Raw genomic sequence first — 71562 nt, 5'->3', positions numbered from 1 at the left:
AAATAAAATGTTTTATTTTAAAATGTTTTATTTAAAGAACAATTGGTAGGGAGCCACATCACTCATTACTAGAGGTGGGTGAAAACAGTTTTATTTGATTTTTTTGCAGATTTCAGTTTTTTCCAAAGTTAGAGAAGTGCAGAAAGCAGTGCAATGCATTTTTATTCAAATGTACATTATAATTATAAGCACTTTAAAAGTGTACTAGATAGGTGATACAGTGTCAGCAGATGTAGCCACAGTCATTACTCATGCAACCCTCCCACAAATAACAAATAAAAACCAAATTAAAGAGGGGTTTTTTTGCAGTTTAGTTTTTTGTTTTAAACAAAAATAAGAAGTGCAGAAAGCACTGTTATGTGTTTTTATTTCATTATCGCTGTTTTTGCCCACCTCTACTCATTACTAGTTACATCGCAGGCACCATCCGATGAGACCCCTGACGCTGGTGTGATTCGATTCCATACCACATCCAGAAATTCTTGCCATGGATGTGCTCACTAGGAAAATACATTGTGATAGCCCAAAAATATTGTGGTTTGAGTGCTAGGAAAATGTGATATATTTGTTGCAACTGGAATGATACTTGAGGAAAGACGCCTGAATTCCCTGCTACAAATGAGGACTCTATAGGAACTCAGCAATGATGTGTGTATTTGGGGGGGGGGATCTTATGGTTAGGACCCAAAAAAGGTGAGACACCCTCATCTTGAATATTCAGAGCACTGGCCTGGGTCACAGAATGAAAGCACTGCTTGCTTTAGGCAACTCTCAGCACAGTCTCGGTGTGTGTACTCAGAAGTAAGCCCCATCAAGTTCAATGAGACAGACAACACAATCCTATCCTCCCCCCCCCCCACCACCACCACTGGTGCAGCCTGTGCCAAAAGCAGGAGTGTTGTATCCAGCAGGGAGGGAAATCAGGAGGCTTTGCAGCAGGGCCTAGGAGAGGGGGGTAAAAGGGATAATTTGTACCTGGGCCCAGAGTCCAAAGGGGGGCCCAGGAGCCAGGAGGGGGCCCAGAAATTTCCTGGGATCTTATGTTTTCCTATCTACTCAGACTTGTTGCCTGCATGGGATGCTGGGAACACTACTGATGCCACATGGGTTGGTAGACCTGGGCTCCAAAGACTTTTCCAGCTGCCTTTACCCTCCCCCTCCCCTGTTTCACCCCTCCCTGCCCCTGTTCTGCTTGCCTGTCACCACCCTCCTCAGCTCTGTTTCACCCCTTCTTCTTTGCAAAGGGGCCCAAATGAAATTTTATACCCCCTGATAAAAGTCCTCTCAGAGGCCCTGCTTTGGAGGGCTGGAAAGGGGATTTAAACCCTCTTACCCCTCCATAAGCCTCCTGCTCTACAATGGGTCTTCTCGGATTTACACTAATGATTTTACTAACAGAAGTCCAAGGAGAAAAAGGAGGCAGGGAAGCTGCTGCCAGAGGGAATAGGATCCAATGAGCACCATTGTTGCTGGATCTATGCCCTCCCACAGCCTCCCTGTTCCATTCCTGCCGTGCTCTGTCCCCTCCTTGACCCCATTTTGCTCTCTATCTGCCCTACCCTGCCTCCCCTGCCATCTCACCTTCTTGGCGGGCAGCTGGAGCTCCTGGGAAGGTTCTGGCCTTCCCACAGTTGCTCCGGCAGCATGCTGTTCCCACTCCCTGGGACCTATCAAAGTTAACATAGCAGATCTCACTGTCAGGCTGGAAGATGAGATCTCCATTGTCAAGAAGGGGAGAGCAGGAGGTTTTCCTCTTCAAAGGCAGCTAATTAAACTGCATGATGGATTGAAACACTGGCCCTGCAGTCCATTCAGGCAGCCACTAGGAGGCACATGTGGTCCACAAAGTAACTGCATAAGGTCTATTGTCAGAAGAAGCTCAGAAGAAGTAAAGGCTTGGGTAGGCAGCTCAAGGAACCACCCCCCTCCCTCAGTAAATGAGGTGAGACTGAAGAGCTGGTATAGAAGCAGGAGGGAAATGAGCACTGTACTTAAATTAATGTAAATATCTGACAGATGTTATGAATGGCATGTATGTCAGATTTTCCTCCACAGAAGTGATATCTGTGCTCGGAAATCATAATTCTTGAAGTGGCCCTGACAATTGCAGCGTGCAAGAAAATTTTTGATTATTTTTGCTCATTTGGAATAACTTGATTCTGAAATGGTGAACAGAAGAATATAAGAAGAGCCCTGCAGGATCAGGCCATAGGCCCATCTAGTCCAGCTTCCTGTGTCTCGCAGTGGCCCACCAAATGCCCCAGGGAGCACACAAGACAACAAGAGACCTGCATCCTGGTGCCCTCCCTTGCATCTGGCATAGCCCATTTCTAAAATCAGGAGGTTGCATAAGCACATCATGGCTTGTAACCTGTAATGGTGACATTTAACCATGTGAATGTTCAATATGAAGGTGGTAATTTTGTGAACAGAGAACATGGCTTGTCATCACAAGTTTATAGACTGATAGGGTCTGAATGAATTTAAACACAGAACCAAACAAATCAATTCTTAAGAAAAGACGAAACACTGAAATGTTAACAGAGTCATCTGAATGTTGGTTCATTTGTTAACCATTTCATTTGATTGGATGCTGTATTTATTTGCATCTTAACAAAGATGCAAACCAATCAGCCGTACAAAACCCACAGCTAATCAGATTTGGTGAAATCTAGTTCAACGATCCAGCATGTTGCTGGAAATAAATCTTTGAATTTGATTAGTGAATCAGAAAAAGCCCATCTGGTATTTGCCCTTGTGTATCAATTTAAGGCCCTTAATACAGATTAGTTACTCTTCAGCCACTCTAGTGGGAATGATAAAGGGGTGGATTTTTTCCAACTTTTTATTAGATGCTCATTGTTGAAATAGCATTAATAATGTGTGTTAATGACTATAGGTAGCATCCAGAGTGTTCTTGTGTAACCTGCCTTCCCCACCCCTTCCCATTTTACTGGAGTTCACAAGCCCCCACATAGGTCACTGCTGAGGGCTCGCTGGTAGCTCCCTTCATAGCTTCCGGGAATTTTGCCTCCACATTCCATGACACTGCTAAAGGTCCTCCAACTCTCAGTAGTGATTTTGGGGGGGGGGGGTTGTTCTGGAAGAGGGATGGGAAAAGTGACTTATGGGGAAGGTGCAAGTGCAATGCTCTGGATGCTATACATGAATAGAATGTGGGAGAGGGGAAATTAGATATTTCTCATGAAATCATACACTCTGATCTGGCTCTAATAATCTGATAATAATTCCCCCTCAGGTATCACCCCTTCCCCAGTTGTTGGAAGACTCTATTGCTCCCTTGACATATTCAGTGGCTAGTTTCCTGGCCTATACATTACAAAAAACGCCGGACTTTAGTTCTATAAAATCTTCTTTAAAATTTTTGTAGTCACCTTTTTCCATCTAACACCTGTTTTACTGAAAGGATAAGGTTGTCCCTTCTGGCTCCTTTTCTTTCTAGATCCTATTTCTTTTTTCTCTATTTAGTTTTCCTGAACTAGTCTAGTGGATAACGGTTGTATTGTTCCACTTTGTTGTCAGTTGTTTGCTGTAATATTTATAATGCCAATAAAGGTTAACTAACTAACTAACTAACTAACTAATCTGATAATAATCTGATCTGGCTCTAATCATTTCTCACAAAGGTATTTATATGTGATTGGTTGGGCTAGAAAATGTGGATGGGGGTGTGCATAAGAATGGAATGTGGATAGCCTGGCACTTGGATAGCCCCTGTGCCCATCGTTCTGGATTCAACAGGGATGGAAATGTTGCTTAGTTGTAGAGTGCATGTTTTACATGCAGAAGGTCCCAGGCATTTCTAGGTAGGGCATGGAAAGGTGTTGATCTGAAACCCAGATAGCCTATACTGAGTGAGCTGGACCAAAGGTTTGACTCAAGGCAGCTTCCTATGTTAAGAAGCCTGTTTAGAATGATGGAGTCCTGTTTAGAATAATGGTTTATGATTGTGTGGATGGTGACTATGAAGTCCTTTGCCAAATCTGAAACAGTGGCTATCCCCTTGCTTCTATTTCACAGTCATCAATCTGCATTAAAGTCCCCTTTCAATGTGCATTGGGACAGTGGGGGTTTTATAATGCATCCTGATCACTTTTAGCTTCTCTGATACTATGTAAAACAGCAACACTAATTGTTCTTTGGACTGCTTCCCACATGGCATTTTGTGTTCACTGAAGTGTGTTTGTCAAGTAGGAAGCTTGTATGATATTCTCATCTCCTGTATGAAATGCATCACAAGAATGTACTTTGGCTGCCTGATCCATGTGCTCATGGCAGAATAATAAACTCTCATACTTCTATGTGACAGTGAACACACCTTGGCCATCAGGGTGATGATCTCTGGAGGAAAGATGCTACTTACCAACCATCAGGCACACTGGACAAAAATGTGCTTACAAAGTGACTTTCACTCTGTTGTTGGTGGGTTTTTGGAAAATGTCCGCCTAGCAAGTTATCCTTGCTGGCCGCTCCTAGTTGTTTCTACATTTTTTCTTCCTTAGATAGGACCTCTGGTTTATTTCTTGTCTGGGAGGTCTCATAAATTGACCCTGAACCAAATGGCATTGGCAGCTCTTGTTTTGTTTGCAACTATGCCTGGATTACAGTGGATAGTTATTTCAAAACTTGAAACACGGAGGCCATGGGGAAAAAGGAGGCAGAGAAACCAGAGCATGGGAACTCCCCCAGCAAGTCCTCAAAACAGAGATGCCTGGATGAACTCTCCTGGATGCAACATGTGAGTGAGCCTAATTTTATTTCTTCTAATAGGTTTGCTGTCCTCGATGTCCAAGACACTGCCGTGGAATCAGAGGGGGGAGACCAGCAGCCCCCCTCTTCCCAGCTGGGAGATATCCATGATTCACAGTTGCCACATTTCCCCTCTCTACAGGACAAGCTCTTGATACAGGAAGAGTGTGGTACTAGCAATCAGTTTTTAACTTTTTTAGGAGATTACTCCATAATAATGGGGAATACAATTGTATACATCTGCTGGCAGTTCAACTCTATTTTATCAAAGCTGGACTTGATTCATAAGGATATCCAGAGCCCTCCTCTCTCACCCTCCCATCCTGCACAGTATTTGGACACTCACTTCAGACATCCAAGAAATCCACTCCTGTCTGAAGAGGGGGTGAGTTCAGAAGCCCATGTGAATTCGACCCGTCGCTTGTTGAGAAACCGGCTGATGTTAGTGATCTGGCACACACCCCTTAACTGGGGGAAATGGACAAATAAACCACAAGCACTCGACTCATTATCTAGGCTACTTTCTCTTGATATACATAACATTGATTTAATTGAAATGATCTGGCTCCCTCGGTGGCAACAAATGCCACAATGTTCCGGCATTTTGCTGAAATTCAAGACTCACAGGATTCCTCGCTTGCTTCATGAAAGGAAGCACGTTCTTGAAAAATTCAATATATTCCAAAACCGGATATTTGGTGAAATGCATATTAATCCACTATTCCAGAGAAACCATCTGAAGCCTCCATTATCAGTTTTTTCTGCAGCTCCAAGGCTGGCCAATTTTGGCCAGCCGCCCAGCCCTCAGTCAGGTGATAAGTGTAATCAACTTGCTGAAAACACAGCTGATCCTTGGTCCTCAATACACTTGGAAGTTATGTCAACAGTCTCTGATCTGAAAGCGGCCACTGACAGCTTTGCTAGTCTACTGCTGAAGTTAAAAGGCTCGCTTCCAGTGCAACAAGGCAAAGCACCCAAGGATGCATGCAACTTACCTAATGTCCAACGCCCAGAAGCTGGGAGAGGAAAACCAAAAAGGAAGAGCACAGCATCTAGCAGCAGCTCCCAGGCTCAATCACTGGTTCCCAAGCCTCCACTGAAGGTACCAGTAAATTTGCAGCTTCGGAAGAAGACCTTCAGACCCCAAGATGACCTGCACAGTTCCCTGAACAGTTGGATTTCAACTGGAACTGCTAAATCCTTGGAGCCAATTCCATCAGTAGACCAAAATGGCCTTCTTTGCCAAGCATGCAAACCTTTGGACATCAGCAGTGCACACACAGAAACAGATGGCCCAATGGAGATCATGCCTGCCACTCCTAGGCGTCCTGTGAGGATTACAAACTCAATCACAGAGGTACAGGATGAGTTGCCTGCCTTAGACAGTGTGTGCCAGGAATCATCTTCTGAGGAATTCTGTGTTCAGCTCAGAGGAGAACTTAGGCACTGGTGATATCACTCAGTGTTTGCCTAATGTTTCTTCACAAGCTCCAACGCCTCCTCAGAATACTGGTTCTCCCAGCGGTGATACAAACTCCCAGTCCATAGACCTACTGCTCCAACTGGATATCGACGAGGACACGTTAACCAGGGAGGCTCTGGAGGCGTACAGAGTTCTCCCTCGACAAAAGCAATTACAGCTGGTCAAAAAATTGAGATGGTCTGGCAGGAATTAATGGACATTATATTGACCCAATGTTCTTCTGCATCTTTAAAGAGCTCATCTCTACAAAACCCTCAGACATCATCCCTAGAAGCAGACCCCCTTCGGAAGTTGCCCATTCAGGCTGAGATCCACCAGGAGCCTCCAGGTGGAGGAAGCTTGCCTCCCTCCCCTTCTCATGGATGCCTCCCCTCTCCAGGGTCACTCTCTATAAATGTGGTGCAGATCTCTGACCCTATGGAATTGTCCTTTAATCCTCTGGTCTCTCCATATAGGGAGTCCACTCTTAATGGTCTTTACCAACCAAACAGAGAACTGGAGGATACTGGGGTGATGACATTTAAATCTCTTCCACCAATTAATCCTCAGACAGCAAATGCTAACGTAGAGGAAGTTCCAGTGCAATTACCTTAGTTCTCAGTGCAATTACCTTAGTTCTCACCAGAGGATGTGCATAAAATGCATTCTGGAACTGTAAAAGGACACAAGGGGGAGAGTCACGAATCTGCAGCTGAAACCCAGAACCATCATTCCAGCAATGGGTCTGTGCAGATAGTTGTGCCAGATGGAGGGGCACAGACCCTCTCAGTAGATTGACTTTCAACTGCTCCACCAAAGTCCTTCTCTTCAGAGCTCCTAAAGATCCTTTCATGGCATATAGCAGGCTGGTGGAGCAAAGCTAATGATCGGGCCCTTTTGAATTATTTGGGTGGCTTTGATGTGGTTGTATTACAGGAGACATGGTGTTTGACCCCTTTGCAGGTTAAGGATTTCAAAACCTATACCTTACCTGCTTATAAAAACAATGCCAAGGGTTGAGCTCAAGCTGGATTAGCCATTCTTGTGTTCTCTAAAATAAATTCAGAAATTGTCGCCACTAAGAAAACCAGTAATGATTTTCAAGTGGTTAAACTGTTACTCAGTGAAACCCCAATAATAATAGTTAATGTATCTGCTCCTCCCAGCCAGAATAATTCTGATCTTTTTCAGTTCTGGAGCTCTTTGGCCATACTGGCCGAGGAACTGGAGGAAGATTTTCCATCAACTGAGTGCTTATTTGCCAGAGATATGAATGCCAGGGTTGGCAACACGGATCTAGTTTTCTATAAAGCCCTAGACATTGAAATAGAAGCCTCCTTCTTGGATACCTTAATTTTGGATAGAAGCTCTAAGGACAAACTTTACAACACAGCAGGTATTCAGATGGCCAATTTCTGTGTTAAATTCAGTAAAATTTGGCTGAATTTAATAATTCAGGTGAATTCACATTTGCCTCAGCCAAGGGTTCCAGTGTGATCGACTGTTTCTTGATTCCTTCCACCTTAAGGCCTAATGTAATGGAGTTCACAGTCGATGATTTTATAATGAGTGACCATTTCCCATTACTCCTAAAGATAAGCATGAGTGGTGGCCAGTCTCAGTCTTCTGACACCGGCGGGGCCAGCTACGAATTCTGTCAAAAAGTCTTTTGGAATAATATTACTAGCCAAAAGGCGAGGAAGTTATTACAATCTGAGATCTGCCTAAATTATAGAACACGTATGATGAGCGAATCAGACCCCCTGGAAGTGATCAAAATCTATGAGCTACTAATTACCTATCTCTCACTTTCCTTAATCCCTAATCCTGAAAGTGAGACCGATAGAAAGAATCCAAAGCCATCTTCTTGGTTTGATAGAGGTTGTGTGAAGCTTAAAAACCAAGTACGGAAGGTTTATCATCAGTACCAACTTTCTGGGGAAGTTACGATCCCTGATATATATTTTGCCATTAAAAATCAACTAAGACAGCTGATTCAAGAAAATAAACAGAGATATGCTCTTGTGCAATGGGAAAAGTTAATAGCAGCAGTTCACCATAAAAACTCCAAACAGTTCTGGTCCATAGTGACAGGGTTGCTCCGGAAACCCAGTCCCATTCCAATGGTCATTTTCCCTCAGACCTGGTGTTTTTATTACACTTCTTTATTTCAGCACGTAGGGATTGGTAATGTCACTTCTCCCGACTCAACCTTACAAGAAATGCTATTTTGGCTGCTGGTCACTTCTGAGGAAGTGAAGGATCTTATTCTCCATTCAAGGTCCGGAAAGTCACCAGGCCTAGATCTGATACTTCCTGAAGCTCTGAAAATTGAACCTGATTGGTGGGCCCCCATGCTGGCATCCTTCTTCACAATGATAGATCAAACCAGCATGATGCCAGAAGCTTGGACAAATGTGATGGTGGTTCCCATTTATAAAAGAGGAGATCACCAAGATCCATCCAATTATCAGGCCATCAGTTTGCTCTCAGACCTGAGGAAGATTTATGCAAGACATCTGCTGGCAAAATTATCAGCTTGGGTATCTGCCCAAGGGTTACTGGGCCCTGAACAGGTCAGTTTTTGCAAGGGATTCTCAACCCTTTATCATTGTGTAGTTTTAGCCCACCTTATTGAAAAGTATACTAAGAGCAATCAGCAAAAACTGTATACGGCATTTTTAGATCTAAAAGGAGCATTTGACTCTGTAGACCGTGTCCTGCTATGAAACTAGCTAGTCTTAAGCTAGATCCCAGGCTCCAAGCCCTTATTAAAAAACTCCACATGGGGACGATTTGTCAGGTTAAATGTACATCATCTGGGAAGTTGACACCCAAAATCTTGGTGGAAAAGGGTGTGAAGCAGGGGTGCATTCTGGCACCTTTCCTCTTTCCTCTTTTTTAAAGTGATATGGCCTCCTTCCTTCTTCAAGCTGACGGGTACTGTCCCAAGCTAGGTTCAACCTATAGCTTGGTTCAACCTATATTCCCATTTTATTATATGCAGACGATGCTGTGTTGATTTCTCAAACACAAATTGGCCTCAAAAGACTATTAAAAAGAAGCATACCTTTCAAAAAATAAATTGTAGTTAAATACCCAGAAGACTAAGATATTAGTGTTCTCTAAATCCTGGAACCCGCTTACCTGGAATATAAATGGTGAGAAAATCGAACAGGTCAATAGTTTTAAATATCTAGGGATACACTTGCAATATAATTTATCTTGGTGCACTCATCGTAAACTGGCAGTTAACTTAGCCCATGCTACCTCCCAAGCTATCCTTAGGTTTTTCCATAGAAAAGGTAATTGTTTCATTCCTTCAGCAGTTAAGATCTTTAATGCCAAGTCAGTTGCGCAATTACTATATGGTATTCCAATCTGGATTATGGCAGCAAACCATGAGTTGGAACGAGTCCAGGCAAAATTTCTTAGGGCAATCCTGGGGTTACTTAGGTGTGCCCCATATGCTGCCACATGCTTGGAAACAGAGCAAAAGCTCTTGTTAACCAGAGCCTGGCTTTTGTCCATCCGATATTGGTTGCACATTCATTACAATTCGCCACCAGGTAGTCTGCTATATTTGATGCTCGGCGAGCTAGACCTTTCTTCATGGTCAACCTATATAAGGAAGAAAATTGAGACAACAGGGGTCTCACTAGACCATCTGAACATGTGTTCATATGCTGAGGCCTGTCGGAGCATCACAGTCAGACTGTTAGATACTGAATTTCAAAATCTTAATGATCAGGCAACAAAGGTTTGCTCCCCCTTATATTATTCCATCCCATACCAGTTAGGACCCCTGGGGGCTGGGGGCTAAGAATAGGCCCAAATAGAATAGTTCCAAACAACACAGTCCTGGAACGTGCTGGAATCCCTAGCATGTATTCACTGCTGAAACAGAGACGCCTGCGTTGGCTTGGTCATGTCGTGAGAATGGATGATGGCCGGATCCCAAAGGATCTCCTCTATGGAGAACTCGTGCAAGGAAAGCGCCCTACAGGTAGACCACAGCTGCGATACAAGGACATCTGCAAGAGGGATCTGAAGGCCTTAGGGATGGACCTCAACAAGTGGGAAACCCTGGCCTCTGAGCGGCCCGCTTGGAGGCAGGCTGTGCAGCATGGCCTTTCCCAGTTTGAAGAGACACTTTGCCAACAGTCTGAGGCTAAGAGGCAAAGAAGGAAGGCCCATAGCCAGGGAGACAGACCAGGGACAGACTGCACTTGCTCCCGGTGTGGAAGGGATTGTCACTCCCGGATTGGCCTTTTCAGCCACACTAGACGCTGTGCCAGAACCACCTTTCAGAGCGCGATACCATAGTCTTTCGAGACTGAAGGTTGCCAATACTAATACCAGTTAGGGAAAATGGCAATCTATCTCTCCTCACTGACAGACCCCACAGAACATTGTGCCATAACCCTGACAAGGTTCAATGTTATTCCTTCAAGGGTGACAGTTGGGAGGTATCAGAAGACTCCCTATCAAGATTGTCTCTGCCCTTGTAACATGGGGTCGGTTGAATCTCTTCTGCATATACTTTTTTTATTGTCCTCAGTGTAATAGCGCCTGCTCTACTTATCTAATGCCCATCCTGGTTAATAAGGTGGGTCTTCCAGATATGAAAAAAATTATTAAATGATTGCTCACCCTCAGAATTGAAAAAGATTTCAGAATTCATGATGGCGCTGATAAGCCATAACAGCTGAATGATGTGTTCAGTCCTATCACCGAGAGGGTGGCAGTCTATCTGCAGCTGTTGGTGGCAAGTAGACCCAAGAGATCCAGTATATTTTATATATTAGGCCGCTATGTTTTATATGGGACAAATATACCTGACTTGTGTATTATATATCATAGGCTTGTACTCACTACTGTTGTTCTCTTTGTTGTGTTGTTGCTTTTGTGTTTGTTATGTATGCCAATAAAGGTCTTATCTTAGCTATCACTCTGTTGTTGAGAAATTACAATCTCTCTGTGGATTTATGTAGCCATTGGCCCCATACTCTATTCCCACTGGTATGTGAATCTACCACTGTGCCATTCGTCAGAGCAGTCAGTGCCTCCACACCACAAAGCTGGCTTTTCCTCCTTACCTTTCATATTACATTTGTGCATTTCAGAGCATATTCTTCCTGTGCATCTCTTTGCTTGGCAACAGCCCTGAACCAACAAAGCTGGTGAAGTTAATGGTAAGTAAACATGCTTGAGGTCTCCTGGAGTTACTTTGGAGTGGCTGTCCTCGAAAGCTCCAACACTTCCCTTGGAGGTAGCAGGGTTTAGTGGTTTGCAGTAACAATGATATCAGTGCGTGTTTCAAAACTGCTGCTGGTTGCTGTGGGCTCAGGAAGCCAGGAGCATGTTTATGGGTTTTGAGTTTTGTTAATTCAGGGTCATGACTTCTTCCTGGGTGAAGGGAAGCGTAGAAGTTAAAAGGGGACTTTGATGCAGGGTACAGCAGAGCCTTCCACTAACAGGGATAGTTGCAGTGCTTCATCTCTAACAAGTTCTAGGATAGAGGTGGCCAAACTTTGGCTTGCAGCTCTTTGACATACTGTCTAATGTGTGACATTCAGAAATACATTGGCTGAGCTCCTTTTTGCATCACAATTAATATATAAGGTAAATAAGAAATTTTCCAGCTTTACAATTATTTACCAGGTGTAAACTGAGAATCCACTGGATTTAAAAGTAAGTTTAATGTTCAACGTGAGTAAATATATTTAAGAATTTAACGGTGCAATCCTAACCAACTTTCCAGCATTGGCATAGCTGTGCCAGTGGGGCATGTGCTGCATCCAGCAGTTGGGGGCCAGTCACAGAGGCCTCCTCAAGGTAATGTTTGTTCCCTTACCTCGAAGTTGCATTGCCCTTACCTTGATGCTGGAAAGTTGGTTAGGATTGCTCCCTATATGCTTCTTAAAAATTGCAGCTCTCAAACATCCCTATTGCAGCTCTCAAACATCTGAAGTTTATCGTATGTGGTACTTATGTTGAGCAAGTTTGGCCACCCTTGTTCTAGGAGATGTATATCTACCTCTCAAAGGTGTGCTTGCTGACCTGAAGCCCAATTACTGATGTGTAGAAACTACCAGAGAGCAATTAATCAGTAATGAAGGAAATGCTCTCTGCATATGCTCAATGGCACTCTTTTCTTGGTCTTGACAAATACGTGCCTGCAGTTCAGAACCCATAAAGGTACTGAAGGCTTCAAAAATGTAGGAATCATTTTCTCAATCACCATTGTGGCACAGTACTGAAGGGGTACCCTTAAGATACATATTTGCCTCTGCCATCTGGGCAGGATTGAAGAGGAATCGGCTGCCATAATAACTGTGTCAGTAAATAAACATCTGGAAGCTCCGTTTCTAAATCCTCAAAGGATGTGCAGAAATAACAGCCCCCATGGGGGATTTAAATCTACGTGTGGGAATTTTCTGCACCATTTATAGCTCAGCTGAATTTGTCGTAGAAGACAAAATGCTTTGACGCCTCCACATCATCCCTTCTGTTCCAGAAGCCACTGCTATATCTTTCAGATGGTCAGCATCAAGGGCAGGGAGGAAGTGCTGTACCAATGACTTTCTATTTTGGCACAGTGGTGTCATGACAAGCCAGGGGCAGAACTGTCTTTCCTATGAGCTTCCACAGTGGTGATGTTCACAGAGGCTGGCCATGCCTCGAGGAGGGGGGGGGGGAACCTTGCCTGTTCAGTGCCAGCACCAAGTTGCTGGAGACCTGGAGCAATAGTCTATGCTGTCCCCCATGGCACCCCCTCTTCTACCCCTTGATGGTATAATGGGTACTATTGCTGCCACTGGTACTGAAGATTCAGGGTTCTGACTTGGTGGGCCCTCAGTCAGTGCCCTATCTGGCAGATATCTTTTGACCATCCCTGGACTTGCTCACAGATAAGACAGCACCATCCCTCAATATTCATTGAAAAGGCACCGTAAACCCCCTAAATCTTTTATTTGTGAAAACTGGACAGGTACGCAGGTGGCATTTTGCCCAGTTGTTCAGGAAGAAGTAAACCCGTTACCTGCTTTCCACTGTTTTGGTCAACATATCCAAGTACTTTGGGATACCTGACAAGCACCAGGGACTTATTTTCAAACTTTATTAAAAGGTATTCCTATTTAATAAATCACATAACTTTAATTAGGATACCTATATATAGGATCTGTGACTTCTGCATGTATTCTCCCACAGCACCCCGGTATATCCATAACCCCACCCCCCCACCACCAAATGTCTGATTATGGGCTTGGATGTTCACAATTCAGCTCATCTAGATGGCAGCTTGGGAGTGAGAGGGTATGGATACCTGCTGTGGAGGCTATAAAGGCAACAACTGCAGCTGAGGAAGGCCTAATAGGAGTCAATTAGGCAACAGTCTGAATTAAGTGATGGTGCTTCCCCCCTCCCCCCATTTGTGGAGGTAAGCCGCCAGCACCTCCTCTGTAACTAGGGCAAAGCCTGAGGGCAGTCATGCACCTCCCCTTGGCGTAGCGCCTGGGGCAGGTGCCCGTTCCAGCTCCGCCCTAATTACGCCTCTGTTAGGGATGCTCAAGGCCTTGGAACCAGCATGGGTGTTTGGATCTAAATGCCAATCCTTGTGTGGCTTTCCTGGCTAGGCAGAAAGGATGTGGAAATAATATGGTTGTTCTTGGGTAAGGCAAGAGATTCATAGTGAAGGATTTCCCTGAGACAACAGAGCTATAGTAGCATGTTGCCTGAATACACTGTGTGGGGATTGCCAGAAATAATAATTCATAAGGGCCTGGGTGGTGTGGCTGTGCTGAGTCTTGACTACATAGGAGTGATGGGAAGGTTTTGTTCTGTTTGGGGCACTGGAGAGTTGTGACTTCACTGGGTAGGCCAGAAACAAACGATGGCCATATTCTTTCTTTTTCCTCTGGCAAGCTGCTCCTGATGAGGATGCCATTAGCATGTCCGCTCGCCAGTAGGAGTCACATTGAGGCCTCTGCTCCATACGTGCCTGCACTCCCACCCACTGCTGTCCGTGCCCCAGGGCCATGCTCCAGCAGACTCTATGACCTTCATTCATGCAGCACCCAGTTGGGGCCACAGCTGGGAAAATGTTAGCTTGTTCCCATTTATTGAGTGGCTGTCTGATGGGATCTATGCTGGCATCTGCATTTGTATTAAGCAGGCAAGTGAAGTGTAAACTTTCCCCTCCTCCTTTGGTGCAAGCATTTCATGGCTGGCTTTGCTGCTTGATTGCTCCTCCTTCCCCCTAGTTTACACGATGGCCTTTCCCTCAGGGTCCATCAGCCACATCATTTTCACAAACAACAGCAAGTCAAACTCTTAGCTGGCCAAGTAATGTTTCTGACACACACATTCATAGCTATGAGCATATTCCATTCTCCAGACCGTAGTTCACAGCTGTGTGATTCAATGTGCCCAGTTTGCACCAGCTTTCATGTCCCCATCCTGATCGTTCTCACCCAGTCATAACTTGATGGAGAACAAATAAACTCAGGTGCAGATCCTACATTTTCAAGAATGCCCATTGTCATTCTATTCTCAGACAATGGAGATTTCTCATTATTCAAAACTGGAGATGGATGGTAAAAATCACGTAATTTTTGAACACTGCAGCAGATTTAAGCAACATAGTCCAGGAGATTGTGGGTAGAATGTTGGCATAGAAGGTCTGGATGGAAGTCCCACCAGGCAGACTCACTGGATGACCCTACATATTATCTCTTTGCCTTCAAGCCCATTCAAATGGTTCTCTTAGTAATAAAAGATTTAGGCACTCTGAAATATCATTTGTCAAGGTGGAGCAGCCATCTGATTCTTTTGGGGAAAATTGACATAATTAAGACTTCTGGTGATAGCAGTAGCAGTAGCAGCAGCAGCAGTTAATAATAATAATAATTACATACTGCTTTTCAACCAAGAAGTTTACAAAACAGTTTACAGAGAAAATCAAGTAACTAAATGGCTCCCTGTCCCTAAAGGGCTCACAGTTTAAAAAGATGCAGAAGAATACTAGCAACAGCTACTAAAAAGACACTGTGTCGGGGTGAAGAGAGACAGTTTCTCTTCCCCTGCTAAATATCAGAGGCACCACTTAAAAAGTGCCTCTTGGCCCAGTTAGCAGGGTATTAGCTGTGGTGATGACTACTACTCTTTCTAGGACACTGTTTCCATAATGAAGTTATCCTTTATGAGTTCCCTTTGGAGTCCCTCTTAAAGTATGAATATTTGTTTATTGAAATGTATTATTATTATTACTCATTTTTGGAAAGAAAGCTATCTGTACTACAAATTGCAGTTTAACATTGTTTACTAATGATGGGAATGTGGCATATATCCCAGCAAGTGCGGCTTCACACAGTGATTTTCCTACACAGTTATGGTTTTCTACATAATGTGGACACAAGGGTAGCCATATCATGTACACAACTGCTGCAAACGTGACTGTTTCACTGCACGTATACTCAGTAAGGAGACATGGCCGATAATGTGAATGAGTAGCAAAGTCCATGTTTCTCTACGTATTTTTTTTTTCTTACAGAAATGATTTCCATGCAGGAAAAATATGAGGTGAAATGAGGTAAAGATGAGGTAAAAGAGCTTCAAAACCTGCTTCAAAGAGAGACAAGTTCAAGACTCACCAGGATGGTGGAAAACTGAAATTGTAAATACGGGTTGATGGCAATTCAGCAGTCTGCGTTTCTCACTCCTTCGTCACTTTCCATCATGTGACCACATGAGCGGGACAGTCACTGGTGTCATTCCCATGCAGTTGGCTCCCTGTTGGGAGGTGATGATTGGTTGGGAAGTTTCCCTATAATGAAGTCAACCCAGGTGATCATATTGTTCTTACACTCCTGCCCCTGCCCGGTGGAATCACACCATGTAGAAGCAGCTTCCTTGATACTGGCCCAGTGTTTGATGGGAGCCTTAGAAGCCCCCATCACATTTGACTCATTCTGAAAGGCAAACTAAAGGGCTAACTAACTTTCTATCCGGGAAGAAAAGACACCTTCAAAGGTTTCTTTCACGCCACGTTTGCATAAGTTTCAGGGAATGAATCTATTTATGCATCCTGTATTGTGATCACCTTTCATGAGCCCTGAATTTTGAAGTCTGAATAAATGGTGTGTTGGAAATTCAATCTGTGATTAAAACTGCAGTTGTAGAACCACACTGATGGTGCAACTGTCAAAAGAATGGCTACCTGAGGACCAGGTGAACCTGGACTCCCTGCTATTGAGGCTGGTGGGCATCATTGGTTTGGAGTGGTGCAGGTCACTCAGTGCAGTACCTGCACAGCACGGCCTAGGCTTTCCTTGGTTGCTCTTTGGCCATAGCAGTTTGTAAGCTGGCCCTCTCTTCCTCAGCACTTGCTCAACAGTGTCAGCAAAGAGTTGGAGCTGATATCACTGTATAGTCCATGCCATAATTCAAATATCCTTGGGGTGCTGTGCTGTGTTACCTGAAGGAAATATGTTTCTGACTAGTGGTCATGCCATAATGTACAAAACTGTATCTTCACTATCGGAGACTATTATTATTATTATTATTATTATTATTATTATTATTATTATTATACCGCTTTTCAACTAAAAGTTCACTATAGTTTTACAAGCTTCAGCAAGCAGGTTTGAATGGTACATCTTCTGCCTCTCGCCCTTTCGTTGTATTGGAAATCTAATGTCAGTCATAAATAACAACAGGAGAGAGGGCATATCATCATCTTACGCTGGTATAAACCGAAAGTACTTTTAGTGGGAAATGAAAAATCACTTGTTTTCTAATTGGATATTTTGATGTTCAAAAACAACCAGAGTGAACGTCAGAAGATAGATGCTCTTTGTTTGACTGTTCCAATCCCTGCATGCTGAGAGTCCAAGGTAGTCCTGCTGTCCCAGGGAGGTTCAGCCAGTGGCCCAACAAGTCCCACAATGCCCAACAGGAATCAATTCACAATCTTAAGTGGTTTCCTTGGTAACAGCTGTTACTAGTTTTCCACCAATCAATGGCAAGCGGGGCTGGGAGAGTCAGTGTCCTACATAAAGAGTCAGACACATTAGCACACTCAGTTGAGGGCTTATTCCCTTCGCAGGCACGCTCAAGGAAGGAGCCATGGCGAAAGTGATAGGGGTTCGGCATGCCGCACCCAGGCGATGGGCCTCCTCCTTTGCTTCTCTGTCACTGCTGTGCCTAGCTGTTCAAGCAGGTAAGGAGAAGAGCTGCTGGGAAGGAGGGTTGCAGGGGTGTCTGGGGTGTCTAAGAACTTGGTTTGTGCAGCCACAGGAATGGCTAGAAAGTGGGACTTGTGTTGCAAAACTTTAGTACCACTGGAGAATTCTTATGGCTGCAGTCCTGGGAGTAAATCTAATTAAATTCAGTAGGACCTACATCTGAACAGAATATATGGAATTGCATTGTATGAGTACAAGTGCATTGATTGAACTGACAAGAATAATGAAGCACGTCCCATGTATTTAACAAATCAAATTGTGTATTGTGGTCCATGGCTTTAACATCTTTTCTAGGGCAACAGAAAGTTGGACTGTGCACTGTTCCAGGACAAATCATTCCATATCTCTTGCTCCCAAATAAGTGAATGATTTTCCCAAAGTTAGCCAAGGAGCTTTGAGGGAACTGAAGCCAGCTCACAAACTAATTCCCCAATCACCAGACCACGCTGCTGGAGTAATGAACTGCTAGGGCATGTAATTTGTGCATCCGCTGCACAGACTTGCCCAACCAATGCGAATTGTAACCTTGACCTTGAAGATCTGGTCCATCCAGCTCTTTGCTCCACAATGTCTGATGGCATGGAACTCTGAATGACCAAAAAAATAGAATTGCACCCCAAAGAGTATCCAAATGCTTCCCATTTCCCACACCTTCTCTGTGCGGAATTTCCAGATAGCCATGACACGAAAGGCTGTGTCTCTCATTTCCAATCCCCTACTCAGCTTGTGTTAACTGTGCAGCTTGTGTTTCTAGAGGAAGCTAATCCTCTGGATAAGACATGGATTTAAAAGATATAATATGTGGATCAGATTCACTGTGGGCATACGTAGCAGCAGGATGGGTGCAGTCCAAAGAAAAGTTGGGGTTGCATCCCCTGCAACTGTCCTCATTGAATAGGCGTTTGTATGAAGTACTAATTCATCCCTGGAGCATGTCTGCTAACTGTACATACCTGATGTGCACAGAGTGTCCCGCTTCCCCCCTTTTTCATTTGAGAATTAAATATCACAGTTTTACTTGCATGAATTTTGACATTCTTATTACAGTGATTGGACAGCAAGCTGCTTTATGACAAATCAGACTGATTGCATCTAATGGCATTTTCCAGGAGTGGTTACATGTAAACCACTATTTTAAAGTCAGTTACCACAATATGACTTAGGCAGAATGCACCCTCCCAAGAGAGTGGCTTTCTCATTAACATGCTCCTTGCTTGCTTAAAGTCAAATTAGCTCTCCGGTTTTCCTCTTTCAAGTGTTGCGAGTTATGCAAATGGCAAACCGAACTGGAATAAGGGTTTGCAGAGACCACACACAGAGACTAATGGGAAGATTGACAATCTGAAGTTTCCTGGGGTAGGGGTGGGGGGTATATTTTGCAGCTGTGGGCCTGCTTCCCGTCTGTGCTCTGGAGCAAAGAGTCACAAATGCTCTTCTTTTTTTGAGAGGCTTCAACAAAAGTGATGTTTTCATGAAAAAAGCTATATTGGGTGCTTTCCCCTTTAAATAGCTCTTTTCCCACCCCACTGTGCTTCTTTGTCCTTGGAGGGAGTGGGATTCTTTTGCTTTTGCATTTTAACCTTTTCTCCCTGCTCAAGTTGGACTGGGCAGGAGAAGCAAGCCAAGATACAGAGAGTAGGAACAGGCGAAGCTTTCTTCCTCCAGGGAGGCAGAGAAGTGTAACTTGGCTCAGAGAGAGAATTTAATTCATTCTGGTGGCAGTGATTTCATTGAGTTAATGATGGCTGTGAAACTGCTGGCTCTGAGCCAGCTCCCAAGAGTTGTAAGGGGATGCTCTGCTACTCACAAGACCTCCCTGGGATTAGGCAGAGCTGTGAGAAGAAGGGTGACTTTAATTACCACCTTCAGCATTTGGAAGAGTCAGAGGCAGCCAAAGCCAACTGACTTCAATGATTTCCTTGCAAACCAGGTGCATGTTTGGAAACTGGTGACGTACTAAAACCTGGAAAATGCTGGCCTTCATCATCACCTTTTAGAGTAATTAGCTTTTAGTAGGCTAGTCATAGGTTTGGAAAGATTATTGCAGCCTGTCAAAGACCAAGAAAGTGGCAAATATAAACAAGCAAACACCATTTTCCCCCACATTCATGGTTTGCTAAATATTTCATCGGAAGCATCTTAAGTCAATCTTGTCAACACAGACTGACAGCAGCTTTCCAGGGTTTCAGAGGAATTTTTTTTGTCTGCCCTCTCTGGAGATGTCAGGGATTGAAACAGGTCTTTTGCATCCAAAGTATGTAGTCTACCACTGAGCCACAGCCCTTCCCTGAACTGAGGGTCTGGAATCTTGCCTGCCTGCCTTGGTGTGCTCATGCTCACAAAAAAAATCTGGAATCATCTGGCACACTTTTATTTGGAGGTCCACAACTGCAGGCTTAGCATACTTGCTAACTATACATTATTTGTGGTCATCACCAACCGTCCTCAAGTCCTGAAGCCTTTGGTGATCTGGCTAGTAATTTGTGGGTGCTTGCATTTGAGCATTGATTATGCTGGAGTTTTGCTTTTCTCTCCTTATGTGTGTGATGAATATATCAGCAGACCGATGCTGCGTTATGAATACACGTGTTGGAGATGTGCCTTTTAAACATGACACAAATATTGTGGGAGGCACTGTTCTGTGAGTTCCTCTTTCCATTGGAAAACCTTGTGCAATTGGTGCCACCCATGTGGATGCAGACTTCTAAAGTTACACTAGCGCCATGGGATGAACCCATGGAAAATGGCTTTGGTAGCCCTAGCATAGTGTTGAAATGGCGTATTTGTGCCTGATGAAAACTGGACCCAGACAATATCTGATGAAAAGATGATGAACCAAAAGGGGGGAGCAGGGCAGCCTTCCATAGTCTAGGCTTCACACTCCTTCACTGTAGATTCTGTGCTTGTGCCATTCCCATGTCATTAGACTCAGCTGGGGTGACCTCCTTGGTTGTGTGGAAATAAAGGAAACTTTGAAAATAAACAATAGTACATTATTCTTAAGTGATATTTAAAGTAAGGACTTGGAGAAAGTGCAGCACTTTCAAAGACATAGGAAGAGCCCTGCTGGATGAGACCAAAGGTCCATCTAACCCAGCTTCCTGCTTCCCACAGTGGCCAACCAGCTGCTGTGCGGAAGAGTACAAGCAGGGCAGGGAGGCAACAGCTCCATCTCATCGCAATTCCCCAGCAAACAATATTAAGTCCCATTTCCTTTTTTGGTGGGGAGGGAGTTATGGCCAAATCCTGTCCAATTTTCCAGCACTGGTGCAGCTGTGCCAACAGAGCATGTGCTGCATCCTGCAGTAGGGGGTCAGTCATGGAGGCCATCTCCAGGTAAGGGAATATTTGTTCCCTTTCCTCTGGGCTGCATTGCAGCTGCAGCAGCACTGGAAAGTTGGATAGGATTGGGCCCTAAGCATATGCATTGGCTGGGGCATGCCTTGAGTGTCCTTAAGCATGTTGTATAATTTTCTATCAAATGTTCATACCACCCTTCAAACTATGCTGTCAGCCCCTCCCTCAAAAAGGGGTCTGCATCGTCAGATTTTGCACGTGTTTCTTGGAGCATCTTATGGCCTCATCCAAAGAATTTCAGGTGTTGGGACAGGGCCTGGGCAAAGCCTGTTGTGTTATTCCTTGAACAATTTAGCAGGTATTGATATTTGATAAATGATGTATCACAACATACTACAGATCTGGGCTCCAGAATCCCAGGACCAAAATAAAACCAAAACTGGTGCTAACATGCTGGCACTGTGTCTAGATTAGAAGAACCCACCATGGATAGAGCATCAGTTGCTGAAAGCAGCTAAGATGGATTCTTAATGGCCCACCACTATCTATTCCACTGGACTTTTCTGGGTTTGGGATCATCTAGCAATGAAGGATATTTTTCCTATCCAGTTTCCTAGATTGAAAAAGAGATAGAACAAGATGTCTGAGCAGTTGAGCATGACAGGACCATTGTGCCCTAGAAAACTGTCCTGGTCAAATGCATCCCGGTATTGGCCATTAGCATCTGTCATTTTTGCTTCTTGGACATTTGTGTCCCAATATATGTATATTTATATTAAATGTACTTTTTTATTTTTAAAATGTGAAGGTAGGGTTAAGGCTGAGATAAGGGGTTAGGATATATAACATGGGAATTGTTGCACAGTTGTAGTAGATGCAATTGAGAGCCCAATCCTTTGCATGTCTACTCAGAAGTAAGTTCCATTGCAGTCAATGGGGCTTACTCCCAGGAAAGTGTGGATAGGATTGGGTCACCACTGGGTTGCAAAAAAACCCAAAAACCATCAGACGCAAATGTCGCCAACGACCAGGACACAATCGCCCAGGACACTAGTGTGGAGTCATTTTAAAGGTTGGAAAAAGCTTGGAGTGATGGAACACCTCCTCGGTACTATTATCTGCCACTCGTACTTTTCTTTATACTATTTGTGTGGGGAATGGCAAGTAAGCAAAGATCCATTTTAGGTTTTTTTTTGTGGTGCCATCATAGTCTCTAGCAGTCATTAAATACAGTTAAAGGAAAATTTGGAAGAACAGGGTAAGAATAACAAAGATAAAAATGAGGCAGTTAAAAAAAAATCAGGAATGTCCTTCACAATGAGATTCCTAACCCACCTTTTCGAGCAGTTGGCTAAAGGCAAAACTAATGTGCGATGAGCACCATGTGAAATAGCTCTGTGCTTTCCCACTTCACCACCACTCTCGTGCAAATAAATGAAACCAATGAAGGCTGTTATCTTAAAATAGAATATTTCACCTTCCTTTATCCTCCTGCCCTGTAATCTCACCCCTGCTGCTTCTGTTCTGTGTCACCCTCTCTGCAGTCCAGAAGGCGGACCTCAGTGGGGAGCCCACAGTGGCTACCATCAACCACTCACTGTCACTGCTGCAGCGCCTACAAGAGCTCTTGCACAATGGGAATGCCAGCGATACCACTCTGCGGGTGCGCACTGCGGGCTCCGACGAAATCAAAGTCTTTCACACCCATCAGTTGATGCTCAGCTTGCAAAGTGAGATCTTTGAGAGCCTTCTGCACAACCAGACCACTCTCACCCTGCACGAGCCACCTGACAGTGCGGCCCTTTTTGAAAAGTTCATCAGGTAAGAGACTGTGGTTTTTGCTCTCTGCAGACATAAGCAGGGAGAGCACATTGACTTAGGGCCCAATCCTATCCAACTTTCCAGCACCAGTGCAGTTGCAATGCAGCCCTGAGGTCAGGAAACAAAAGTTCCCATACTTTGAGGAAACCTCTGGGACTGTCTCCCCACCACAGGATGCAGTGCATGCCCCATTGGCATGGCTGCATAGGCACTGGAAAATTTGATAGGATTGAGCCCTTAGGCTGCAATCCTAGATACACTTACCTGGGAGTAAGTTCTATGGAACTCAGTGGGGCTTATTTCTGAGTAGACACATAGGATTGCACCATTATCAGAATGGACCTGAAGGAGGTGGTGAGTGAGTAACCTGCCTGGCCTGGTGGCTCCTTGACTAGTTTTGAGGGCAAAAGCAGAAAGTCTGGGCCTAAAAAGTCTATTTTCTGCCTTTCTTTCATCTCTGCAAATAGCCTGCCACCTGTCGAATCATGTTGTGGCATCCTTAGATGTGGTTCTGCTGCCTGTAATCAACAGGGTTGGGAGGACAGAAGTACCTCTTGCTGAGTGATATAGGCTGCAATCCTAACCACTCTTTCCTGAGAGTAAGCCCCATTGAACAAAAGAGGACTGGGTAGACCTGGTTAGAATTGTGCCCTTAGTCTGCTGGGTGATGTAGTCTGAGAGAGGACAGGAAATGGAAAGGAACAAAAGAGAACTGCTGGGACTACCAGATTGATGCACAGGACTGTGCAGTTGTTTTACAAGTGCTGGTTATAAAAATAACCCCGTTGAAATATAACCTTTTCCTCCATGTGACACCACACCTGCCCACTCTGCTGGACCAGGATAAGGCAGAGTGGTCATCATGGCTAAGGGAGCAAGGCTGCACTGCCAAGCTGATTGGAGATCTGGAGGTCCATGTTCAGATCTCCTGTCTCTTAAGCCATTTCTGCCCAACATTGCATATATGCAACAGGGATAAAATATGTACACCTGTGGGCCAGGCAGAAATGGGTTAATGCCTCTTAAAAACTACTATGGGGGCAGGGGAAACGAGAAAGTGAACAAGGTGCTAGGAGAGGGAGTTAATTTCCCAGTGTGTTTTCCTGCTCTAAATGGCACTCATAGCTGTTGGCCCCATTAGGGGAAACTTGCATAGACCCATCCCAGGGATGCGTCAATCTACCGTGGCCAGAGTCAAGTCTAGCCCTGCCCCCCACCTCTTTGACTTAACTTGTGCTCGGGTCTTAATGGGTGACCATGAGGACTTGTCTAGAGCATTTTGGGACCTCATTTGACTCAAGTGTGAGTCTTTTCAGCAATGGAGTCAGGTGCGGCTCCATGTAAAAAACAAAGCTGCTGGCAGGGGTGTGTGTGTGTGTGTGTGTGTGTTGGAGTTCTCATTTAACACACCCCTGATGTCCTCATCCCATCTGTAAACAAAAGCTCTGCTGTTCTTTGAGTGAGGGCAGCAGTGTAGAAAACACTGATCTGATTGGTTCCTGACAAACCCCAGCCGTGAACCCCCTGTTCACATTACAACTCCTGATTTTACCCAGATGGACCTACAGGGAGGGAGGAGGAGGAATCCCAGCTTGCAAGGCTGGAGGGGATGGGCAGCACCAGGGAGGGGACAGAAGTGGTGGGCAGGCCCCCAAAACAAATCTTAAGTCTCCCTCCTTCCCCCACCTCCTGTTCTGAAGCCAACCTACTCGCCTCTCCCCAAGTCTCTTGCTCATACCGGTTTGAATGAAGTTTCTGGATCGCCCATGAGGTCCTTCAGAAGCTGCCCCCCCAAACTAAGCAAGCACACATTCACAGAGAGACACCAAGTGGAGTGGCATCTCCACTTGTTCCCGAGGAAAAACTCCAGAGCCCCAAGACACTTCTGATTTCAAAACAAGCATAACCCGAGTCTGCTCTAGTCACCAAAAATGCGTGTTTGGCAACTTGAGTCTGAGTCTTCCGAGTCGAATTGCTCATCCCTGTGTATATGCTTTCCCTATATATGCTGCATTTATGCTATATGCTTTCCCTTATGGCACAAATGGTACATGGAAGGAAACTTTTGGACTGAGAAAATCACTGGCTGGGAGGCAAAGGGATCCATGTTCCCCTATCCAGGTATGCCAAAGAACATCTAACCTAGTTTAGTCTTAAACCTGTGGGTGTGGATGACCCCTCAACATTCCAGCATGTACCTTTGTGGAGGGAAAAGGCAGATCTGGGTTACAGTCTCTCCTTTCCATAGACCTGACGGTAACTTAAGCAGTTGTTTCCACTCCAGGTACTGTGTAACTATAGACAGTTGAGTCACTGCTAAATTCTATTTCTGAATGTAGCTGCTTCTTTCCTGCATTCCTAACATCAGTCCTGCATGAACGCCAGTATTGCTTTAAACTGCCAATACCCTTTGGAAGGTGTCAGGTGGGTAGGCAAGCAGCATGAGATTGTATAATCTTAGCAGAATCCAGTCCACTCCAAAGATAATTTTTTGCTGTATTAGACTTAGGGCGCAATCCTATCCTGCACTGGAACAGGCAAGCCAAGAGGCTTGCGCAGGATAGGGGCCCAAAGCGGCTCAGTCAGAGGTAAGGGGAAACATTTTCCCTTATCCCTAGGTAAGGAACGCTGGCCCCTATGGGTCTCCTCAGACTTACGCCACCTCCTGGGGTGGCTCAAGTCCGAGGAGAGCAGAGTGGCTTGAAGCTGCTCTGAGGTCCCTGGGAACGGGGGTTGGGATCCAGCATAAGTGCTAGATCCCAGCCCCACCTCCCACTCCCCACCTGCCCACCCCAGGTGGGCCGATGCAAAGCTTGCCAAGGAAGCTGGCACAGATGCTTGTGTCAGCCTCCGCAAGCCGGCGCACCTCCATGTGCCAGCTCAGCTTACTCCCAAGGAGGCGCGAACATGCTTTACGGCAACTAGTTTTCTTGATTGAAAAGCCATAGATAGGATATATTTTTCAATAACCTTGTTCATTGATCATGCAAAATAGAGTGCTCCAGTTCTGTATTCCAATGAGCTCTAAGCATGTACATATCCTATTTATTTAAAGGCATCAAATATTTATACACAAATATAGCTGGTTTCTTCTTCATTTCATGCTGTATTAATCCAGTTTGTTCCTGTGGGTGAGAAAAATAAGCAGTCCTGAGCCAATTCAGGATATAAAATGATACATTAGAGTTCCAGTTTTTGGCATGCAGTCATTGTTATCATTATGAGATTTTCAGTGAGAACCTTTTGCTTGTGTTGGAATTAAAGATAAAAGATAAGCACAATTCTTGTCATGTTATTAAAAAAATGGGTACCACTTTTCTTTGTTTCCAAAGCTGTCTTCTGTCAAGGGGAAGGTTTAAAAATAGGTGGACAATTTAAACCACACGTACCACATATGCATGGCTGGCCTCATTCATGTGGCATTTCCAAGTTTTGAATAGAGTCACATTATCCTTTTCAAGTCTTTTTGGACACTTCATACCTGATGCATTATAATCATGTAGGACAATTCATTATGTATACCTGTCCAAAATGTTATACTGAATCGGATTCAGTGCCTATGAGAATGATCTGACCAAATCATGAACCACTTTAAATTGGAGACTTGTCTGAGCCCGAGGCAACAGATGTTGTTGCACAGATTTGGCAGATCTAGCTTTAGGGACAGTGAGTATTTTTTTTTTCTTGTTCACTTGCCAAAATCTGTTCTGTGTCTACTATTCCTCAAAAATCACACACTCAAAAACAGACTGAATACTGAGACTTGAAGGTCTCTTCACATTAACCTCAAGGTATAGCAGCCTTGATGGCATACCTGAAAGTGAAGCTAGCACCTGAGAAGGGCACTTGTTGCTGATCTTATTCACAGTAGTCATTCCCAGACTACTGGGGCAGTGCTGGCATGGGGAAGAAACAAAGTGTGGGCTCCTCTCCTCTGCCGCCTGGGTTTGTTGGAGAATAAAGGTGTTGCCATGAAGGAGTCCAAAAGACTCTCACTGTAGTCCTCTCATCATGCTTTAAGGGGACTTAAAAAAGGGGACCTAGGGCTTAAAAAAATTTCTCGAAGTACCACCGTTTGCAAGTAACACATTGCCACCAAAGATGACAGCTGTACACAAGAGGGGTGGCTTGCCCCATAGTTGGTCCCTTGGTTTGAGCCATTCTCCCTCACACTATGCCTCTTTAGAAGGGCCAGGCAGTTGCACTACCACTTCTTGCCCAGTGGTACATCAGCACCCCAGCCATCTCCATTTCCAGCACAGTTAGGCTAGGCAGGGCAGGCCACATGGTCACCATGGCAACGGGGCCAAGTACTATCTGCCAGACTGGGAAGTGCCACTAGTGAGGCCATTGGTAGAAAAGCACTGGCCTAGCTACATGATACACATGAATGCATTCGATGAAACCCTGAGAACCATTCCTTCCTTCCTTCCCTCTTTCCTTCCTTCCTTTAATGCCATACTGTGGCTTTTGAGCTTCCCTTGCTCTATTCTGATGGCTGGTCAGTTTGCACTCTGAAACAAGGGGATGAGGAAGAGGAGCCATGACCTGGCGCAGTGGGCCTCATTGCAAGGGGTACAGTAACTGCTGTGAGGCCCCATCCTGCCCCCCCCCCCGGCAACTTACAGCTGTAGCCAAAGTTTTAATTAAGTCAGGCTAGCCACTCAGTCCTGAAGGCTCTGGTCAGCCTAGATAACAAAGTTGTCTCTTCTGAGAACATGCCCCATGAGCAGTTATTTTCATGGCACTGGGAAACACAGGGTCTCCCCCCCCCCCCATTATGTCCCTTGCTTCAAGATGGTGTTTCACACTCAAAATGGAGATTGCAATATTCTTCACAGCAACCCCTGCTTGGGTTGGCACGCACTAGCCAACTGGACATCCAGGCCCACCTGAGCAGGTCAGAAGGCAAGTAGAGAAGCACTGATGGTCATAAACTATTCAATCAGGTGTACCAGTGACATTATCAAACCTAGATCTCTTAAAGTTAAGCCCAAAGGGGCTTGGGTGGCTTCCTCAGAGATTACATCTGTGGCCAAACTCTCACCTGCATCACGGGGATCAGAGAAGTGTGATGGACTCTTCAAGCTGACCTTGAAGTAAGTACAATTAGAGAGCTATGAGATTTAGAGATATTAGGAGATTCATTTTGCTCTTAAGTTTGCCTATAATTACCTGCACATATTTTTTGCAACTTTGCAACAATACAAAGTAGGGACTCAGGTGCAGTTCCAAGGGCTTCACAGAACAGGTTTTCAGACAGGATTTGAAGGCAGTGAGGAAGTATCCCTCAGGTGTTCTAGGAAGCATCGGTTCCAAGCATAGGGGAGAAGGGGCAGAGTCATCTGAAGACACAGAGACCTTTGAACAGCTGAGAATAGTAGAGCTGGAAAAGTGAAAGCTACATTAGGAGAGGGCAGTGGCTGAGAAGGCACTGTGGTGTACAGAAGATGGCACATCATCTATTGCTTTTTCTTCCACTCGCCATAGGTTCCATGCATGTGCAAGGGTAAACATGCATTTGGATGCATTTGGAAGGGTAAACATGCAGGGTGGAGGAGAAAATGGAGGAAGGGTTGAGCACCCCCTTCACCCTACTGTTGCAAATCTCCCCCTCCTGGGACTGCTTTGCAGCTAAAACATGAATCATTGGGTTCATTACACATGGACATTTGTAATGTAAACTTTAGACCTTAAGATCAATTTTTCTTAAAAATTGAGAATGAGTCTGATGTTAAATCTTGTATAAAAGCTGTATTCTAGAATTATGGGAAATAATCTTGAATTTGTGTGCTGTGCAAGAGAAGATTATGAACACCGTTACAGAACAGGGAATAAAGAAAAAGAGTAACAATGAACTCAGATTGTCTTCTTTCTCCAGATATCTGTACTGTGGTGAGATCTCCATCCTCCTCCATCAAGCCATTCCTCTTCACCGACTAGCCAGCAAATATCGTGTCTCCAGCTTGCAGCGTGGAGTAGCTGAATATATGAAGAACCACCTGGCCAGTGAGTCAAACCAGGGTCACGTGGTGGGTTGGTACCATTATGCGGTGAGGATTGGTGACGAGGCACTGCAAGAGAGCTGCCTCCAGTTCCTGGCCTGGAACCTCTCTGCTGTAATGAGCACTTCTGAATGGGCCTCTGTGAGTGTGGACCTGCTGCTCCTGTTACTTGAACGCTCTGATCTTGTCCTGCAAAGTGAGCTGGAGTTGTACACAGCTGTGGAGGAGTGGGTTGCCACGCACCAGCCAGAGGACCCTGTCGTGGAGAAGATGCTGAGATCTTTACGCTACCCAATGATCTCCCCCAGCCATCTCTTCCACCTGCAGAAGCAGTCTCCAGTGATGGTGAAGCATTACAGTGCTGTGAAAGACCTGCTCTTCCAAGCCTTCCAATTCCATTCTGCTTCCCCAATCCACTTTGCCAAATACTTTGATGTCAACTGCAGCATGTTCTTGCCTCGCAACTACCTCTCCACATCTTGGGGTTCTCAGTGGGTCATTAACAACCCAGCCCGGGATGACCGTAGCACTAGTTTCCAGACCCAGCTGGGCCCCAGCAACCATGACTCTGCCAAACGGGTGACTTGGAATGTCCTCTTCTCCCCACGCTGGCTCCCCGTCAGCCTGCGCCCTGTCTACTCTGACTCTGTCTCTGGGGCAATCCAGTCTATCAGGATCGAGGATGGGCGCCCCCGCCTGGTGATCACTCCAGCCACAACTAGCTCTGACTTCGCTGGGGTCAGTTTTCAGAAGACCATATTGGTGGGAGTGAAGCAACAAGGCAAAGTCTTTGTCAAACATGCCTACAGCTTCCACCAGAGCACGGATGAGGTGTCTGACTTCCTGGTGCATGCTGACTTGCAGAAGCGCACCTCTGAATACCTCATTGACAACTCTCTGCACCTGCATATCATCATCAAGCCAGTTTACCATTCATTGATCAAGATCAAGAAGTAGAAGGAAGTGGAGTGGGGAGGTACTGCTAGTTTGCATTGAAGAACAGCAACCTATCAATATCCAATACAAGCTGGCTGATGTAGGCTTTGCATATGTATGCCTGAGAAGCCCGGAGTGCTCCTTGCACACAAATAACTTCTGCACCCGCAAATCTGGGAGCTTTTCTTTTTTTCTCTTCATTTTAGATAGATGGGAATTAAAGCACTTAAGGTTGTGGGAGGGTGGGAAATTCCTTTTTCTGTTTCTCCCACTAGCTCCTTTCCATCTTCTTTCAAGAAGCTCAGAACTGGAGAATTTCATGGTGCTTTAAATTAGATTGTTCTCAAAGATACACCCTTAGCAAAAACTGTCTCCCTTACCTATTTAGAACCTTATTTATGGAATCCAGGTCTTGCCCATGTGTCTGTGTTCCCATGGAATAGTTGGAAGCTGGCAGACGTAAGGAAAAAAAGAAGCACTGTGGTAGCTCCTTGGAATAATGTAGAAATAGGAGGTATTTTTCCCCCTTGTCATTCTCAGTTATTTACAAATGCAGATTTACCAGCCTCTCTCAAAGTCGGCTGGCCAGATCTTCAAGGGAAACAACTTACTGTGTGTGAAGCTGAAGCATCAAACCCTTCGAATCAGCTCTTGACCATTGGAAGCTGGTCCTCCTAAACAAATTTCCAATTCAAATTTCCTAAACAGACAATGGTCCTTAAGCACTGAGAAATGGGCACTGCTGCTTCTGGTATGCAGAAGCTTACCATTCTGGTGTTCTTTTCTCCTGCCTCACTTTCACATCTGGTCATGCAGGTTTTGCAAGCTTTTGAAACACTACAAAAGCACAAACATCTTCTTTACCAGATGAGAACAGTGGGATGACTAGATTCACCAGAAGCAACAATGCCTTGATCATACCATCTTCAGTGCTAAGAAAAAATAATTATCCAGACCCAAAAGTTGTCTCCCATCACTGGTCTTTCCCATGGAAGTTGCTCTTCCTGACACAGGTTCAGATTTTTAATGTTGAAAGGAAAACGATATTTGGGAGATTAAAGAGAATGACTTGATTTGTCATAATGTGAGTTCTGATGTCATTGTCATAATAATTACTAGCTCAATCAAGGAAGAGTGGATTTACTGAGCGCTGTGATGCATTACACAGACGTTCAGACTCCATGTGCATCATGCTTCTTTCTGGTCCTGACATCCATAAAAGCAGTGGATGAAACCTGGTCTGGAATTGGGACATGGAATGGAATGGAACAGTTCAGAAGGAGCACGTGGGTTTTCAGACTATGAGTTAGGGAGGGATATGGTGCTTGTGATGCCCCTGCAGGTAACATCTACAACCTTTTTGATGGACTATCAGTCACACCGACTTCTAAATAAAAAAATGGAAATGTGTTATTGATATGACTGTGGTGTTATTTTGTGAGATAGGAGTGGTTTTTTCAAGCTAGCTTGCATCACAAGGCTACCTTGCATTATAGCACCTGTCCTAGTCCAACAAGCATTACCTATATCCCTAATCCAATCTCTGTCTTTTTCTCAAACCACTTCCTTCCCCAGTATTCTGTTGCACCTCTTTCTTTAGCTTGTCTAAGTGGCTTCCACTCCTCATCTTCCAGGTGATTGTTGTTGCTTTTCTCTAGAACAGGGGTCTCTAAACTTTTTGGCCAAAGGGCCACATCAAATATCTGGCATGGTGTTGAGGGCTGGAAAAAGAAATTAAATATAAAATTTAAACAAATACATTAGTGATGGAACTTAGATGAATGACTGAAATGAATGAATGAATGGGCTAAATGTCCAGGATTTCTCCAAGCACCAACACAGCCCAAGAAATAAAGCACACACTTAAATGGACCCCTATTCCCCCACCCCACAAGCATAACTAGTTGTGTTGGTCAGCTGGGCCAGAGGCTCTCAGGGGGTCAGAGGCTGGCAGCGGGCCAGGTAGAGCACTCTGTGGGCCGCATCTGCCCCCTGGGTTGGGATGTGGAGACCGTGGAACTCCTTGCCACAGGATGTGGTGATGGCATCTGGCTTGGATGCCTTTAAAAGGGGATTGGACAAGTTTCTGGAGGAAAAATCCATTACAGGCTACGAGCCCTGATGTGTATGTGCAACCTCCTGATTTTAGAAATGGGCTATGGCAGAATGCCAGATGCAAGGAAGGGCACCAGGATGAGGTCTCTTGTTATCTGGTGTACTCCCTGGGGCATTTGGTGGGCCGCTGTGAGATACAGGAAGCTGGACTAGATGGGCCTATGGCCTGATCCAGTGGGGCTGTTCTTATGTTCTTAAGTATGGTGGATCCATCTGTGGTGCAGAAATTACAAGAATTTTAAGCCTTTCTCTCCCCCCCCTTGACACCCCCTCAGTCTATGGTTGCAGCAGACATTCTCAATTTTTTTTTGTTATTGTTGCATTAAGAAGTAAAAAGGGAGGCGGCTAGGAATAAGGCTATCCATGTATGGATTGTGTATATCAATTATCATGAATTGTTCAGAAAAGGAAAAAAAAAAGTACTGTTTGTTGTTTCTGATAGCATGTTGGGGACACAGAGAGAAATAATCTTCCATATGTTTTAAGTGGCACCAAAAGGAAGGTTTGTCAGTGGAAACTGGCTGGTAGCATCACTCATACAAGATGGTCGTGGCGATTGGAAGGAGGATTAGAAGAACAATTCAAGAGTCACACATGTGGATAACCAAACAGGAATACCTGCAAGTATCATTAGTACAATAGGGAGGGCATGGAATCTCGTGTGTCTCATGTGTCACCATGGGCTGGGAGTGTATCTAGATGAAGCCCTTCTCAGGCATTAGGCTACATGGAGAGTGGCCAGGTGATGGAATGGGCAGTGAGAGACCCTGCTAAAGCCCAGGTCCCCACACATTTAGTTTCCTATAAACTTTGGAAACTTTGGAGGGTGCAACTTTGGGAGCATGCTGGTGTGGGCTGGGGCTTGCCAGTGCACTCTTGCTCCCTCCTGTTTCATGGACGCTCTCCACACACTGCAAAGGGCTTGAGAGAGAAGAAATTGAAATACTGCCAAGAAAAATCTTCAGAGCTAGGAATTATTCAACACCTATTGAAATGGAACCAAATGGGGAATAATTCTGGAATAGTTTTCTTATTTGGCCAGGGGGTTACTCCACGCTTGAACCAATGAAGCTAGTGATTTTAGAGGGATGTCCTAAAATCTCATTGTTCCCCCCCAGCCACAGGACACAAATGGATCTCTCTCTTTCATTTCATCTACCTTCTTTAGGTACAGCCACTACACTCCAACTTCTTTTGGTACCTCCTTGCAGAGGAAGAGCCACAACTTAAGGAAATTGAGTCAGACTTTTTAAGCTTTGGGTTATGTGAAGGGAAAGTGACATGGGGAGTTGGACCTTGACTAGGAAACTGTGGGCATCCGAGTTGTGTAGGAAGAAGTTGGGCAGTGCCCCTGTGCAGATTCTAATGTGGTATGCCAAAGAGTCTCCAGTTCAATCTCCAGGTCGGTCTGTGGAACTCCTTGCCACAGGATGTGGTGCTGGTGTCTAGCCTAGACACCTTTAAAAGGGGATTGGACAAGTTTCTGGAAGAAAAATCCATTATGGGGTACAAGCCATGATGTGTATGCGCAACCTCCTGATTTTAGAAATGGGTTATGTCAGAAGGCCGGATGCAAGGGAGGGCACCAGGATGAGGTCTCTTGTTATCTGGTGTGCTCCCTGGGGCATTTGGTGGGCCGCTGTGAGATACAGGAAGCTGGACTAGATGGGCCTATGGCCTGATCCAGTGGGGCTGTTCTTATGTTCTTATATCAATGGCAAGGGGAATATCCAAGAATCTCTACACACTCAAAGAGCTTTGTGGAAAACCCACCTCTCTGTGGAAGTGTTAGCCTCAACGACTGCAGATGTCAGTTGGATATGAAGCACCTGTTTGGCAGAAACTCTCCACCACTCAGAGTTGGCAGGAATGAGTACAAGAGGCTGAAGAGGACTCTGAAAAAGCTTTAGGTTTGGTATTGAAGAATGCATGAAGTTGCTTTAATTTTTTTTCACTCTATCCCAGTCCATCCTGTTTCAGCTCATTAGATGTGCAAAAGTCTCAATTTGTAACTCCATTTTTCAAAATCATGTCAGCTCTCATGAGGATGACTGTTTTTGAAAGAGGCTTTCCTGGCATTCTATCCAACTGCAGGGCCATCAGAAATTCTGTGTAATCTCAAAGACCTGCACTATCTTGTCATGTATCCAGAAATGATTCCTGGATTAATGGCCAAGGAGCCTTTTTGCCTCTTCCTGAGAGAGGGCCAATCAACCCAAGGGGACACAGTTGCTGTTTGCTTCCCTTTGAAATTGTCATGATACCTGAAGCTACACACAGGCATGGCCCCTTCCTAATTACAGAGCCTTTCCCTCTGAGACATGTTCTGGGAGGGTTCTAATTTAAAAGATGCAAATTTATTGACATATTGTCTACTTAAAGTGATGCAAAAATATAGCATACACACTGCACATGTGGTGACCCATTTCCCTGTAGGTCACACAGAAGTTGTAGTTCTCTGTTCTCCTCTAATACAAAAGCACAACATAGCTGCAAGTGTTCCAACTTCAGCTGAGCATAGATTTGGGCTGATGGAGTAAGGGGTTCTTAAGTTCCATCTCTGTTAGGCAAGCAACAGATGTCCCAGAGTGTACATGGATTTGTAACCAACCAAAGAGTTAACTTATTCAGGCTGGGAGATCCTATTCTGGACCTGAAGACTTTTGTGGCGAGATGAAGCCTTGACAGGGATACCTGCAAACCCCCCCCCCCCAGTCAATCCCTTAGATCTTCCTTTGGAGTGCCACAGCCATTTCTGCAGTAATCTACATTTCCACAGTGGCTTTGGCCACTTTGCCTTCTGACTGGGCACCAAATGCAATTTCCTTGAGCTGTTTTGTATTCCCTCGGCTCTTAGCATCGCCGGTTCCTGCTTTCCTTGCGATGAGGGTTGGTGCCGTTCACAGTGACGTAGTTCAGGCGCTGGCGCTGGCCGGCCTGGACAGCTTTCTTGGAGAGACTAGCTTGGTTGGAGGTGACAGAAAGAGAGGAGGCCTCAGCAGGGCCTGTAGGGAAGAAAACAGGAAAGGGGGAAGACAATCATGAGCATCCATCTGTAACTGCATTTCAACTATACAACAAGGCAACACCTCAGCTTCTCAAACTTCTCCACGATAAGAGTTACACTGATTTTGCATGAGCCCAACAGCTTTCATTTTAGTGGAGCTGTGCCCCTGCACATTCAAAACACAGCCTTCTAGTGGGAAGGGGTATTTCTTCTAGATACATGACTTGCCTCTTTACTCTGAATTCAATGTATATTTTTATCCCACACTTCCTCCAGGAAACTAAAGGCTCTCTTCACTCCACCCCTCCCCCATTTTATTTTCACAACAGCCATGTGAAAAAGATGAGATGGACAATAACTAGTCCAAACCAAGTGGGCGATTGGAACCCAGGCCTCCTCAGTCTAACTATTCTAATCACTATACCACACTTGATAAGCAGCATCACCCAAAAAGTTGCTATTACCCATGGGCATTTTTCTGCGGTAGGGAACAACAGTACCAGGAAGTTAAGCCCCAATTGCTGAGGCTCACCCACCTGATGATGGTTGGGCCTGCAGAAGCCTCACTCTGGACAACTGTACTGCAGCTTTTCCAATGCCACGGGTGTTAGGCGTCCCTCCAACCGCCATCATCTTGTGCTCAGAACTGCTTTCTAGGGGATGACGGCGGGCAGCATTGTTCTTCGGACATGGGAGCTGCAGGGGACAACAGATGGTCATACAGATGCGGGGGGGGGGAGGGCTTAGTGGGTAAGGAATCTCCTTTTCCTCACTGCTGTTTCCTATTAAGGTACAGTTGCAGGGAGGATTTGAAAGGAAGAAGTCAAAGGCAGTATGCACCACTGGAGGGAGGGCTGCCACTACCACAATTCTTTTCTGACTCACTCAATTAGTGAGCTGGAAGAGGATCGTAGAGCTGACAAGAGCAGCCGGCTGGAGGAAATGGCAGATCAAAGGACTTGGAGCTTGTCAATTTGCTCCCCTTCTAGCGTTTTTGCCCCAAGTGATGATTTCATGTCACTTCACAGCCTTGCTACCCACTCAATGTTGGAAGGACTCTGCAAAGGCCAGCAGAAGCTCAAAGTTTGTCACTTGGAAGTAAAATTACAATGACTGAAATCCCACCCAGCCCTGATCACAGTACAGATAGCACTGTGGAAATCAGTCCCACCCCAGAACTCTGATTAATAAGGGATGAGCAACCAGATGGTTGCCTCCTTCCACTGATGGACCACAGAGGTAGCCCTGATTCTACCTAGTTAAATTCTGAGATATTGAAGATATACCCGGTGTCCAGTGACTTCAAAAGATCGTGATCTTCGCTTTCTCCTTTTGGTCTCTAGCAATTCCTCCCTCTTCTCCAGTTTCTTGCTGCTTTTTTTACTAGTTTGCAGCCAGGGTCCAGGTGAGTGCCTGGGGACATTCCTTCCTGGGGCGGTCTCACCGGTACTGCTGGACAGGTTATCCTCACTGACGGCGTGCTGCAGGCTGGGGCTGGGTGGCTGGCAGGCAGCAGGAGTCTCCCGGGACAAGGGGTCCTCATTCTCACTCAGAGAGTGCAAAGACAGTCTACTGCACTCCTTGGTTGCCTCCAGAAGATTCAGCCGGTCAGACTCCAGCACTCGGGAGCGCCGTCGGGCAGCCTTCACAGCAATGCTTTTGGTGCCACTCATAATTGCCTTGTATTCTGCCAGGGAAGGATGCAATAAGAATGTTGGCATGCTTCTAATCGGCATGATGTATTTTAAAGCAGAATTCATGCTGTCTTGGCACAGCATCCATGGCCCAAAGTACTAATGGTCCTGGTTACAGAGGTGATTTGATTAGAATCACCGGAAAGCAAAAGAAAAACTTGCTGTTTTCATTGCGCAAAGTGGGAAAGGCCCCTACTCACAATGCCTGGTCACAGTGATGGGGAGGGACTTTGCCAGTGCATTAGCAGAAGGAGGGCTCACCAGGGCATTCTCTCTCCAATCACATGAGTGCTGTCCATGTGATTTTCAGGTCTGAATGAGGCTAGAGCAGCGTTTCTCAAATTGTGGACCATGAGCCAATTTCAGGTGGGTTGTGTAGCACCTAGCTCAGCTAGCTCGGTGGTGTACACAGCTGCTCCCCTCCTTTTGTCCTCACAACAATCCTGTGAGGTAGGCGAGGCTGAGAGAAAGGAAGCTTCAGGGCTGAGGGGGGATTTGAACCCAGATCTTCCAGGTCTAAGACCACCTCCCAAACCACTATACCGCCCTTGCAGAAGGAAGACTTTTTCCTGTTTTTGCTACATACCTTGGTAGAAGATGGTAACAATGTCTGTTTGAATCTTGGCAAAACACAGATGTTTACCTCAGCCAAATCTTGTTTATCCCAGCCAAGTTCGTTTAACCAGGAAAAATCCAAGACCTCACTAATCACCCTTTGCTTCTCTGGGTTATTTGTTTCAGAGAGGATAAAACACCTGCCCAACACAGGGCCATTTAAAATTTCCCTCAGTTAGGCCAACTTGAGGCATGATTGAGAGCAGACAGAGGACGGCATAGGAAAACCTTTAACTCTTAATTGTCTGGGTTAGTTACCTCCACGTCTTAGGATGCCCTCAGAGCAGTGATCGCTGCTATCAGGAGATGAATTTCGTTGGCTGCTCAGGCTAACCAGACTCTCCCGGGGTGCATGCTGTGGAGAGAGAGGGAAAAGCAGGTCAATAGAAGAACTTCCCTCAAACAATGGACTCCCCTCCCATTGTCTACACATACCCTCCCTTCTCCCCATGGCACCAAATCGCATAACCAGTGCATGTATGGGTAAATAATATTGGGATTCTCATCAACACTCTTGCTGCTTGCCCTGGCTGAAGCTCCTCCTCTTTCAGCTTAGCATGCTGATTCTTGTCCACTACATAACACTCCCTCACATATGGACAAAAGCCCATACAATCTCACAATGGAGGCCAGTCACAACCCTATCAAGCCTCTCCCTTCCCTATTGCTGCTCACACCTCTTGGCTGACCATGCCGTTGACATGGATGGGAGGTGGGGTCACTACTGCCGAATTCTTGATCTGCCTGGCCCGTGGACTGGCCTTGAACACTTGACTTGCTTCACTGCTGAAAAGAGAAAGCAAGATAACTTATTAACACTAGAGAAGAGCAGGATTTATAGGGGGAATATGTAGGGGAGGGATGCTCAGTCCTTTTGCTACCACTTCATTTCCCCTATTTGACCCTTTTCCCACCCTTGTCCTAACTGACCCTTCTGCAACCCACAACTCACACTTGTTTGAGGTAGATCTTACCTGTCTGTCTCTGGAACAAGGGGTGGGAGAATGTCCTTCCGAGAATCCCGCCTTTGTGGCTGCTGATACTCAGAGCCCAGAGTCCTTACACTGTCTTGGTCAGAGTCCACAATACTCTCCACTGGGAGTGGGGGGAGTTTTGGCACAGATGTCTCCTGCAACACAAACAGCACACATGCTCTGATAGTTGCATCGCTTTGCCTATCACTGCAGGGCCATGCCTTCTCCACTCAGAGAAGGTGGTTGTTCATGGCGGAGGTTGTTGAATCAAAAAGATACTTTACTGTAGGAAAGTGGCAATGGCACTGATGATTTAAAGCACCAGGAACCAAGAGCTCTATCTCCAAACTTTGCCTTCTGATTCAACAAACATTTTGGTTTCTCTGGGTCTTAACATTTACAGTCCTTTCTTTATGAGATTTCTACAGAAATGCAGCTTGTGCAGGCCTGTGTATAAAAGCTGAAGTGAGGATGGCTATCTACTGTAAGTGCAATGGTTTAAATTCCACTGATGATAAATAGGCTGGAAAAGTCAACTTGATGATCTCCATGTGGATGATCACCAGCTACAGCCAGAAGATGATCTCCTCATGGCTGTAGTTGTAGCTAGTGAGTTGCGCTGTGTATTAAGACCAAAAGGCTTCAAAGATAGTGCACTGTAGTATGGTACCTTGAGGGCCCGAGCAGCTGCACGGTCAATGGCTGCCACACGGTCAAGGCTGCCTTCCTCCAGCTCACGCAGGTAGACTTGATACAATTCTTCCAGGTGGGGTGGCACTGGCTGTTGAGACTCTGGCAGGGAGAGAGGGATCAGGAGAACATTATGAACTGCAGGATTAAATGTTCTGTACAGGTTTCAGTGTTTGTTTGGAACTGAGATCTCCTTACAACCCCAAAGCGTAGACGGGCATTAGGCAAGAACAGTTTGTGTGGAACATCCATACCATGACATCATCAGCCTGAGTTAAGGTATCATGTTACAAGAGAACAGAACTACATTATGCCACAGATTTTTGATGTAAAAGGATCTCATCGTAGCTATGCTCTTAGTGCAAGAATCTCAAGAAGAGATTCAAAAGAAAGCGATTCATGCACACAAACTGAGCTCTAATCAGTCCAAGGGACTGGAAATGCAGCTTCTGTCTTTTAAACTGTATCGACGAGGAGAACATGGGTATGACTGATAGGGAACGCAAATATAGCAGATCTTTATGTCTGCTCTGATCAGAAGCTGCGGCCATACCGTGAATGATTCGCCTTTGTTCATGGATGATGCGGTGGCAGAGGCTGTGGTGGCGCTCAAAGCGGCGCACAGTTCGCTCCTGGTGCCGGATAAGGTTGTCTTTGAGCAGAGCACCTGATTGTATGGCTGTGTTCTCCACTTCCAGCTCATGGACCTTGCACAGCAGGCTCAGAACCTCCCGCTGTTCTTCGGAGCTGATGCGCCATGGCAAGGCTTCCTCCAGCCTGTGCCCACGTTGCCGTACTTCCCAGAACCGTCTCTCCAGCTCTGCCTGACACAGGAAATAATTGCACACTGTCACAGGATTTGTGCTTTAAGACTCTGGCAGGCAGCAGACCACTCCATCCCCTCCGATACTGCAATTTTCTTATGCTCATAGTCTTGGCACCCTTCCTTCCCCCATGCCAACCAATAGCAGTCAGCCCCTGTGGCCTCAGATACCTTCTGCTTGTGAAGTTTATCCTGCTCTCCCAGGAGGGCAGCAATATGTTCTCGAGCCAATGTCACTTCCTGTGGCTCTGGCACATCTGACAGGTCGTCACCGGTGTCAGAGTCCTTCTCGCTTTCATCTTTGCTGTAGCTCTCTTTCCTCTGCTCCTCTTGCCACTTCTGGGCCCTACGTGCTTTCTCCTGCTCCCAGCTGGGGTTGTGGGAAAGAGGGGAAGAAAGGTAGAGGGAGGGCATCAGGACCAAGAACTGGCAATAGGGATACTTAGCTACACTGATATCCCACCCTTATTGTGGAACATACCATACGTGATAATAAACATGTCAGTATAGCCCTGTAGCCCAGTATTACCCCACAACGGAGGGGAAGGCGGTATTCAGATTGGTACTGTGGGTGGTGGTGGTGGGGAGTTAACCCTTTCATCCTGTCATGGTCCCAGTCCAGACCAGGGTCTCCCTCAGCCTGTTTTCTTCAAAAAACCAAAAGATGAAACTGAGTAGACACCATTTCATGTAATATGTAGTTTGGCGCATAGACCCTCAGTTCGGACTGACAGAGAATTTGGGCATCCCAAAGGACACAGGAATCTGCTCTGTTCCTGCTAAGTGCCATGCTTACTCAGCAATTGTGAGTAGGTGGCGGGAGCTCTCGATTTGGATCTCCATGTAATTGTTCTCCAACTCCATGAGGTGGCGTCGCACATCCATCTGCTCCCGGAAGGTGCTGATCAACTGTTCTCGGAGCTGGTCCATCTCCTGCCTCTCAAAGGGGTTCCCATGGAGCTGTACTTCAGCTGTGAGGCACAGGGGAGAGGGGCCGGGGGGGGGGAGAGAAGAAGTGCTTGAGTGATGCAGGAAGTCCAGTCAAAATGTTGACGTGACAGGAATGCAACAGGCCTCCTCAACTCATTCCACTATGCTCTGCACTGAGCCACCTAGACCCCGCCTGTCCAAAACCACCTACCCACCCCTCTAACCAATCTGCAGCAGAATCTCTTCTAGTCTGAACCATAAACTGTCTGATCTACAGTCTTCAAATAGCACCTGGAAATACCCATTTCTGCCCCACTCTACCCCCAAACACAGAGTTCATTTTTCCATAGGTGCCATATTGGAAGGCATGGAACCACCACAGGAAGACTGCGGAAAATGTATATACAGCAAGTCGTCACTTAAAGTTATTTCATTCAAAGTCATTTTGTTATAAAATTGATGAGGAAAAAAATCAATTCCTAGCCGGGGCCACTGTCTGTGTGGAGCTTGAACAGTCTCCCCAGGTCTCTGTAGGTTTTCTCCAGCCTGAGAAGCTCACATTTATTTCCATGTTTAATATTAGAAGTGTTTTGGGTCCTTATTTAGAAAATTGGTCATGTTTTTGTGACCAGAAATATGCTGTCAGAACATAACTCTTGTTTATGTATATAATTAGCAAAAGTCAACTTGATGATCTCCATGTGGATGATCTCCAGCTACAGACAGAAGATGATCTCCTTATGGCTGTAGTTGTAGCCTTACGGCTGTAGTTGTGCTGTGTATTAAGACCAAAAGGCTTCAGAGATAGTGCACTATAGTATGGTACCTTGAGGGCCCGAGCAGCTGCATGGTCAATGGCTGCCACACGTTTCCAAGAACCTATGAACAACTTTAAGTGAGGACATGCCTCACTCCGCACAGGGCATTTTTTTTAACCTTGAATACTGCGAATGTCAGGCCTCAGTGGGCGTGGTTCTTGTTGCTCAATCTTGCGCTGCAGCCGCTGAATCTCACTGCGTAGGTCCGCAATGATACTTGTGTACTGGGCGATATGATAGGAGACATTCAGAAGATTACGCTTTACCTGCCCAGAGAGAGAGGGAGACAAGTATTGGGAGAACATGCAGCATCCAATATGGAGTTCCTGAAATGGACAAATGTGATAGGAGAACTCGGGGACATCCCACCAGCTTTGCAAGCTGGGGAATGTCCATTAAATGGGAAGAGGCTGGAAATCAACCCCTGCTAATTGGGTAAGAGGCACTTTTTCAAGTGGGTGCTCCTTTTTTTTAGCAGGGGGAGAGTAACTGGCCCACCTCACCCCAGCACTGTCTGTTCTAGTGGTTGTCTGCTGGTATTCATTTGCATCTTTTTAGATTGTGAGCCCTTTTGGGACAGGGAGCCATTTAGTTATTTGATTTTTCTCTGTAAACCGCTTTGTGAACTTTAGTTGAAAAGCGGTATATAAATACTGTTAATAATTAATAATAATAATAAATACTGGAGAACCCAAGGGTGGTGTTAAAGTGCAGTTGGACTGTTAGTAGGGCCTGATGGAAGTTTGGAGAGGGTTTTGTAAAGGAGGAACAATTATGAGGCTGTTTGATTTTTAAAAATGTGGAATACTTGGGGAACTTATGTCATAATAAGCTCTACTGGATCAAATCAAAAATCCACTTGGCCCAGTACTCTGTTTCCAAGGTGGGCCAGCCAGATGCCCCTGGGAAACACATGGCTGCAGGGTTCTGAAATGAGACATCCAATATAGAGTAAATATGGTTTGAAATAAAACATACCCTAAAAACCTGTGCCAGTACAGTTTAAGCATTTCAGTTTCTAACATGAACGCTTGAATGCTCAGGACAGGAAGACTTAAAAATTGACTTGACACTGATACATAGCATAAGAGAGATCAGGATTACAGACAATCAGAACAATGGATGGAGAAAGGCCTGATAGATCTTACTGTGGTGCGGATACTCTTGGCACGCTCAGCATAGGTCAGGGTGCTCCGTGACTCCTCAAAGGCATTGCTGGCAGGGCTGATGTGAGCAATCATCACTGTCCGACTGTTCCCACCTAGTGAGTCCTGGGATAAGAGAGCAATGCTTAGTATATAGGCCATAGGGGGCACTGTAGCCCTGCAACCTTGCAATCCCATCCAGTCTACACTCAGGGCCACCTGCTTCCTATTACAAGTGTACTTGGGTTAGAACTTAGCTTACATTATATGGTGTATTTCTCTGCAAGCAGCAGGCAGCGAAGTGAAGTGGGGTATGTTATACTAGACATTTTCATCAGGTCTTTTGGAACAACCTTCTCCATGTAACAGAAATACAAGTGGGGCTTCTGTATCCACAGAATGTCTGTCTGCAGATTTGGCTCAACGCGGATCCCCCAGACCCGTGCTGAGCCAGCCTTGGCCCCATCTGAGCCCTCCAGAGGGCTTACTGAAGTCCGCAAAGCCAGCATGCATCTGCCCGCTGCCTCTGCTGGCTATAGCATAGCCATTTTGGCTGAAAAAACGCTACTTCCAGGAAATGGGAAGTGATGTTTTTATGCCATAAAAGTCATTCTGAAGTCTGGGGAAACCTTTTGGGGGGGGGGGGGCTCTCAGAGATAACAGGCAGACATGTGCTGCCTCTGCAGGCTTCAGAAAGCCCTCCGGGGGAGACAGGACTGGAGCACAGCTGAGTTTGACGAGTTTCTACCTGCCATTCTATAATGTCTAGTGTCACTTACCTCCAGTCCTGATACACTGTGTGCTTCCCTGCTGTCAGCAGCCAATAATGTTGAGCAGGAGTGAGGAGACGTACATCAGGAGAAGAGGAAATTGTACTAGATGCTAGGGATGGGGCAAGGGCTCCACACAGGACTACCAGTTTTGTTTATCCACACTTAGGAGGATTACATGTCACACACATTGGTACAGTACCCTTTGTCACTCTAGTGTGGTTTGTCTCTACAAGAACAGAATGTGTGGCCTGATGTTTAAGGGACCACCAGCTCTGCCTGCCACAGCATCTGACTGCCCCACTTCTTGCCCACTGGGGTGCCTACCTTTAGAAGACGAGTAAGCTTACTGTCCCGGTAATTAACGTATTTGACACCTGCCCGGTCGCTGAGAGCATTGATGCAGTTGCCCAGGGCCAGCAGGGAGCGGTTGATGTGCGCTCCCTCCTTCATTCTCTGCCCACGGTTCTGTGTCTGTGGGAGGAGGACAGCAGGATGGACATGAGAATGAAGCCATTGTTCTGGCAAAGATCACAGAGCTATTTTTCTGGGTTGTCATGTCGAGAGTGGGTTGGAAACTATTTCCCTCATCATCAGTCTGTTCTTGCCTGCAAAGCAACAGCCACAGGAAGGAAAGAACTGCCTGTGAGGCAGGCACAAAAGAAACTGGAGTTAAGTTAAACCAGAAACATGGGCGAGGAGATTATGATCAGGTTATGAGATTATGAAACACTCAAAGCTGGGGCAGGATTAGACCATGGCAGTCGAAAAGGGGGAGGACAGCAACTGTGCAAGAGGACTGAGGCAAAGGCTTTGCAATTTCCCTTCCAGATTTGGGTCCAGACAACGTGGCTTGCCCACGAACAAGGACAAAGAGCTGCTAGGGGTGGGGGGAGATGGATTATTCTGCACAAGTTACTTAGAAGGATTACCCACAAGGAAGGTCATGTTTACTGAAGGGCATTGGGAATGGTTATTTTTTAATCACCTTTGTATCCTGCCCTTCCTCCAAGGAACTCAGAGGGATGACCCCATTTAGACTTTACAACAATTTTGTCAGATAAGCTAGTCTGGGAAATAGTGCTTGGCTCCAGGGTACCGCAGGGAGCTCCACGGTCAAGCAGGCTGAGCTTGAACTCAGATCTTAGTCGCAGCCCAACACCATACTGGCAGTCCTTAAAGAGGAGTTGGCACTTCTGTATTCACTTTAATTCCTCTCTCAGTGACATTGAGACAAGAAATCGTGGGTATTTGTTGGTGGCAGGGTTAAACCGAGTCCCTATTGCGCCACAAGGGCTACCACAGTGGAGGCCCAGTGTTGACATGTAGCTTTCCCTGCTTTCAGCAATCACGTTCGCACTCTTCACTACTCCTTCTCACCCTCCCAAGAGTTTCACTGGTGTGTGTTGACCGTTCCAGGACTTCTCCTACCTGAGAGGCCCGCTCAGAGCCGGCTAAGTCGATCATGAAGAGCCGGCCCACTCGCACCTCCTGCATGATATTCTTGACGCGGTTCTTCTGGCGCACGGTGACCTGCAGCACCGCATGGGAGCGGGAGGAAGTCCGATTGGCTGCTGTTGGCTCCTGCATCCGCTGCTTATTGCCCTTCATCAGCAGCTGCATTATCTGCATGGAAGAGAAGCAGCTTCGGGAACAGAATACGCTTGTCAAAACTACCCAGTGTTCTTTGGTGCAGAAAAAGGAGAAGGTCTCCTTAAGCTCTGGCAACTCTGTTCTCATTCACAACAGACAGAAAAGAAGCCCTAGCAGGTTCACTCTAGTCTGCAAACCTCTTGATCCCTGTTCATATGAGGAAAGATATATTCTTAGATATATATAAGATATATATTCTGTTAGATATATTTGTACACAAGGATGCAGTGGCACAGTGGGTTAAACTGCTGAGCAGATGAGCCTGTTAACCGCAAGGTTGGCAGTTCAAATCTGTGTGATAGGGCGAGCTCATGTTGCTTGTCCCAGCTCCTGCCAACCTAGCAGTTGGAAAGCATGTACAAATGCGAATAGATCAATAAGTACTATCTCAGTGGGAAGGTGATGACGTTCTACGTGCTTAGGCGTGTAGTCATGCCGGCCACATGATCATGGAAACTGTCTATGGACAAACGCCGGCGCTTCAGCTTAGAAACGGAGATGACCACCACCCTAGAGTTGGACACGACTCGACTTAATGCCGGGGGGAACCTTTACCTACCTTTTCATATTTGTGCACCTTATTTGGGGAACTGTGTATGACTTCAGTCCTTTTATGCAAGGACTATATACTCTTTCTCTCCCTAGGGTGAACAGTGACACTTTAGGGAGGGGTAGAGCAGGTTCTGGCTTTGCTAATTTTCACTCAGATGTACCATTCAGTATAGGAACATGTCTTCTTTTGCAAAGATGAAGCTTTGCTCTTCCTTGCTTTAACAGTGCAGGAATTCAAACATGTGAGAGGTTTCTTAAAGTCAAGTCACTTTTGATGTTAACGCTGGCTCTTTCAATGTGGTATCCTGCCAAACTAGTGACTCTCTCTGCAAACCAGAACCACCTCCATCTCTTGGAATATAGGAGCTGGAATTCAGGTAGAGAAAGAGCACCAGAACGGTGATATGGCAGTGAGGCAAAAAGAGATATCCAGGGAGTAAGCTTCATGAGAAAGGATAGTGGGGTTAGGGGAACCAAGAGCAGAAGAAAAAGAGTAATGGCCTGGGAAGGTAAAGGAGTCAATGTGTGCAGTGGACAGTAATTTTTCTAATAAATGGATTCAAAACTCCTGTTTGTCATCATTCAACATTAGTGAGGGCAATATAATTCAGACACACCAGACCCTGAACTTCCTCATTCAGGGAGAAACCAGGTCAGAGAACCTATACCTGCAATTTAACAAATAGATTTTCCAAGTTCCTTGACCCAGTAGTATTGGTTGCCAAATAGTATTAGGCTGATTTTTCTCCTACCAACCAATACCCAGGACAGAAGACTGAATGCCTTGCACCATCTTTGCCCATGTTTTTCTCTTCTGCTTCAACTTCTAAATCCAAATGCAAATAAGAACCATCTTTATAAACTCAGCCTAATACCTGTCTCACCTTTCAATAAGCAACACAACAATCAGGTTGTCTGAAAGCACTCTAATCTCTAGCAACCAAAACACTAATATAAGGGTTAAAAAAGATGATCTGATTATCTGTGGGCCATTAGCCAGGATGCAAAGTGGGACTGCTAAGTTGACAGCGTCCCTGACAACAAAGGTAAATCATGTCACCCCACAGGAGCTGCTGGGCTAGATGGATCATTAGTTGACTCTAACCAATGCTGCCAATTTGTTAAATCCACTGGGCCGGAGCTGAATCTTCACCCAGAACAACCCCCACCTAGCTGCACTGAAAGATACAAGGCTATGGCAAGCTCTTGCAGAGCTAGGATCACTAGCTTGCATTTGACAGCAGTGACATTAAAGGATCTCTGGTCCTCTCCACTTTTATAATTGACTGATTACAGCTTACCTCTTTAGCATTGATGGTGGACACCTCAGTGATCCCAGCAACTTGGATTATGCCCTTGGAGTCCTCGCGAAGGTCCAGGTAGCCCAGGGTAGGGTTGAGCAAGTCCCGGATCATTTCATTGTAGATCTAGTTAAGAGAAAAAGAGCAGGTGCTGGAGATAGTTGAAGAACTGTATCAGCTGGTGTGGCTATCTTTTAGCAGGTTGCCTGTCTGAGGCTTAGTCAGACATTTTTAAGTGGCCACAAGTGAGCTTTATTTCAATGGGTATCTTTTAGTTAGGCTCCTCAGGACTGGCTGTTACTGCATCTGCTTATTTTCATAGATTGATAGTATTGCATTTAGTTCTGTTGTTAGAATTCTTTACCTGGATTCTTGGATCAGTGTTATAGAATATGATATATAGAATATGATCAGTGTTATAGAATAGGATCTGGCTCTAGGAAGCCAGATCTTGAGTCACAGCACCAAACAACTTCAGATCAACTCCACATCGTCTCCCCAAGAATATAAACTGGGCCCTCGCTAGAGTCACAGCCGTTGTTTCTTCTTAAGCATAAAGATATGACAAAAAATTAGAATGACACAGCTTGAACTTCCGGCACTAAATCGAAAGACACAATTGGCAGTGACTCTCTGTGGATGCTTCTCTCCTTGTCGGTAGTGAGGACCCTATATTGGTAGCAAAGAGTGACAACCGGTTCAGTTCAGTACCAAGAAAAATTCAGGATGATGCAATGGGAATGTATCATCTTGCAGTCCATCTTCCTCTTGGAAGTGCAGGGGCACAATGGGTGGAAGTGAGACTGAGACTCTCTTCATACTATACTTCAACCTGTGGCAGCAATAACGTTCTTCAGTCAGTTGGGACTGCCTTCAAGCTGCATTCACCTGCAGTGATATGATTGGGGAGATGACCCTGCCACACACTAAATTCAGCTCGGATCAGCTTTTGGCATGCCACTGCAAATGCTTAAAAAGCACTGGGCAGCAAACGCTGATCTGGGCCAAATTCAGTGCATGGCAGGGGCATGCAAGGGACAGCTGAAACATCCAAGATGCCAGAAAACCATGGCAACTATGCCCAGAGCCAGCTGAGAGTTGGGCAATGGGACATAGAGACACAGTTGGGCAAATGAAGGGGGGACCCCCCACCTCCATGGGGAAGAAAAGATTGGAGATTCCTTGATATTATTTTTGCCCCACCTCTTGCTCCTGACCTCTGTTTTGATGCTCTGAGTCACTCAAATGTGTCAATATTAAACTAGCCTTAATCCTGGTATGTTGCCAAGGTGATTATCAGTATGCAGTATGGTGTGTACACCAGTCATAAAGGCAGAAAGGAAGGAGGGGACATCTGATGGAAGGAAACTTAGGAAAGGTGTTAGGAACCAATGAACCACAGCAAGCTTTGGAGCAGGGATGAGTTTTTATTGTGAAGGCAGCTTCCCAGGGAGGTTTTTCTGACTCACATCTTTAAGATGAAAGTGGTAAGAAAGTAGCTGATGTGCAGATGTGAAACTGAGGTGCTCCTGGCAGGAAATCTGCCAAGGAAGTCTGCCTGTCTCTCTCTCTTTCTCTCTGTGTATGAGACTTGCACATCTCTTTGCACATTATGACAATATTTATGTATAAAGACAACCTTCATTCTCACTCTCAATGGCTTCCCTGCTTACATCTTAAGAATGCAAGAAAGAAGAAACCATTTTGGGCACAACTCTCAATCTGGGAACATCTCAAAAATGGTTGTGTGGATGAGTGCACAGTAGGTGGGAGAAACCAAACACTGCATCAGTGAGCAATGCTTCTTCATCCCTGGGACATGACAACTAATTACGCCTTCCCTGCTCCTTAAATGACCCCTGACCCACCTCCAAGTAGGACATGGACACTTTGTACTCCATGTCATTGCTGGTCTCCTCGATAGCACGGAAGAGGTCATTGAGTGTCCGCACATAAATGCCAGGTTCATTGTCTGTGCCAAGCATGGTGTAAGTCTTTCCACAGCCTAAGGTTGAAAGAAGAGTAGGTTGGGAAACAGATAACGTTTTTTTCCATTGGTGGTGGTGGAGGTGGTGTGGACCCACACACCCAAAACTGCAACTCTGCCTCACCACAGTTGCCTCTTTGACCAACTCGATGCTGCTGCCACTGCTCCCTATCTGACAGAAGTCAATTTTAGTGCAGTGAAAATCATCAGTGGACCCAGGTTAAGAGAGATTCCATACACAGTTCAAAGGATATTAAGTAAATGGCTCTCTGGATGTCTAACCGTCTTGCTTTTGTGTTCAGAATAGAAAAAATGATGAAGACAGGCTCTGGAGGTTAAAAATGCATTTTTTTTTTCAGATAGGCTGCTATCTGGGGAGGGGGGCTTTTTGTTTTTTTAATAGATGTGGGCGGGTTGAATTTGGTGGCTCTGCTGGAATCAGAATAGGGGGTAATATGAATATGAATTTGTTCAAGGGTGGAGGAAGAGCATTTATGAGCAGTAACGAAGTGTTGTGGCTAAGAGAGTGATAATGCAGTCCAAGGCATGTCTGTGCAAAAGTGTCCCACTGAGCTTAACAGGGTTTACTCCCAGGTGAGCGAGTATAGGATTGCAGACTGAAATCTCACCTTTGCCACAAATTCACTCACTATGCTAGGTGGCTTTATGTAAACTACTACCTGACCCAAAATATACTCACATAATTTATGTGAGCCACAATAATACTCATGTACCTTAAGAAGTTGCTGTAAGTATTGCCACAAGGTAATAAATGCAAAGTGCTTGGAATGCTCAGCATTGTTAAGTATTATTGTTCCAGTTTCTTGTTTCAGGTTTACTCTTGCTGCCAAGAGGCAGTTCAGTTCGTCAGCAATGGGGCAGAGCAAGGCGTTAAAAAGCAACATGCCACCATGACTACAAAGCGAGCAAGGTGTTGGGTCCAAGGATGTCTTCCTTTGATCCCCACCTGCCTCAGACTCAGAGAACACAGTCAGGCACCCATCACAAAGAAAGCAGTTTTGCGGCGCTTTCAATTGCTTCTGGAGCTAAAGCCTCAACACCTGTATCAACTACAGCCTGATTGACACAGAATCATGGTAAGATGAAAGAGTGCCCCATGGACTTCTCTCACCCAGAGCAGATCCTGTTCTCTTACCAGTAGGGCCATAAGCAAACACCGTTGCATTGTAGCCAGAGATGACACCTTCAATGAGACCTTTGGTGGTGGCACGGTAGACCATTTCCTGCAAGGAGAGATGAATACATGAAGAAATAACCTCAGAAACAACTGAGACAAATATTCTACATATGAGGAAGCAGAGGGCAACACTGCCTTCTCCTCTAACACCACTGTCTGCTTAACTACACTGTTGCTGCCAGCCCAACACAGCAGGTTAGAGATTCTCATTCCCTGCCACAGTGAGCCATCCTCAGTCAGAATTCCTCAGGATAACTTGGGTCCAGGTTCAGCTCGACTGCAGCAACCCAAGTGAATCAGGGAATCTATATCTTTATGGGGGCAAAGGAGCAATGTGCCCTAGGAGTCATTCCAATGTGACCGAGGGCATGCACCCTCAGATCACGCAGTGCAACATTTTGGGGCAGCAACATATCTTTGGCTGCCATTACTGGACTCTGATTTTAGGTTCATTGCATGAGAAGCAAGATCTGTAACAGGAATGCTTGCCACCTCTTAAGAATGGTGGAGCCAATTCTCGTTTATGTCTGAGGCATGAATCTCAAAGACCTCCGAAGTCAGACATGTGCTTTTACAGGAAACAGAAATATATTCAGGCATTCTTCAGTTACTTGCAACATGCATCTTCTCCCCTTATGTAGAATAGAAGAGTCCTAATTGGGAAAGAGGCAGCCCTGAGAACAAAGGCATCTGCTGGTAGCATTTACACTCATCCTAAGCTTGAGGGAGAGTAGTAGGCCAAAGGGACCTGGCTCCATAGTCATGACAGTCTCATGAAAAATAACGGACCAGTGAGGCAATGCCCCTGATGTCATTCCATGTGTGCAAATAACCATTCACATCCTGTTGATGTGGGAAGCAGGGAAGCCTGAAACTCCACCTCCAGGACCGGTCATGTGACATAAAGAGTTGGCCAAGGGACCTTTCTGTGTTTATGTGTGTTCTCCTCCCACAGTAACTGCCTGTATCTCATTGGAGCTCACCTGAGAAACACATTATTTTGATTGAGCTGCTAAAAGATCAAACAAAGCAGGGCTAAAGACTCAAAGCACCAGGAGAATCTAGTGTCTCACTCTTTTGCCTAGAGAGCAACCATCACTCTTCCAAAGCAGTGCTCCTCCAACCTGCATCTATTGCTTGGTCATCCACTTTCAGCCACTTCTGTTCCACTACCCTCCTCTTTCTCCCATCCCCCAGGCCACCCCTTCCAGGGCCAGCCCATCCATGAGGCCAACTGAAGTGGTGTCCTCATTCAGCAGTTTGGAGGGGGGTGCATATACTTGTTCTCCTGCTTAATTCCACTGCCCCTCCTTCCACTCTCTGGATTGAAAAAGGAAGAGGGGGACAGAGAAGAGAACATGTGGAGGGAGGGTAGTTCTGAGCGGAACATTAAACGCTGGGAGGAACAGAAGCTGACACATTATCAGGCAAGGAGGAGAAGTATTTGATGTGCTGTCTTAAGACTTTTCAGGCATTAAGAGGTCTTGGGCCAGCTCTGTTCTGCCCCTTCCTAATTCCCACTCCAGGAGCAGCAACTGGCAAAGGGGTGCCAGATCTCACTCAAGGAGCTCCAGTTTCACTCTAATGTGCAAATTAGTTCGAAACAGAGCTGATGAAACTGGAGCTTGTGATTTGGCCCAGCCATCCCACCTGCCACCTGGTACTACACCCAAGAGAGGCAGGGAGGGGAGGCTGGGATTACAGAATAGTCTGAGGATCAAACTAGATGTTATATGGCTAATATGTGTAAGCATCTCCTGGTGTTCTTTAAAGTAAAAAGCGCCAGGAGAGGCTACAGTCAGGAGCAGAAACATGGCAAAGGGGGATAGGCTGTTTAAAACTTTCCCCTCTTTTTTCACTCAGCACACACCCCCAGCTGCTTTTCCATCTTCAATGAAAAATATATAGCTGGATGAAAACTCTGGGGAGAGTGATTTTGATTGGGAAAATTCTCATCAGGGAAAGTTTTAGATACTTTCTTAACCAGGGATGGCCCATCCACGAGACCAATGGAAGGAGTCACCTCAGGTAGCAGATTGGTGGAGGGTACCCATCTCTGTCTGTCTACTGGCCTCCACTGTTCCCCCTTCCACTCTCTGAATTGGAAAATGAAGAGGGGGGACGGAGAGGAAGAGGAACCGTGGGCTGGGGGAGAGTGCTGAGTTAGAACACTGGAGAGTGAGAAGATCAGAGACTGGCACAGCATTGGCATCAGGCCCTATTCTTGAGCTGGCCCTGTTCTTAACCTTCACCTGACTTTCTTCTGATCAAATCTGTAGCTCCCCCAGCTGGTTTCCATGAAAAAAATGCACGAGCGCACACACACACACACACACACACACCCCATAAGTACGCTACATCTACTTGGACTCTTAGGGCCCTGGGAAAATGGGTGTGGATGTCTGGGCTCCTTACCTGGGTTGTAGCAAAATCAAATGCAATGTCAAACATATATGATTTCTCCCGTGAGCGGTTGGCGCGGAGCACGTCATCAGGATCCTCCATTGGGTCCATCAGGACAACCATCTGCAAGGAACAGAGAGGTTGCTGTACATATTGCACTGTAGAGATAAGCAACGCCTGGGGAGAGGAGAAGATAACGTCCATTCCCAGTTCTCACTTTGCTGCCATATCTATAAACCAGCTCCCAAAACCATTCTTTCCAGACTAGATGGATTGACATACTTTTTCTCCTTCCCTGCCAGAAAGGAGAACATAAGAAGAGCCCTGCTGGATCAGGCCAAAGACTCATCTAGTTCAGCTTCCTGTATCCCACCAGTGGATCCACCAAGGGACACACAAGACAACAGACACAATCTGCATCTCAGTGTCCTCCCCTGTATCTGGCAATCAGAGGCAGCCTGCCTCTAAAACCAAGAGCTTGTACATACCTACTATGACTTGTAATCCATAATGAACTTCTTCTCCAGAAAGGAATAGATAACAGTCACTCTGGCACCAGTTAGAATAGTGTATTAGGTTGGAGTCATACAGTCGTGTCAAAGAAGTCTTTAAATGTTATGATAAGAGTTCATTATTAGTCTTCTATACTTAATTCTGGCCAAACAGGATATGCAGAGTTGTTTTTTTAAATAGTGTTTTGGATACTGTACATGCAAAACTTATTTGAGCAGGGATAACAGTTTGAGTATAAACAATTGGCAATGTTGTCTCTCTGTCTCATTTCTGGAATTTCTAACACATCAGCTTCACCTTCCTTTAAAACTATCCTCCATCTCCAGTCATATTGTATGGAAATAGCACTGGAATCCGGGTTCTCTTCAGGACCCACAATCACCAACTCAGGAATAGAAACACAGCTGCCCCACACCATCAACCTCAGGCCATTTTGACAGCATTTCCTCACAGTTGTAGGTCACAACCCAAAGCCAAAGGTCACATATATGGAAATCACTAGTAGGGATACCTCCAAGGGGTAGTGAAGGAGTAGCAGGTCCTCCCCCAAAATATTTCTGGCTACCCCCTGTGCTCCTCCAGCTTTCATTCACAGTATGCAGCCCTCTAATAATGGTCTTTTCCATCCTTTCACTCCCCCAGACTGTTTTTTAAATCACTGTTGATTGCCAGCATTGTCAGAACTAGTTCTAGATCTGATCATCACCTTGGAAACTGCAGTCTCCCTATCTACCACCTGCCTATTTTTCTGGAATCCTAAAGTACAAAGGTTTTTAATAACCAGCAAAGCACACCTGTGACCTGGGTCCCATTAGGGAGTGAGCCTGGGGCTGGGAACTGGCTTCTGGCTAATTAGATTGCTCAGCGGTAATGAGCCAAGATGTGCTGCTGGGAAACACACAGAGGAACAAAGAAGATCAGCTACCAGGAGGCTAGGAACTGGTGAGGAACCTGCAAGATTGTTCTCCCCCTGCTCCCTCTTCAAAACCAGTGGGAAATTTCCAGGGAGTTTGCCTGCTGGCTTACATATGACCCCTCTGGCTTGGTCTCAAGCCTCTCATCAGCAGAGGATTATTCGTCTGACCAAAGGACTTTAGCCTTTGTTGAAGGCTTGAGAAGGAGCCAGATCTGGGAGGGGAATCTAGAATTCAGCCATTCACATAAACAGTAGCACCAACTCTGACCTGAGGGGTATCAGCAGAACTGAGGTGAGTGTGATAGGAACGTTCTAGCCAGGAACCCAAATAAAAGCCAGAAGAGGAGGTTGAGGAGGAGGCCTGGATCAGGTTTGAACATTTCAGAGTGGACAATTGCCCTTAATCCAGGTGCCTGCCCACCTGCCCAGACATAATTAATCTTCTTTTGTGCTTCTCTCATCCCAGACAACCCTAATCTGCAGAGATAAAGGGAACAAGCTCACACTAGCCATGGGAACAGCATGGTCTCATCCCATCCCATCACAACCAGAGGGGAATGTGTGCATTTTGCATAATGGTTAGGGACAATGCAGTGTTTGGGGCTTTTTCAGGCACAGAAGAAAAGAAAGAAATGACTTTAAGTTTTTTTTTTTATACACTAAATGAGACTAATTCCCTATGGAACTTAACCAAATAAATGTGAACCTCTTCCAGAGTGTTTTCCTATTGTGCTATGGCTGGCTCCCTGGAGAGGGTTCTGTAATATCGTCCTCAAGGGCTGCCCAAGGCAAATATGACTCCAGCAGGGTCCACACACCTAAATGCTTCCACTGAAGGTGGATGAGGGTTTTTTGAGTGGAACTGACTAGTAAGAGAATTGGATACCTGCTACAAGAGTGGCTATTGGCACAGTCGATGTCAGCATCTGTCCCCTGGGTGTGCAACTTGTCATCCTGAGATCAGATTGCCCCAGACAGCAACATGAGGTTGGGTTTCACCCTCTCCCAGAGGCCTTAAATTGGGTTCTGTATAAGGCAATCGTCATACTAGGCAGCAGATAAAAGAAGGTGGCTTGGAAAGTTGGAGGGATAGATGAAGCAGAGAGCATTTGAAGCAGGGCTGTTTCTCAGTCTGCTAGCATGATTGTTCCTTTAGGAACAGAGAGTCTTATAATGGGTGAATTAAGGAAATTAGTAGTTCCACCTGCTAGCCTTTGCGGCAATAAAAGCATTTCAATGCACTTCAGTGCTACTAAAGTAACAGAACCACACTCTGGCATTAATTAACTTGGAATGGTTGCAAAGGAAGCTTAAATGGCTGCTGCACGGGTAGAGGGAGCCAAAAGAGCAAAACGAGGTCCCTTGACAGGAGCGCATATCTGTTCTACAGAGGGAAGGAAACTGTTACATTTCAGTTGCCTTTAACTATGAGACAGCCCTAGGCTCCGTTAGCTTTCATCTGGCTCTGGAGCTAGTTCTGGCGGGAAGGACCAAGGAGTGCGTGAGGTGGGCCAGTGTCTCCAAAGTCTCAAGCCGAAGACCTCATGGAGCCAAACTGCAGCTTCAAAAGATAGAGTGCACAACTTTGTTTTTAAAGAAAGGGTCTATTAAGAAGTAGTAAGGCAGCATATGCCCTGGCAAAGGTGGTATTGGTGAGGCAGCAGGGGTGACATCAGGCAGTGGACTTGGACTTGGTTGGGCCTGCCCCTGCAGCTGCTTGCCCCTGCCATCTCCTTCTGAGGTCAGCCTGGCAACCAGGTGAGGTACAACTGGAGGATGTCCTGCTGGAACTCCTGCTGTTAAGCTAAGCCAGGCATTTTGAGGAAGACAGTGAAAGCCTTCCTCTTTTGGAAGGAACCTGTTGCTGTGTAAGAACAGCTTTCAAATACCCTGATGCTTGATTATACCTTAGACTGTCAACTGCACTTTTACTGTTGTAGACACCTTAATTGATTTTCATTTGAAGACCTGGGTGTTTACTGGAGAAATGTGAGTGGGAAATGGAATGACTAAATGAACATTACTGTCAATTCATTAGCAAACCTTTTAAAGTTTTTAAAAAGTCTCCCTCAGATTTCAAACGTGAACTTTGATTACATTTGAGTCTAGTTTAAGTTCTGAAAAATTCACTGGATATTGAATTGACAGGAAATTTTATTTCGGTTTAATTTAGCTTATTTTCTTCTATTTCCTCAATCTGGCTTCTATTCTTTAGCCCACACACACACACACACACACACACACACACACACACACAGAGAGAGAGAGAGAGAGAGAGAGAGAGAGAGAGAGAGAGAGAAACTCTGAAGGTTTCTGGGGCACTCTCAAGATGGACATAGTGTGGCATCAACTTTTCTGGGTGGAATTCCACTTTGCCAGACAAAAATGAAGTGATCAAAGGAAGTTGGTAGGTATATATACATGTGCAGTGTGTGTGAGTACCCAGAACCCCATCTGAAGCTGGCTCAGGCCCACCACCTTGAGCCAGTCACCTCTACGCACACACGCAAAAGCAGCCATTTACCAGTTCTTGAGCAGTTTCTTCAGTTGCAGAAGTGCAGAACTTCTGGTTTGGTTTAAAGCGGCCACATGGAGTGTTGGCACTCCCTCGTTCATGCACTGCCTTAAATCCAACCAGAAGTCTTGCATTTCCATGTCTGCAGAAATCATGCAACATTACTGTACAAGCAGTTGTTGGGGAGAAATACAGACTGGGATTGCAGAGAGATTAGGTGGGGACTTTTAACTCTTTCCCCTTGTTGTGGTTCTGATTCACAACCCCCTACTCCAGTTGCTATTTACATGTCTTTAAAAGCATGGACATGCTTTTGTGCACTTCTCATAATGAGCCATTTGACAGCATTCTAGTTGGACTTCATATAAGCTGTAATTACTGGACAATTAGGCAAAATCACAAGTCGCTATTCCTCAATTACTCCAAATTGTATGTTTCAACAACTACTACATTACCTTTGGAGCACCCAGCAAGTCAGCAAACACACATGCACAGTACACAAACACACAGAGGTTGTGAACATCTGAAGGTACACATGATTTCCTATGCATTTGGGCGTGGAATGGCTTCTGACAAGTACATGAATCTACAAAAGAGTGCAGGGAGAAGGGGCCAGAGGGAATGGCATATTGGACCAGGAGTTTTAGAAGAGTGGCAGACTGTGGCATATTCAGGGATTGTGATGAGGAGTCACCCTGAGAATTTGCTGAAATAATGAATATAGAAAAGTGAAGTATGTCACCCCCTCCTTCCCCCCTCCCCTTTCGCCCATTGTTTAGATCTGAATGATCACCCTGTTTCAGGTGAAGCTGCAGGTAGCTTTCAGCAACAAGAACAGCCTGTGCTGGCAGCTCTCTCGCCCATTGTGCCTGGAGAATCAGAACTTTGTTTCAGTGGGCATTAATGGGAGCTTTGTGAACAATGCCAAGAACTTTGCCGGCCGACTTCATAACTTCACACACACAATTGGGCCTCTGTGTGGTCCTGTCCTGAGCAGAGGAGCTGAAGGTGACCCACAATGAGAGGGACATTCACCAACAGGGAAAGCATCCCTTTTTCCTAAAGAAGAGAAGCAGGCTTCATAGCTGTAATGACAGGTAGCAATTGAAATGGAAAAGGTGCAAAAGAGAGCGACTAAGATGATTTCGGGGCTGGGGCACCTTCCTTATGAGGAAAGGCTACGGCATTTGGGCCCCTTCAGCCCAGAAAAGAACCGCCTGAGGGGGGACATGATTGAGACATACAAAATTATGTAGGGGATGGACAGAGTGGATAGGGAGATGCTCTTTACACTCTCACATAATACCAGAACCAGGGGACATCCACTAAAATTGAGTGTTGGGCGGGTTAGGTCAGACAAAAGAAAATATTTCTTTACTCAGCGTGTGGTTGGTCTGTGGAACTCCTTGCCACAGGATGTGGTGCTGGCGTCTAGCCTAGACGCCTTTAAAAGGGGATTGGACAAGTTTCTGGAGGAAAAATCCATTATGGGGTACAAGCCATGTTGTGTATGTGCAACCTCCTGATTTTAGAAATGGGTTATGTCAGAAGGCCAGATAGAAGGGAGGGCACCAGGATGCAGGTCTCTTGTTATCTGGTGTGCTCTTTGGGGCATTTGGTGGGCCGCTGTGAGATGCAGGAAGCTGGACTAGATGGGCCTATGGCCTGATCCAGTGGGGCTGTTCTTATGTTCTTATGATCAGGCAAGGCTTTACCCTGCCACTGTAGACGCATGCCAGGAAAAAGCTTCAGCTGTACATTTCAAACCATCCAGTACAGCTACTAAAGGCACAGCATGCACACACCTAAGGCTCTTGAAGAGGATGGGCATTTGCTCAGGTAAAGAGAAGGCGTGGAGATAAGAGACGTTCAGCTGCATGACAGGGTTTTTCATCTGTCTTGAAGGGTCTTTTAGAACAGCAGGCAAGGCATTTCCAAATGGTGTGCTGAAGCTACCAGAGAGAAGGGAATGAAGGCCCTTATAACTCCAAGGCACCTGTCTAAAGGGGAGGCTGCCTTTGGCATCTCTGCATGATTGTCATCATCCTTTCCTCTAAGGAGCTCAGGGTTGTATACACGGTCTTTCTTACTCATTTTATCCTCAACAACCTTGCAAGGCAGGTTAGGCTGTGAGATAGTGCTTGGCCCAAGGTCACCTAGTGAGCTGCTTTGAGTTTTGGTTTTCAATTAATGGTTGAGAGGGGATTTGAACTTGGGTATCCCTGGTCCCAATTCAACACACTTACCACTACACCATACTGTCTTTCAACCAGCTGCTCTTGGGGGCAGACACTGCTGCTGCATCTCTTCAGCAGTTGTGACTGGATTATCCAAACCCTCCCAAAGCAAGAACCACAGCAAAATAATGCCCCTCTCAGAGAAAGATACCCATTGCATCTCTGCAGGAGTGACTTCTCTTGCCAATCAAGTGGTCCATTCACAACAGTAATGCACACCCACACACAATGGATAAACACGAGTCCCTCTGAGGTCATTCCTACTCTTTTTGAATGTCAGAGTGAAGCACGACTCCAGTTTTAATTCTGCTCAAATGTCAGAAACTTGGAAAACAAGGGCAGCCCTAACCTGTGCTGGAATAGGCAGGCCGACCGGCCTGTGCCATATCCAGCACAGGTTAGGAGGTGAAAGGAGCACAACTTGTAGTAAAGGAACTTATGTACCCTTACCCTGAGTAATGCCCCAGCCACTTCAATGGGGCTATTCAGTCTGAACCAGCTAAATTGCTGGCGCAGATCTGAGCAGCCCAAGGTAATACTGGGTTGCTCGGGGAGGGGGTTAGGATCTGATCTAAGTGCCGGAGGCCGGTTCCACCCCCCTCCTTGGCCCACCCCACCCAACTATCTGCACACCACCCACCCTGGAACACTTCCGGTCAGCCCTCCTCCCGCCCTCTCCCCCCAGAACTCACTGGGTCGGGTGGTGTGGAGACTGGATGTGGCCTCCGCAGGCTGGCTCCTCATGTTGGTTCAGCCAGCTCTCCCAGAGGCACAAACGTGCCTCACATTTGCAATACTCCCAGGCTGGTGCAAGGGACTTGTGCCAGCCAAAAGGAAGGTTGGGATTGCACCGTAAGTGAAGCAACTGTTTATACTGCTGTCAGATTTTCCTAGGTGCTGCTTGAAAAAATCTTGCCAGATATATCAGAATATGTAGACTACAAATTATTTATACACATTCTGAAATGGTTCCATGGGACTTTGGATCTGTAGGTCTCTGGTTTAAGCCAGACTCCCTTCAGATTGTGAGACACAGAAGAATCCCTCATTTCGAGTTCCCCCGTAAGGAGACTTGCTTGCCATTTTGAAAGCAGCTGATCAGCAATGGGTTTTATCGGTTTGTTTTTCCACCTGCCCTTTTTATAGGTTAATCTCATTGCTGGGCAACATACACATTAAAATGTGCATATATTTAAATTAATAAACAAACACAAAGGAACAGGGGGTCATCGTTCTTTTCCATCTGGAAGGGATGACTGAAGAAACAGCTTGGGGTGCCAGCATCAGGCGGGGAAATTTTTCTCTTCAGTGGTAGGCAAGAAGAAGAAAGAAAGACTGAGTTCTGGCCCTGACAATCAGCTCTGATGAAAATTCAGCGCTGGCCAGTGGCTCCAGTGCAAGGGGTACCAAGCCGATGAGGAAAGGCATCTGTTGCCAACCTCACCCCTGAGGGTGTGTGTGTGTGTGTGTGTGTGTGTGTGTGTGTAAACAGCTTATCCTGGAAAAGAGGTCTCTAACCCTCCCTCCTCTCGTCCCCTAATGTACCCCGGAAACATTTCTAAGATTGTTCTTCCCGCAGCTTAGCCTCCCCTTTTGAACACAGTGCATTATTGTCATGACGACAAGTTACTCCCGTAAACAATTTACTGGCACCGCCAATCAAGCATTGTTCCCAGCTGGATGGGGTAGCGGTAGCGGGGTGTCTCCAAGGTAACCCTGCTTCTAATAGACCGGGTTGGGGGGGGGGTTTCATGCATCATCACTGAAGAGCAGGCATAACTAACAACTCCATCTCCCCACAAACTTGCTCAGACTCGGCCAGCTCCTGTTTTGGGAGGAACTTGTCCTCTGCGTGTTTCCTGCTCCTTCTGTTGTGCTCCCACAGGTTTAAAAAGGCAATCGGAAGTCAAATGAAAGAAAGCTGCGAGGCACAGGGACGGATATAACGGATATAATGGAGGGATTGTTCACTTGTGTTCTCTTCTTAAAGGTATTCATTTGTTCACAGCAGGGCCCTCAGCCTCGCCCTCAGCTCCGAAGCTCCTCACATCCAGCTCACTACTTCCAATGCAATGATTTCTTCCATGGATATCACTCTACATGTAGATTGTGTGTATGCTGTTAGATATGGCAAGTGCACCCATGTTAATTCTGACATAAGTGCAGGTCACATTCATACACTGGGAAGCCTCTGTCAGTTGTGACTTCCTGCTGAATGTGCAGAGAGTGCAAAACAGATGACACCGTGTGCATGAATTTCCTACGTGATATTGTTGCGCATGAAAGGCTCTTATTGATATATAAATGGAAGAAAAGTGACTCTTCATTAATTGAAATAGTTCTCGAGTAGGTTCTGTGGCTGTCTTCCACTATTCTAGAGGTATTTACCATTCTTGATCATATCCTGAAGAAACTGCATGCATCCCCTGTTTGAATCCCATTCTGAAATCTGCAGTCATTCAATCTCCCTCCCTCTCACTACATCCTTACTTAATCCTCATCTCCCTTCCTCTTTAGGCCACCTTCATCTAGCAATATGGGAAACCAAAAGGTCTAAAAAATAGAATCTGTTATTGGTGCACCATACAGCCTGTATGTTTTACTTTTACTTTTGATTGGCAGGTTGATAATATCACAAGCACAGGTGGGATACACAAGCAGAAATATACTAAGGTAGAAGGAGAGACAAGATCTTTGTCTGTCTTGTATGATCAAAGGCTGGAGATAAACAATAATTTTAAGGAGAGTTGAAAGTTATATGAGAGAGGTTTAGCTTGCGATGGTGTGCACACATTTTGTAGTCAGCTGCCCCATTATATAAAAACAATGTAAAACTCATTTACTAAAGTGAGTTTAATAAAGCCAAGAAATTTTACCCAAAACCTGAAGAACCTGTCTGTCAGAGGTGAAAAGGGGATAAATACACATATCATGAGCATGCTTTTTTCAGCTCTCTGAAAAAAGAGAATCATTTGTTTTCTGCTCAGAAAAGATCCCCAGAGACCCTGCATTGGCTAGACCTGATGCAAGTCCTCAAAGCTAGACTGTGTAGCTTACAGACACAGCAGCTTGGCTTTCACTAGAGACTGTCTGGGTCCCAGGAGCCAAGCCTGCTGGGTCAAAGATGCCAGCTCTTCCCAGCAACTCTCAAGGGGAGTGAAAAAATATCCTCCTAAACAACACATCACATTTTCCTACTGATTCCAGGAAGCGGGAACCAAGCACGGCTACCAATCTGCTACTAATGAGACACATTTCCGAGACAGTTTAATGAGAGTGGAAGAACCACATATAGCTTGGCCCAGGTGAGAAGCTTGGTTTACCACCTGTGCTCTGAGCACCTCAAGGACAGCAAACAGCTGAAAGCCACCATCAGGGAATTCCACACTAAAGGCACCCCTCTGGATTCACCATGTATGTTTGTTAGTGGTGAGATTTCTCCCCCAAGCTTGACTCTGTGCATCTCAAAATGCTGCCATATAAGAAGAAGTGCTGATGATGGAAGGGGGCAAAAAGTGGCAAGGAGAACAGATAGGTTCATAGGAAATATAGTGAGAATAAAGCATGGAAATCAGTGGAGAAGTTGAGGCAATCAGGACTGAAGAGAAGCTGATGTTCTTGTGTGCTGTGAAATTGTGAGGAAAGTACTGATGTTCTGTGGAAACTGGTGATGGGGGAGAAAGGAGTCTGCATCATGAAGTTTATGGCATCTCCTAGCATTGGGGAGAAAGTTATGGCTCTGATTAACCCAGCCTCATTACACACCCTGCAACTGGACAGTCCAGTTGTGAGTTGAAGTATTCAGGCCAGCCAGAATGTCTGTCTCCTGACTAGCTCCATTTCATAGACCTGTAAAGCCTGCCAGCTGCTCTGGAAGCAGGAAGCAAGCATTAAACTTTCATTTATTGGTACAGTTACACACAAGGATTAATTCAAGTTTTGCATTCCAGATTTCACCCTTTCTTGTTGCTTTGGTTCCACAATGCTTGCTGAAAAATGTAAATATTGGTTTCTGGGCCATGATATGGAGCTTCTCTATAACTGGAATTGCTATAGAATTGTTTATCTGGTTTCTGAACAAAGTCCATTTCTAGTGTTTGACGTAGCGGAGACATTTTTAGAGAAGAATAAGAGCGCAAAGCGACAGCGAGCCAGGAAGAAGGCTGGCTAAAGGAGGCAGAGAAAGAAAGTGGTGAGTTGAGAAGCAAGAATGGAATGAAATAGAAAAAGCAGAGGCCCAAGAGAAGCTGAAAAGATGACTTAAAGGAGGAGTGGAGGAGACAATGCGTTAAAGGAAAGAAAGCCCATGGAAACTTTAGGGCAAGATAAGCTATGTGAGCTCTTGATGGGCAGGAAGCAGGGGCAAAAGAGATGGAGGTGAATGTCCTGACCATCACAATACTTTTAACACCAGAATATGCTACCCTAAGAGAATTCATTGAAAACCATTTGGTTTTCACAGCCCTGTGTTTCACCATTCCAGTCCTAGGGTGCATTTCTCTTAAATTCTTCCTGATTCTTCAGGTACATTATAGCTGGTTCTACCTCCAACATAACTACTTTGCTTCTCTTTCCTCCAGGTCCCATGAAATCACAGTACATTTGCACCAGAGTCTTCCTTTCTCCATACACTTTGTGCAGGGAATTGCTGCCCCGCTACTGTGCTACACTACAGACAGCAAATGTATGTGAAGCCTGAACAGCATTTGTGAAGGATGCTCTGGCCTGTTGTTCCTTTCAAGAGGAAAGAATTACTTTCAGAATACTGGGTGTATCTGCATTGTCCTTCATTGCCAATCTCCTTAGAAGCCTGGCTAGCCATTTAGTTTATATCACCAAGGAACTAGGATAATGGCATTTCCACGTGTAATTTCAACACTTAAATGAGAATGCACACTGAGATATGGAGATCTAACTGTATGACTACTGATAACCTTCAGCCAGAAAATAACAGAAGGAAGCTAAAGCTTAAGAGGCCTTTTCCCCCTCTGTAATTTGGTCTGCAGCATGAGTTTCCATGTCATGTTCCTGGGATCTCTGTCATGTTCCTAGGATCTCATGAGTTTATCAGGGGAGTTCCTTAAACAGAACATGCAGAATAATGGACCTCTTTCCCTGAAAAATAGGGAAAGAGACATATGCTCAGTTGACCTGGGGGAAATTGTAAAGGCCCGCTGCCATGGTTGTTGACCCATTCCTTACAATACATATTACTCTGCAAAATGCAGAACTTTCACAGCAAAGACATTTATTTCCCTGGGAGCTGGAAATCTGGAAACCACTGCTTGATGCCATCCCTGCTACCTGGATTCAAAACACAAACAGCTCTTTTGCTGCTCCTCACTCCTAATCCATAACCCTCTAATAGCCCTGGATCTCTCATCTGCCCCCACCTTCACTCCCACCTCTAGTCTGACTTTCAGTTCATCTTCTCCCACAGCTGGGATTTCTCTTTCTCATTCGCCTTCCTCTGCCAGTTGCCCACTCCCACTCCCACCAAGGCTTTGTTTCAGTCCTGCTTTCAGTGCCAGAGCTCGGCCCTAGAGTAAGCAACAAAAGAATAAAGAGGAAAATGCCTCTGCTGAATGCTTTTTCTTCCTCACTCAGGAATCCCAGCTAGCTCCTACACCTCTGGGACTCAGCATCAGAACTGTCAGGTTACTGGACCCCATGCAAACTGGAGCCCCCAGAAACCCTTTTCTAGATACCTGATAATACCCATAAGTGTATTGTGGAACGGAAGCCTCAGGCTGCTCTGCATCGCACGTTGTGGCATCTTTTACAAGAATGAAGCCCACCCCAAAATGACTCTCTGGAACTGTCTTTGAACCAATGTTTCAAAGGCCAGCTCACCAACTCTAGTGACCAAAACCAGGCCCACCCTTCCCACCCCTTCATGAGAAATCAAGAAGGACTCCCACAATCACCTGGTCATCCACTTTGTGGGCTATGAGTGTGGCTCCTTCCTCCAGCTCTGCCATGCTGATGGGCCGTATGCGAAGGGCCACCTAGAATGCAAGGAGGAAACAGGTGAGCTGCAGAGATGGCACAGCTAGCAAGCGAGGAAGGAGAGCGAAAATAGGTGGGAATGGGCACCTGCACAGGAGCCGTCTGCTCCATCACCATCCAGGGACAGGGAGCAGGAAGAAAGTTCCTTCTACTGCTAAATTGCACTCAAGGCGCTTCTGGCCAACGTCTTCCACTTCCTCCCTGCCCAGTGCACCTCACCTGAGGCACTGCCTGTCTAGAGAGACAATAATCTGTGTCTTGCAGAGTCCTGGCGGGCAGCCGCACACAGACAATTACAGTATTTTTCCTGGAAGAAAGGAAACACCGCCTGAAGAGCACATCTCTGGCTTCACATGCTGCTGAGCCACGGATGGATAGAAGCCGCTTTGGCCACGTGAGCCAACAAGGTTCATTTCTTTCCCCTCTTCGCCCTCTAATGCCAACACCCCGAAGTTGCAAGATGTTCCTTGAGTCTGTTTGTTGATCAAAATATCCCCTTACAATGCAAGTGTAGGCAAAGTCAGAGTCTGCCTCCTGACGCAAACTTCTTTGTCTGAAACCCATTGCCATTTAATTTGAGCAGGATAGAATCCTGGGTTGAATTCCAGCAAAGAGTATTCTTGAGCAGGTATAGAATGCATTTCTTTCCTTATTCAAGTGATGTCTGTACTTAGGTGTAGGTGGAACATCTTTTAGGACATAAGCCTAGAGGATACAAGTCCCAGGCAAGACAATTTTATAAGTTAAATATGATTAATTTCAAGGAATGCTTAAAAAAAGTTTAAAGTTATTCCTGGAGAAAGTGGGCTTTGTGCCTATGTTGTGTTCAGTCTACAAGACCTGCTTGTTTCTTTTTCTTTCTCTGATGTTGATACAAAATAATGAGAGCTATGGAAATATTCTGTAAAGGCCCTTTTACATCAAAACCCTATTTTATACCACATCACACAGCTGGTTCTCAAGTTCTGTACATGTATGCACACAAAATACTCCTCTAAGATTCCAACTAGAGTTCAACTATACAATCTCATTTTGTTGTATAGGCACAGTTAGAACCGCACCCATCCTAACATCTGAGCATCATGCAAAAACAGTCAGGAAATGGGAAGTTTGGATCATTCAGAGGCAATATCCAGTGAATTCATATTCCAAGGCTTGCTCTACATGCCCCTGGATATATATAGCTTTAGGTGCAATCCTAACCAGCTTTCCAGCACTGGCATAGCTAGGCCAATGTGGTATGCACTGCATCAAACAATGGTGAGCCAGTCAAGGCTCAATCCTCAATGTAAGGGCATGTTTGTTACCTTACCTTGGAGTTGCATTGCAGCTAGGTCAGTGTTGGAAAGTTGGTTAGGATTGTGCCCTTTGTTGCTTAATGATGCAGTATACAGTGACATTTGCATGTGTGAAAGAGCCATTCTAGCTTCAAGAGAGCATCCATATCACCTCAAATACTACCCAGTGGAGTCAACTCCAAATAGTCAGCTGTGAGGCTGATGAATCAAGTGATAAGATGTCAAGAAGTGCATGTGAGTTAATAAGATAAACTGAGGTTTGAGTACACACCCACACTCTATATATTTTATACCTGTATTGCAAATTCCTTGGTCAGAGATTTGCCTTTTTTGTGCACATGTATGATGCCCAACCAGGGTACACTAACTGTGTTGTATAAAACAACACCACCACAACACTTTCTACACAGTCCAGTATGACTTTAATTCTCTGACTGCTGAACAAACAGGTGATCTCTTGAGTGTGCAGAAAACTGATATTCTGTTATCTTTGTGTCAGTGTAACCTCCAGTAAAGCACTCGCTGCCCTTTACCCAAATACTGTACCCATTTGTATACAACAGATTCTACAATGCACACTCTCAAGTACAGCAGGGCTATCTTCTGTTGTTATCACAGTCTACTCCGCTCATCAGGTCCTTAGTCTCTAGTTTCTCCAAAGATGCAGCCCAATCCACCTGGTTTAACATCACCTTTCATAGTAATATACTGTACAGGCAATGGCTAGCCAAAGTAGAACTGATGATGACTTGTTAATTTATCCAGGTGGCTAGCCAGTAGCTCTTAAGTAATAGAGCTCTTAACTAATGCACTTAAGTAATAAAACTGGTGGGAAAGAGAACCCAGAAGGAGGTCTGCACCCTTTCCCAGATCATTATTAGCAGCTCAGGATGTTTACAGTGGCTTGATCTCTTTAGGCTGTCTGTGGCATAAGAGGATTTAACCAAGTCTATTGCATAAATGCTGCTGTTCAGAAGGGAGCAGAGCTAAGCCCTGATGATGATGAAGAAGAAGCAGGTTTTGTAAAACCAGAGGGCACCCCGAGACCATCTATGCTGTCCCCTTATCCGCTTCCTAACACAACTCACTGCTTGATCACCCCATCCCACTGTATTTGGCGGGTTCCTTTGTTACCCAGAAGTGCCTCCTGCGCTGGTTCCCAGTCTCCAGCAGTCCCACCCTTGCACTGCCCCACAGCCTTTCTCCCCCACTCCCATCCCCACAGCCCCGTCTCCTCTAAGTCGCACGAGATGCTGGATTAAACAAAGAAGAACGAAGTCACTTTCGCTCACCATGAGTTGCTGGTCCTTGGAGTCGCTGGTCTCCTTCATGATCATGGCAGGGGACGGCGAATGGAAGCCAGGCAGAAACCAGCGCAGGAGCCCACGTGCGGCTCTCCTCTCCCCCTTTGCCTTGCCTGGTCAGTTTCAGCTTTCCCTTCTTCCCCCACTCGCTCACCAGAGTCTGGCCAGTTGCAACCCCATGGCACACTTCCCAACCTGCGTTCTCTCGGGGACCCCCACCCAGATCCTCCTGCTAGCTGCGCCCCCACTCCAAGTTTACACCGCCTCCCCGCTTCGGAGAGCCCTTGGCTGCGCCTGGCCTTTGGCGACTCTGCCGCCTCCCGCCGGGGATCTGCTCGGCCTTTTCCCCGTCCCGGCCGTCTGACACCTCGCTCTGCCTGCCTCCTGCTGTCTCGGGGCCCCTGGAGATCTTTCCAAACTGTACACAACAACCAGTAGCGCCGGTGGCTTCCTCTTGGTGACACAGCGAGCGGCGTATCATTGACCGGGTTGGGGCTGGCTCGCCTCTCCGGCGCCCTCTCCCGGGCAGCTGCAGGGGTGGCGAAGGGAGGATTGTCTTGGAAGCACAGAATCGGATTTTCAGTGCCAGGACCCCGTCTTGGGAGATGTGATCAATAAAACAATGCACCCCTGAACGTGTGCAGAGCACCCTCACTTCACCACTTAGTAGTAACTCACCATAGCGCCGTCTGCCCAGTCCCTGGTCTGGGCTCAGGAGGTTCCTGGGGAAGACAATCCAAGATGACTTCAGTTCTGGCATCCGTCCTGGCTCTTCTTCTTCCACAAGAAGAAATTAGCCCCTGAGTGAAAAGCAAGGATCGCTTTTGTTATTAGGGGCTAAAGATGCAAAGTTGAAAGACTTAAAGAGGAATCTGCCACCCCTACAGTTCTCTTCACACATTAACATTCAACATGTGTATAGCACCAGAAAAAAATTGCTGCTCCACATTTTCAAGGGGTCTGGCCATTGCACTCACTTTTTAAATGAACACACCTACATTCACACAAAAATGTGCATTAGCCCCACCACACAAAAAGAAACAGGACTTTGACCTGGAAGATCCAGGCTCAAATCTCTGCTCAGCCATGAAGCTTTCTGGGTGACCTTGGGCCAGTCACTCTCTCTCTACCTCACCTACCTCACAGGGCTGTTGTGAGGACAAAAGGATGAGAGGAACTATGTACACAACTCCTTGGAGGAAAGGACATATAAAATGTGAAAAATACCTTACATAAATTGGGGAGCTGGCCATCACACAATGGCCTGATTGTAGTCAAGTGTTTATGGTTTGCCCTGTATGGTTTTGTACTGAATGGCACTTCTCTTGTATATTTTGAATTTAATTTTTGTCCCACTGGTATTTCTTTTGTTTGTTTGTTTGCTATATTTGAGTCTCCCTCCAAGGAGCTCAGGGCAGCTTACATGGAGTTTTATCCTGCATTTTATTCTTAACACAGTTCTCATAGTTCTCACTGTTCTATTCACTGCTCCAGAATACTTGGCATGCACTTGCTAGGATAAGGTGGCAGGTTTTATGCTCTCTAGCCAGTCTGGTTTAAAAAAGCCTCCTCGGTAGGCTGTAGCATTCATTGCAAAGTAGATCATAGTCAGAACTGAGGGGAGGAGTTGGTCCAGGGGTATTTTGCTGGGCCAGTGAGGAATAGCAAAAACCCATTGATAATAAGTCAAATATACTCAGAGTTATTCCTTACATCACAATTTTTTTTTTTAAAATCACATGTTTGTCCCCCAACCGTTTGTCAATAATCTCCAGTACCTTTGCACTCATTGGCCAGAGTGCTTGAAAACAGGCGCAGGTTCGTGTCTTACTGAGCAATTGGGAGAATACTACCTGCAAGTCCCACCCCTTTATACCTCTCATAAGCAAAAGAGCCCAAGATTTACCTTTGAAAACAGTAAAAACTGAGCATTCAGGAAAGGGGCCTGGAAGGGACCCAGACACACCTGTGGCTGCAGGTCTATTGTCACATTGTCTACTTTGTCTACAAAGATTTGCCACCTTATTCTTTACACCTTGAGCACTTTTCACACCTGTAGATGCCATTTTCCTCCTCACTGTGTGCCCAATCCTATCCAATTTCCCAGTGCTGGTGCAGTTGTGCCAGTGGGGTGTGTGCTGCATTCTGTGGTGGAGGGGCAGTCGCTGGGGCCTCCTCAAAGTATGGGAACATGTGTTCCCTTACCACGGGGCTACATTGTGGCTACACTGGAGCTGGAAAGTTGGATAGGATTGGGCTATGTGTCTCCTTTTGGAACAGGTTTTACTGATAGAATGTAATAGCTTGTCATACATCTGTATGTATGTACACAGGAAGTGGATGTGGGATGCAAGAGCATTGCCAGAAAAATATGGCTACAACATTGCGTGTGAGATACTTTTGGGGCACAGAGAGAGAGAGAGAGAGAGAGAGAGAGAGAGAGAGAGAGAGAGAGAACTTGAATCTGCTCAGCCAACAGATAAGATACTTCAAGATAGAGTAGAAATGGATAGTGGAAAGGAAGGCATATTCTCAAATCCCTGAAACACTCTCCAACTTTTCAGAGAGTTTTTGGTGATTGGCATAGAGAGGATCTTTGGATATTTCCATAGCACTTGTCAGTGTTCAGACCCTTTCAATTCTTATTCATTGCTACAACAACCTTAAAAAGAAGGCTATGCAGAGAGAAACCTAGAAAAAAAAGTTGTTTTGAAGATGCTTCTCAGAAATTCCCCCAGATGGTCAACTTCTCCTGGAGACAAAACTCTTGCATGAGACCAGGCAGAGTGGCCATCATTCCAGGCATTGCTGTAGTAGTTGTTCCCCTGGGATTTCTAGTTTTGTCTGTAAATCACTGGAGCAGCTGAGTGATCAAGGTTGAATCTTAGCTCTTTTCACCAACACCTACCTGTTAATACCCTGGGGAAACCTGTGATCTACCAAATGAAATGTGAATACATGACCAAGGTGTAAGGGGTACTGGGCAAGACACATCATGGAGGTCTCCTCCTTGTTGGATCTAGCTAATAATAATAATAATAATAATAATAATACAGGTATTTATATACCACCTTTCTTGGTCTTTATTCAAGACTTTATTCAAGGCGGTTTACATAGGCAGGCTAATTTAAATCCCTGGAGGGATTTTTACAATTGAAAGAAGGCTCTATCTTTCAAGAGCCGCAACAATTCAGATGTTTCGTTCTGATCTGGCCACAACATTCTGGCCTCCATCCTCCCATGCTCAGAGCAGATGGAAATAGCTCGGCTCAGCTTGTCAGCTGCTTCAAGGTCACACGGTGCCGGTGGCCTCGAACTGGCGACCTGCGGATGTTATCTTCAGGCAAATGGAAGCTCTATCCTCTAGACCAGACCTCCTGCCCTAGTAGTTCATTACCTGCATGGGTATTTGGTCCATTGCCATCATCCTCAGTGCAGAGCACAGCCATTCCTAGCAGCTAAGCTTCAGCAACCTGAGGCCACCATGACACGCTTCATCATTCTCAAGCACACCTTCGCTATGGACCATCATTCTTCAGGTAACTATCCAAATCTATTTTAAAGCCAGTGAATCTCTTTGCAGTCACAGCTGTTTCATATCCTGTTCAGTAAGCATGAAGGTTCACTAACCTTGCCCTGTTTAGTGTATTGCAGGGATGGTCAGTTGGTGACCTGTCTGCTGGAACTAGAGCGATATTATCTGCCCCCACCCAGCAGCCCTATCAAATCGAAGTCCAGATATAGTCAAAAGTCTGCAGACAGTTTTGCTCGTAAGAAAACAGGGGTCTTTTCAACACAATGCATGAAAATTGGAGATAGGCTTCTTGGTTCCCTTAGAAAAAATCCCAAAGCCATAGCCTCAGAAAACCTTAAGACCAACCAAGATGACTCAAAGATGTGAGTAAGCTTCCAAGTTCTTCAGAACATGAGGTTGTATGTTATGAAGAGCAAAAGTGGGGATGGAGAGAGAGAAAAAGCTGAGGGTAGTGGCAAAGCCCCAAAGCCTGCATTTTGTAACCTTCTTACTATGGAGCGCAGAAGGAATTGTGCAGACTTGCACTGTCTTATTGAACTCACCAAGTATACACCCTAGTAAACGTATTTAGGTACGCAGACTTAAGTAACCAGTTATTCACACACACACACACAGAGCTGGTCAAAAGTGATATTTTTCTCAGCTTACTTTGATCAAAATGTGTGCCTCTGCCTTCCTCACCACCTATAGTTTTTGCAGCAAAGTGTAGTTTGCAGAAAGTCAAACCACAGATGTTTAAAGACTGGTTGTAGTTCTCTTTTCTCAATTATGAACTGACTATAGCGCACTGGCAGCCTGAACTGCTTGAGAACAATCAAGCATGATGTCACATTCTTTAAAATAATACCAAGGATGGAAAATGCTGAAGATAGGTTTCTTGGGAAGACCTCTTGGGAGGTTCCTTGCTAGGATCTCACTGGAGACTGAGGGAGGTTGGCTGCTGCCCACAGGTGAACAGGTAGGTCCCAGCATCCTTTGCAACCTCAGAAGGAATCATAGGGTACCCCACTGTGGTGGTTC

General features: G+C 45.7%; 2 protein-coding genes across 2 annotated transcripts; one reads left to right on the top strand and one right to left on the bottom strand.

The window, feature by feature from the left end:
- The first annotated feature begins 17362 nt into the window (after window positions 1–17362).
- Window positions 17363–29561, top strand: BTBD17 (BTB domain containing 17). The gene is made up of 3 exons (XM_066616868.1): window positions 17363–17456; window positions 22323–22599; window positions 28481–29561. The coding sequence occupies exons 1-3, from the start codon at window positions 17363–17365 to the stop codon at window positions 29559–29561; spliced, it is 1452 nt and encodes a 483-aa protein (XP_066472965.1).
- A 4947-nt stretch (window positions 29562–34508) lies between these two features.
- Window positions 34509–67040, bottom strand: KIF19 (kinesin family member 19). The gene is made up of 20 exons (XM_066617008.1): window positions 66996–67040; window positions 64324–64404; window positions 52228–52338; window positions 49771–49858; window positions 48496–48632; window positions 46628–46753; window positions 44553–44747; window positions 43449–43595; window positions 42355–42477; window positions 41325–41472; window positions 40255–40429; window positions 39630–39828; window positions 39189–39459; window positions 38616–38737; window positions 37946–38100; window positions 37649–37757; window positions 37230–37326; window positions 35949–36349; window positions 35199–35358; window positions 34509–34660 (listed from the first exon to the last, which is right to left on the bottom strand). The coding sequence occupies exons 1-20, from the start codon at window positions 67038–67040 to the stop codon at window positions 34509–34511; spliced, it is 3042 nt and encodes a 1013-aa protein (XP_066473105.1).
- Between the last annotated feature and the right edge of the window lie 4522 nt (window positions 67041–71562).

The sequence above is a fragment of the Tiliqua scincoides genome, chromosome 2, assembly GCF_035046505.1.
Source record: "Tiliqua scincoides isolate rTilSci1 chromosome 2, rTilSci1.hap2, whole genome shotgun sequence".
NCBI classification, from domain to species: Eukaryota; Metazoa; Chordata; class Lepidosauria; order Squamata; family Scincidae; genus Tiliqua; species Tiliqua scincoides.
Note: the sequence above shows the minus strand (reverse complement) of the source record. Positions and strands in the feature narration are given on the sequence as shown.

Bases quoted from the DNA above. Each gene is read 5' to 3' on its own strand.
- KIF19 (XM_066617008.1), bottom strand. From the start codon at position 67,040: ATGATCATGAAGGAGACCAGCGACTCCAAGGACCAGCAACTCATG. The intron at 43,596-44,552 runs GTAGGAGAAGTC...CTCCTCCCACAG, and splicing joins GCTCTGAGCGGGCCTCTCAG to ACACAGAACCGTGGGCAGAG. The intron at 39,460-39,629 runs GTATCTGAGGCC...TTCCTGTGTCAG, and splicing joins ATAAACTTCACAAGCAGAAG to GCAGAGCTGGAGAGACGGTT.
- BTBD17 (XM_066616868.1), top strand. From the start codon at position 17,363: ATGGCGAAAGTGATAGGGGTTCGGCATGCCGCACCCAGGCGATGGGCC. The intron at 17,457-22,322 runs GTAAGGAGAAGA...CCCTCTCTGCAG, and splicing joins GTGCCTAGCTGTTCAAGCAG to TCCAGAAGGCGGACCTCAGT. The intron at 22,600-28,480 runs GTAAGAGACTGT...TTCTTTCTCCAG, and splicing joins CTTTTTGAAAAGTTCATCAG to ATATCTGTACTGTGGTGAGA.